Source organism: Pinus tabuliformis, chromosome 4_1 (genome assembly GCF_031772625.1).
Source record: "Pinus tabuliformis cultivar Carrire ecotype Pingquan chromosome 4_1, CPIR1, whole genome shotgun sequence".
Lineage (NCBI taxonomy): Eukaryota > Viridiplantae > Streptophyta > Pinopsida > Pinales > Pinaceae > Pinus > Pinus tabuliformis.
Window position 1 is genome coordinate 693,966,812 of NC_142303.1, and position 72,089 is coordinate 694,038,900.

Below are 72,089 nucleotides of genomic sequence, written 5' to 3' on the forward strand. Positions count from 1 at the left end.
ACAGGTATGGACACTTAAATCATAATGACCTAATATTACTACAAAAGAAATTGATGGTAGAAGGTCTTCCAAACATTAAGGGTGAGCACTTTGAATGTGAATATTTTGCAATAGGAAAACAACATAGGGAAGAATTTCATGTGCATGAAAATAGAAGAAAACGTGAAATACTTGAACTAGTGCATACTAATGTATGTGGTCCAATGCAAACTAAGTCACTTGGTGGAGCATATTACTTTCTTATATTTATTGATGATATCACTAGATACACGTGGGTGTACTTTATAAGAAACAAAAGTGATGTGTTTGAATACTTTAAAGAATTCAAGAGTATGGTTGAAAAGTAAACAGGAAAGAGCATTAAAATTCTTCGACCAGATAAAGGTGGTGAGTACACTTTAGGAGCTTTTATCAAATATTGCAAACAAAATGGAATTATGCAACAATTTACAGTACCACATACGCCTCAGCAAAATGGAGTAGTTGAGAGAAAGAATATAACATTAGTTGAATGTTCTTGTAGTATGTTAAAAAGTAAAGGACTTCCTAATATTTTTTGGGCCGAAGCCATTAATACAACTGTATATCTTAAAAATAGAAGCCCTACTAAGTATCTTGAGCATAAAACACCATTTGAAGCATTTTATGGATTTAAAGGCCTTTGCTCATATTCCTAAAGAGGATAGGAGAAAGTTAGATGCCAAAGCCATCAAATGTATTTTTATTGGATATTCTACTGATCAAAAAGCATATAAAATGTATGATCCAAATACTCACAAGATATTTGCAAGTAGAGATGTTATATTTCATGAGCATGCAGATAAACAAATAAAAGAATATGAACATAATGTATGGAAGCCTCCTTATGACAGCTTTAAGGAAGAAGAATAAGTTGTGGAATCAACTCAAGCTCAAGAACACGTGGACATTCAAAAAGACATGTCAAGGAGTCAAAGTCCACAAAGAAGTGACGAAGGCACTCCACAAAAAAGAAGAAGAGAAGGTACTCCACAGTGTAATGAGCCTCTAAGAAGGTCAACATAACAGATTCAAACCCCCATTAGGTATAAAGATTATGCTTTAATGTCCCAAGTAATGACTGCTTTTGAGCCCTTAAATTATGAACAAGCTAAAAATCATAAGGAATGGATGGAAGCTATCAAAGAATAATATGACTCTATAATGAAAAATGAAACTTGGGAATTAACAGAATTACCTGAAAATAAAGTCCCTATAGGATCAAAATGGTTGTATAAGACAAAATTTAATGCGGATGGTAGCATAGACGAGTATAGGGCAAGATTGGTTGCAAAAGGTTATTCACAAAAAGAGGGTGTATATTATGAAGATACATTTGCCCCAGTTGCTAAAATGAATACAATCAGAATAATGATAGCATTAGCAACGAAATATGATTGGAAGCTACATCAATTAGATGTGAAGTCATCTTTTCTAAATGGTGACTTAAAAGAAGAGATTTATCTTGTTCAACCAGAAGGATTTGCAAAGAAGGGACAAGAACATCTAGTATGCAAGTTAAAAAAGGCCTTATATGGACTAAAAATAGGCATTGAGATCTTGGTATGAGGAAATCGACAAATTCTTCTTTCAGCAGGGATTTAACAAAAGAAAAAATGATCCTAATTTGTATGTCAATACAAATAAAAATGGGGATATAGTATTACTCTCTATATATGTTGATGATCTAATAATAACAAGGAGTGTTGATAAATTGATTAAAAATATAAAAATGAAGTTATCACAGGAATTTGAGATGAAGGATCTTGGTCAGATGCACTATTTTCTAGGTCTTGAAGTATGGAGAGATGATGGAAGGACCTTAATCACACAAAGCAAATATACAAATGAAGTACTAAAGAGATTTCATATGAATGGATGTAAAGCAGCGAGTACTCCATTGAAACAAAATATCAAATATACAAGTGAAGATGAAACAAAAGAGGTGAACGGAATACTGTATCAACAATTAGTGGGAAGTTTGAATTATCTCACTACCACTAGACTAGACATTGCTTATGCAATAAGCATACTTAGTGAATTCATGGCTAAGCCTCATGAAATCCATTGGATAGCTGCAAAAAGGGTCCTTCGATATTTAAAGGGAACTATCAATTTTGGTATTGAATATACTAATGCTTGTAATGCTGAATTGACAGGTCATTCTGATTTTGACTGGGCTGGAAATCCAAATGATAGGAAATCCACCACTGGATACATCTTCAATATAGGATCATGAGTTGTATCATGGAGCAGTAAGAAACATGGAACAGTTTCCTTGTCATCAACTAAAGCAGAGTATAAAGCAATATGTAGTGCCACCTGTGAAGCTATATGGCTCAAAAGAATACTTGAAGATGTTGGTGAAGGTCAACAAGAACCTACAGTGATTATATGTGATAATCAAAGCACCATCAAACTGGGGAACAATCCGGTATGTCATGCAAGGTCAAAGCATATAGACACACAATATCATTTTGTAAGAGAAAAGGTCCAATCACAAGAAAGTGCCCTAATATACTGTAATACAAATGAAAATCTAGCTGACATATTCAGTAAGCCTCTTGGGATGGCAAAATTTGAGTTCTGTAGAAATAAGTTACGTGTTTTAGAAAATCCTGATTATGTTGTAAGCCTATTTGAGACTTAGACTAGCAGGCATGTCAATTAAGAGTATGATTGTGCCTTATGCATTGTGTTGTAGTGTATTTTGTGTGTTTTTCATATGGTTGGAATTAAAGGGGAGTGTTGGAAGCATTAATTCCAACCACTAAACCCATTAAATTTTTTAAGGAATAGCATAAATATCTTCCCATATATCAATCAACATTTTTTAATAAGCCCACTTAAAAATATCCCAGTCAAAGTTCTCCAAAATATTATTACACATGTTCTTTCACAGCGTTAATGCCGTTGTGTAAATGTATTAAATTATTTTATTTTATTTGAATTAGCCCTTCTTATTTTATTTTTTTTCTTCATGCAATGTGTTATCACTCAGGTTGTCCTTAAGCTCCTGAAAGGATACGGCCGAGGTAACTACAAACCAATCTTTGGACTGCAGGTTCTAGCCCACCTGCGATTAGAGAGGGCTCTCTCTTTCTGATTTAGCTTTGTTGAAGATGATTTTAGGCTAGTTATTGAGTTCAATGTTTGATTTCGGTGGGAAGGAGGATGCTTTCAAGTAGAGAGGCAAAACATAATGTGATAAGTTTCAAACCATTGGGCATGGAGTCATGGAGTAAAACTGCTGGTGCTTTTTCTTGGTCACAAGAGAGGAAAACGGAGCAAGACAACTGCATATGAAGCAATCATTCAAGGTAAAGAGATGGATTGAAAGGCTAAGGAATAAGAGGAAATTAAGAATCTCTCATTCAGGTTAGCAGGGGGAAGATAAATGAGCTCTATCTAGGAGCAGCTAGGAATTCCTAGATAACAGTCATTCATATGTGAAATAGATCAAACATGAGCCATAAAAGAATTCATATTTATGCCTAAATCAAAAGGAAAAACATTAAGAAGCCACAGAAACTGAGCATAGAGTGCAGCTAAGCAAATTCTAAACCAATCCTTTGTTCTGTGGCATGAGCATATGTGAAATTGAAATAACAGAGGTGAGGAACACTTATTGATTCATATTGCAGCACAAGAATTCCAAATTCATCCTTCAGAATCATTAATAACACCCAAACAGTCCATTCTCCAGGCTTGAAGCAGTTTTTTATTATAGAAAATATCAAATATACAGTGCGAGTCTCTCTTGGAGTACATTAGCCGACCAACCCTTTTTTACAATGCAGAGGGTGGTATATATACAAAAACCAGATACAAAAAATATCTAGATGATGAGTTAATAGCTCATAACTTCTTTACCAACTCCTAAGGAGCAGTTGATGAGAAAGTAAATACTGAAATAAAGACAAGTGTAACAGCTGTTCTTTTCTGTCAGTGAATGTTGACCTTTGAGTTCATTCGAGTCGGCTGGACTGTGCTTTCAAAAATCCGCGCTCTTAGGCTTGCCGACCCAGCTCTTTGCTTCGTGACTGCTCCAACCTGCTCTGCGTGCTTCTTAACTGCCCTGTCCGGTGCTTGTTGCTGACCTGTTGCTGACTCATAGCTGACCGATATTTGAAATAAACAAAAAGGGGCAAAAACTGGAATTACCTGGGCAAAATGGCGAGCATTGCCTGCCACCAATCCTCGGGAGGCAACTGATGCTGTTGTATCTTGACGAGTGTCTCATCAGCCTCTGTGTATTTGTAATAGTTGGGTGGCATCTAAAACAGATGGTTAACTTCATGTTCCATGTAAAATAAGTGTTCCAACTTGTCATAGAGAGTCTGTCCTGAAGGTGGCCCAGCCTCTGCTGCAGAGCCTGAGGATGCAGTAAGTTGATTTGTGACATAATTATTGAGCCCGGTTGCATGCTGGTCACGTGTCAATAACCTTCCAACGCCAGTCAGTAGGCTGGGAAATCCTTTAGTTTGTAGTGCTGCAAGCTTTATTTCAAATTTGTCTACATCCCTTTGTATTTCCCGACATCTTGCTTCTAGAGTTTGCACAAAGCTTTTCAATGTGAGCACCTTCTTTGTTGTCAATATTGCCTCTGTTCTGTTCATGATGTGCAGTGCTGCCAGCTCTTCCTTAGTCTCATGATTTAAAAAATTGATCATTTTGTTGGCCTGCACAGGCATGTTTCCCAATGCTGCTTTGGCTCTCTGAGTTTCAAACTGGGCCAGGCCAAGTAGTTCTACTTATTCATACATGGCCTGAATTGACCTCCATTGGCTTGTGACTAACTGATTAATCTTGGCCCACAGAATCTTTTTTATTTCAGCCAAGGTTTTATCCAAAGACAGCTCTTTCTCCAAGGCCTTTATTTTGTCCTTCAGGGCTTTAATTTCCCTTGTCTGCTCAGCCACTGTCATTTTGGATTTATCATATTTTCCTTCCAGATTGGCCAACTTTTCTTTGGCCTCTTTTATCTCTATTGCCTGAAGCTCTAGTTCCTTGACAGCTTTTGTCAATACATCCATGCTCATGCTAGAGTTAGGGGCTGTTGTTGTTGCAGTTGTAGCTTCTGTAGCTGTTGTAGTAGCTGGAATAACCGGAGGGGTGGCTGTTGCTTGTATAGGAGGAACAGTAATAACAGTTGGAGTTGTTTGAGGTGGCTGGGAGGCCGACTCTCCCTACCTGCCTTGTAGTGCTTTATCCAACTCTCCTTCCATCTCGATTAATCTCTGGTTCAATTGCATTAGCAGGTCTAACGTATCCTCAGATTCTTTCTCTTTCACCAGTTCTCCTGTTTGAGGGTGCTCAATAGGAATCATCCTTAATCGCTTCTTTAGTGCAGCAATATCGTCATCCTTCTTTTTCATAAGCGCCCTCACACCTTTAGGATCCTTAGGATCGTGTCCTAAGTCAATAATGATCTCCTCCAATGTTTTGATCCTATTGTCTTTAGCTGTGGAGGACATTATTTCTAAATCCAGTTGAGTGTTTGTATTCTTCAGAGATTCCTTCAACTCATGGACCAATGTGGCCTTCTCTACCAGGGTGGCATAAACCATCTCCCATGTTTGCTTATGTAACTCTATTTGATCCATGGGGTGAATGTCCTTGGCTAGGACCTCTAATCTTGTCTTGAAATAATCTACAACTGAATATGGCTGCTGAACCTTGGGCTTGAAGTGGGTGAGAATCATCCTTTCTTCTTTAATGTCATATGCTGCCATCAACCTTTCCTGCCTGGCAGGTGTTGCTTTTAGGAATTGGTCATACAATTGCACTCTTAGTAGCTCATTTTGAGCCTTGATTTCTTTAAAGCTAGCCTTGGTGCTAGTTGGTTTCTTGCCTTTCTGTGTGGAGGAAGACACCTCCATGGCATGTTGTTTGTCTTGCTCTTGCTGAAAAGAGCTTGTAGGCGTATGCTGGCTTGCTTCCCTCCTCGGGCTTTCTATAACTTCTTCACTGACTTCCTCCCCAATTGGAGGATCAACTCTTTGCCTCTTAGCTTCGGGCTGCTGTGTAGACCCACTAGTAGGTGTGGAGTCTTCTCGGTCTCATTTTCTGCCTCTTTCTTCATTGACAGGAGTCTATAAGACTGGTATTTGGGGTGCCTGTGTTTGTTGTGGAGGGGCTTGTTCTTGGGAGTATTCCATTGAAGTGACAGGCTGTTCTGTGACCATTTCTTGCTCTGTTTCCATTGGCTCTTTACCTTTAGTTGTACCTGTTGCTAATGTAGATGCTCCTTGGGAAACTTGTGAAGCCACAGCTGTAGATGTGCCCTCTTCAACTTGGTATGGCAGTTTGAAAGTTACCTGGTCAGCAGAATCCAAGTCAAGAGTTTTTTCAAGATCTTTAGCAGTTTGCTCCAAATTTTCCTCCTGAGTGAATTCTTCAACTAAAGTGCCTTGTGCCCACGCATCTTGATTAGCATGTTTTTCAATGTGTGGGATTTTGCAGTGTTCATAGGGTGTCAATCTATATTTGACTCTTCTAGCATTAATAAAGCCAAGTGAGTCATAAGGGACCCACCAGAAACTTCTTTTCAACTTAAGTTGATCCTTGAGTATCAGGTCAGCATCTTGCCAACCTTCCTTCTTGTTCATGATGAAGGGGCCTAGGTGGTCTTTAAATTTCAGTTGAACCTTCTTCTTGGTGCTATGAAAATGAGTCAAATCTGAATTGATAAGCTGCCTGTAGTATTCCAAGGCAAACAACCTCATTGGTACATATCTTGGGAGCCTGTAAGGACAAAGCTCATAGCCATATATTCTGATGACAGTGTGATCCTAGTATAGGTACCAATCACCTAATTTGTAGTTCTTAGATAGCTGCAATATCTTCTGCATCTCATAATTTATTCTGGGAGGGGGAGCTTTCATTAAGAGGTAGGAGACTGGATAAACAAACTGGTCAATGAACTCACAGTATGAGTAAGGAGAATGCTGGACTCGATGGAATACTGATGACCAGAAGACAACAGACCTTCTTTCTCCCTTTGAATCCAATTTCTTGATGGGGCATTAGAAGCATTCAGATTGGTAATACATGAACAAATGATAGATGTAGGAGGCATATTTAAAAGCTCCCTGCCTATCTAGCTTAATGAGCTGGTCATGGATTTTATTTGCTATGAACTTGGCATAATTATATTTGATAGTAGGAGGTTGTCCATGGCTGAATGAAGACAACAGAACCAGCACTGTCTCATCTACATGTTCACTTGTTGTGAAGCCTAACACATAGGATATCATGTCTACAAGTAGCTTGCCTACCTCATTGAAATGGTCATAAAGGAATGGGGGTGGTTCCTTAGGTTGGCAATCTGCCCTCATGAATGTCTTAGCAATTCTTTCAATCTTGGGGCCAGGGAGCCAGGAGGCTTCTTCCAGCAAGTTATTCATGGAGAAGGGCAATAGTATCTGAGTCTGCTTGAAATTCAACATCTGGTTGATGGAGTCAGGAGTGATGCAAAAAAGTACGCTCCCACATGGAGACTTAACAACCCTCTGACTTGGCTCATAATTTGTAGCACACAGGTGAATAATCTCATGAAAGATATTGACTGAGGGGAGGAAATAATGTGGCAAATTGGACTCCCGTATGCCATACATGTCAGTGTTGTTTATAAAGCTGTTTCTTAGCTGACAGTAGGTATGCAAATGATTTATGTTCGCAACCAGGTCTTGAATAAGATAATCTGTGTCAGCCAAGGCCATTGACTCAAGCTCTTTACTTGGTGGGTTCATGGGAGTGATGTTCAGAGCAGATGGAGTGGCCATTACGCAGCTTTTGAATGCTTGAGTTGAAAGGAGGGCTAAAGCAACAACTGGCTAACAAACTTGCTTGCAATAAATCGGAGGAGTAGGTGGAACTGAACTCAAATGCAACGATAGCTTGACTGCTTGGGATTTTATGATGTGAGAGACCAATTTTGAGGAGTTTTGGGTCAACTTCCCTTCTCTTAGTGAATTCTATGAAGTTATAGACTGTGAGGAACATGCGAAGGGGCCGAGGACAATTATATTTTCAGTGGATTGACTTAAACATTGGACTAAGGTAAATTTGGGCAATGCTGAGCTGCTGCGAGATTTTTCCTGGAGGCCGAGCTCTGAACGAAACTCGCTAGTGAAATTGTAAATGGGCACAAGGTTTACGAGGATTTTTCTGGAGTGAAGGGTTTCCAGTGGTTTTGAATGAAGACTTAAGCACGGCAGAGCTGCCACTTGGGGAAATATGCAGGCTTACAGTATGTGTAGTGGATAAAATGAAGAACAAGAGCGAAAAAAAGGGAAAGATATAACAAATACCTGTTTCAAACAGCACCGAGAGTGGACGAGCTGGAGCGAAGGTAGGCTATGAAGCCGAATTTGCAGGCTGCGGCAGCTCAACTGGACATTTTTAGTTTTGGGAATGCAGAGAGTAACAAGGAAGAACTAGTACTTAACCAACAGTCAATAGAAATGAAAAAACAACAGTCATTCGCGCGCTTTTATGCAAAAATAGTTATTTGGCGCTTTTGGTGTTTTTCCCGAATGACGTCAGAGTAAAACTTAGAGATAGTGGTAAATGAGAGTGAGAAGTGATTTTACACAAGAAATGTGGCTTCTTTTCATTGAGAAAGCCAACATTTACCTTGATGTTTCACAGAAATGAAGTAAGACTAGGACTTATTAAGCAGATCCCAAGGTCCCTTAGGGGGATGTTAGTGAAATACTTTTTAGGGGGAGTGAAGGGAAATTAGACATGCTTCCAGGATTCTGCCATCAAAACACTGCTTGCTACCTCTGCCACTGATGAGACGAGCTTTCTTTGTCAAGGCCAAGGCTGACGGTGATGTTGCTTCTGCAACCCCAGGCTACCTACCCAACCTAATACACCTAGCATTTTTGTTACTTCAGGAAGGGTGCACTTAGACTTGCAAACCCTGATTGCTTCTTTCTTTTCAACTACCCTCCTATCAAAAAACTACCCTTATTGCTTCCAAGGTCCCAAATTAAGCAATTGGGTGCCTTCATTCTCTACCTAGCTACTAATCTGGCAAGCTTAAACTGTTTGGACATATTTTCCTTCTCTATTCTACAACATCAATTTAAACCTAAGGAAACCAAGCTTAGGCTGTTTGGCCTTCCTTTAACTGAGAAATATTTCAAAAATGGAACTTTTGCAGCATAAAAAAGATGAACATTTTTGGCACTTCCACTGTCAATCATGAAATATGAAACCTATTGCAATAGGAGGCTAACAGTGGCTCCACTTGGGGATGGCTTTTCCTTGTGAAAAACCAAGAACAGCAGGTCAGACTGCCTTAATCTTCAATTATTTGTTGTATTCTAAAAAACTTTCCCTTTGTTGGCTGCTTTATTTATATATATGACAACAGACTTGAAAAGCTTAGGGCCTTCACTTCGGGCTTCAACTGCATCAAGCTGCTATCCAAACAGAAAACTGAAATCCTACCTACCTACCCTAATCAGCACCTGTTTGCTGGTTAGGTAAAATGAAACAACCAATGCAACCACTTAAGCACTTGTAGAAAGAAACAAACTATTTGACTGACAGTTGGTGAAATCAGAAACATTGTTTGGTCATGTGCCCCCATAATCAAAATTGTGACATATAAAGGCCACTGCTGAACTACTTGGTCCTCATAGAGAAAATATGTTAAATATTTTGAGTGGAGAAGATCCTCCATGTAATCTGCTACAGGATCAAAAAAATCATCATGTGGGATAGTTTCTTTTGGATCTTCTTTGTCTGATGGAACAGTTGTATCCTCAGTAACAAACTCTGCAGCCAAAACTTCATTCCTTCTCTTGAAAGCTTGACTATCCTCCATCTGTAAGTCAGAAGGTAGTACAACTTCCTCATGACCCGGAGAAGGAAGATTTTGAAAAAATTCTTTAGGATCGTGAAAATCATATGACTGGATTTGAGAATGCAAAAGTTCAATCTCATTTTCATGTTCTTCCACAACTAAATCAAGAAGACACATTTTGATTTGAGGCTGTTGTATTGCTTTGATTTTAACAATACCAATCTAAAAAAATTCTCATCAAGTTCATATTCTGATAACAACTTGTTGAATTCATTTACAGCTTGTTCAAATTCATCTTCCACACACCCGGTCATCTTGTCTGACTATTATTACTTTGAAATGGGATTAGTTGGCTGTAGTGGTGTTCTGAAACTTGAAGCTTTTGGTCTTTGAACAAAAATATTCTGACATTCCCTTTTCAGGTTCGCTCCTCCAGTGGAGACTTATTTGAAAATAAAGTGGAGTCGTCAGGTGGATGATCAACTTTGGAGTGCCTGATCTCTGTCCACCATCACAGATCAGAACTGAACTTGAAAAAATGGTTATGAAGGAAACAGATGACCTTCTCCAGAAAACAAGAAAGAAACTTTTGAAGGTCTGGTTCTTTCCCAGTGGAGCTTTCCAACTTGATTTGTGAAATTATCTGAGGAAGGTCCCCAGTGGAGTCGCCATTATGTTATCACTCAGGTTGTCCTTAAGCTCCTGAAAGGATACGACCGAGGTAACTACAAACCAATCTTTGGACTGTAGGTTCTAGCCCACCTGCAATCAGAGAGGGCTCTCTCTTTCTGATTTAGCTTTGTTGAAGATGATTTTAGGCTAGTTATTGAGTTCAATGTTTTGATTTCGGTGGGAAGGAGGATGCTTTCAAGTAGAGAGGCAAAACATAATGTGATAAGTTTCAAACCATTGGGCATGGAGTCATGGAGTAAAACTGCTGGTGCTTTTTCTTGGTCACAAGAGAGGAAAACGGAGCAAGACAACTGCATATGAAGCAATCATTCAAGGTAAAGAGATGAATTGAAAGGCTAAGGAATAAGAGGCAATTAAGAATCTCTCATTCAGGTTAGCAGGGGGAAGATAAATGAGCTCTATCTAGGAGCAGCTAGGAATTCCTAGATAACAGTAATTCATATGTGAAATAGATCAAACATGAGCCATAAAAGAATTCATATTTATGCCTAAATCAAGAGGAAAAACATTAAGAAGCCACAGAAACTGAGCATAGAGTGCAGCTAAGCAAATTCTAAACCAATCCTTTGTTCTGTGGCATGAGCATATGTGAAATTGAAATAACAGAGGCGAGGAACACTTATTGATTCATATTGCAGCACAAGAATTCTAAATTCATCCTTCAGAATCATTAATAACACCCAAACAGTCCATTCTCCAAGCTTGAAGCAGTTTTTGATTATAGAAAATATCAAATATACAGAGCGAGTCTCTCTTGGAGTACATTAGCCGACCAACCCTTTTTTACAATGCAGAGGGTGGTATATATAAAAAAACCAGATACAAAAAATATCTAGATGATGAGTTAATAGTTCATAACTTCTTTACCAACTCCTAAGGAGCAGTTGATGAGAAAGTAAATGCTGAAATAAAGACAAGTGTAACAGCTGTTCTTTTCTGTCAGTGAATGTTGACCTTTGAGTTCATTCGAGTCGACTGGACTGCGCTTTCAAAAATCTGCGCTCTTAGGCTTGCCGCCCCAGCTCTTTGCTTCATGACTGCTCCAACCTGCTTTGCGTGCTTCTTAACTACCCTGTCTGGTGCTTTCTGCTGACCTATTGCTGACTCATAGCTGACCGATATTTGAAATAAACAAAGAGGGGCAAAAACTGGAATTACCTGGGCAAAATGGCGAGCATTGCCTGCCACCAATCCTCGGGAGGCAACTGATGCTGTTGTATCTTGACGAGTGTCTCATCAGCCTCTGTGTATTTGTAATAGTCGGGTGGCATCTCAAACAGATGGTTAACTTCATGTTCCATGTAAAATAAGTGTTCCAGCTTGTCATAGAGAGTCTGTCCTGAAGGTGGCCCAGCCTCTGCTGCAGAGCCTGAGGATGCAGTAAGCTGATTTGTGACATAATTATTGAGCCTGGTTGCATAATGGTCACGTGTCAATAACCTTCCAGCACCGGTCAGTAGGCTGGGCAATCCTTTAGTCTGTAGTGCTGCAAGATTTATTTCAAATTTGTCTACATCCCTTTGTATTTCCCGACATCTTGCTTCTAGAGTTTGCACAAAGCTTTTCAACGTGAGCACCTTCTTTGTTGTCAATATTGCCTCTGTTCTGTTCATGATGTGCAGTGCTGCCAGCTCTTCCTTAGTCTGATGATTTAAAAAATTGATCATTTTGTTGGCCTACTCAGGCATGTTTCCCAATGCTGCTTTGGCTCTCTGAGTTTCAAACTGGGCCAGGCCAAGTAGTTCTACTTGTTCATACATGGCCTGAATTGACCTCCATTGGCTTGTGACTGACTGATTAATCTTGGCCCACATAATCTTTTTTATTTCAGCCAAGGTTTTATCCAAAGACAACTCTTTCTCCAATGCCTTTATTTTGTCCTTTAGGGCTTTAATTTCCCTTGTCTGCTCAGCCACTGTCATTTTGGACTTATCATATTTTCCTTCCAGATTGGCCAACTTTTCTTTGGCCTCTTTTATCTCTATTGCCTGAAGCTCTAGTTCCTTGACAGCTTTTGTCAATTCATCCATGCTCATGCTAGATTCAGGGGCTATTGTTGTTGCAGTTGTAGCTTCTGTAGCTGTTGTAGTAGCTGGAATAACTGGAGGGGTCGCTGCTGCTTGTTTAGGAGGAACAGTAATAACAGTTGGAGCTATTTGAGGTGGCTGGGAGGCCGACTCTCCCTGCTTGCCTTATAGTGCTTTCTCCAACTCTCCTTCCATCTCGATTACTCTCTGGTTCAATTGCATTAGCAGGTCTAATGTATCCTCAGATTCTTTCTCTTTCACCAGTTCTCCTGTTTGAGGGTGCTAGATAGGAAGAAGCCTTAATCGCTTCTTTAGTGCAGCAATATCATCATCCTTCTTTTTCATAAGCGCCCTCACACCTTTAGGATCCTTAGGATCGTGTCCTAAGTCAATAATGATCTCCTCCAATGTTTTGATCCTGTTGTCTTTAGTTGTGGAGGACATTCTTTCTAAATCCAGTTGAGTGTTTGTATTCTTCAGAGATTCCTTCAACTCATGGGCCAATGTGGCCTTCTCTACCAGGGTGGCATAGACCATCTCCCCTGTTTGCTTATGTAACTCTATTTGATCCATGGGGTGAATGTCCTTGGCTAGGACCTCTAATCTGGTCCTGACATAATCTGCAACTGAATATGGCTGCTGAACCTTGGGCTTGAAGTGGGTGAGAATCATCCTTTCTCCTTTAATGTCATATGCTGCCATCAACCTTTCCTCCCTGGCAGGTGTTTCTTTCAGGAATTGGTCATACAATTTCACTCTTAGTAGCTCATTTTGAGCTTTGATTTCTTTAAAGCTGGCCTTGGTGCTAGTTGGTTTCTTTCCTTGCTGTGTGGAGGAAGACACCTCCATGGCATGCTGTTTGTCTTGCTCTTGCTGAAAAGAGCTTGTAGGCGTATGCTGGCTTGCTTCCCTCCTCGGGCTTTCTATAACTTCTTCACTGACTTCCTCCTCAATTGGAGGATCAACTCTTTGCCTCTTAGCTTCGGGCTGCTGTGTAGACCCACTAGCAGGTGTGGTGTCTTCTCGGTCTCGTTTTCTGCCTCTTTCTTCATTGACAGGAGTCCGTAAGACTGGTATTTGGGGTGCCTGTGTTTGTTGTGGAGGGGCCTGTTCTTGGGAGTATTCCATTGAAGTGACAGGCTGTTCTGTGACCATTTCTTGCTCTGTTTCCATTGGCTCTTTACCTTTAGCTATACCTGTTGCTGATGTAGATGCTCCTTGGGCAACTTGTGAAGACACAGCTGTAGATGTGCCCTCTTCAACTTGGTATGGCAGCTTGAAAGTTACCTGGTCAGCAGAATCCAAGTCAAGAGTTTTTTCAAGATATTTAGCAGTTTGCTCCAAATTTTCCTCCTGAGTGAATTCTTCAACTAAAGTGCCTTGTGCCCACGCATCTTGATTAGCATGTTTTTCAATGTGTGGGATTTTTCAGTGTTCATAGGGTGTCAATCAATATTTGACTCTTCTGGCATTAATAAAGCCAAGCAGGTCATAAGGGACCCACCAGAAACATCTTTTCAACTTAAGTTGATCCTTGAGTATCAGGTCAGCATCTTGCCAACCTTCCTTCTTGTTCATGATGAAGGGGCCTAGGTGGTCTTTAAATTTCAGTTGAGCCTTCTTCTTGGTGCTGTGAAAATGAGTCAAATTTGAATTGATAAGCTGCCTGCAGTATTCCAAGGCAAACAGCCTCATTGGTACATATCTTGGGAGCCTGTAAGGACAAAGCTCACAGCCATAGATTCTGATGACAGTGTGATCCTGGTATAGGTACCAATCACCTAATTTGTAGTTCTTAGACAGCTGCAATATCTTCTGCATCTCATAAGTTATTCTGGGAGGGGGAGCTTTCATTAAGAGGCAAGAGACTGGATAAACAAACTGGTCAATGAACTCACAGTATGAGTAAGGAGAATGCTGGAATTGATGGAATATTGATGACCAGAAGACAACAGACCTTCTTTCTCCCTTTGAATCCAATTTCTTGATGGGGCATTGGAAGCATTCATATTGGTAATACATGAACAAATGATAGATGTAGGAGGAATATTTAAAAACTCCCTGCCTGTCTAGCTTAATGAGCTGGTCATGGATTTTATTTGCTATGATCTTGGCATAATTATATTTGATAGTAGGAGGTTGTCCGTGGCTGAATGAAGACAACAGAACCAGCACTGTCTCATCTACATGTTCACTTGTTGTGAAGCCTAACACATAGGATATCATGTCTACAAGTAGCTTACCTACCTCATTGAAATGGTCATAAAGGAATGGGGGTGGTTCCTTAGGTTGGCAATCTGCCCTCATGAATGTCTTAGCAATTCTTTCAATCTTGGGGCCAGGGGGACAGGAGGCTTCTTCCAGCAAGTTATTCATGGAGAAGGGCAATAGTATCTGAGTCTACTTGAAATTCAACATCTAGTTGATGGAGTCAGGAGTGATGCAAAAAAGTACGCTCCCAGATGGAGACTTAACAGCCCTCTGACTTGGCTCATAATTTGTAATACACAGGTGAATAATCTCAGGAAATATATTGACTGAGGGGAGGAAATAATGTGGCAAATTGGACTCCCATATGCCATACATGTCAGTGTTGTTTATAAAGTTGTTTCTTAGCTGACAGTAGGTATGCAAATGATTTTTGTTCGCAACCAGGTCTTGAATAAGATAATATGTGTCAGCCAAGGCCATTGACTCAAGCTCTTTACTTGGTGGGTTCATGGGAGTGATGTTTAGAGCAGATGGAGTGGCCATTACGCAACTTTTGAATGCTTGAGTTGAAAGGAGGGCTAAAGCAACAACTGGCTAACAAACTTGCTTGCAATAACTGGGAGAAGTAGGTGGAACTGAACTTAAATGCAACGGTAGCTTGACTGCTTGGGAGTTTATGACGTGAGAGACCAATTTTGCGGAGTTTTGGGTCAACTTCCCTTCTCTTAGTGAATTCTATGAAGTTATAGACTGTGAGGAACAATGCGAAGGGGCCGAGGACAATTATATTTTCAGTGGATTGACTTAAACAATGGACTAAGGTAAAATAGGGCAATGCTGAGCTGCTGCGAGATTTTTCCTGGAGGCCGAGCTCTGAACGGAACTCGCCAGTGAAATTGTAAATGGGCACAAGGTTTACGAGGCTTTTTCTGGAGTGAAGGGTTTCCAGTGGTTTTGAATGAAGACTTAAGCGCGGCATAGCTGCCACTTGGGGAAATCTGCAGGCTTACAATATGTGCAGTGGATAAAATGAAGAACAGGAGCGAAAAAAAAGGAAAGATATAACAAATACCTGTTTCAAACAGTGCCAAGAGTGGACGAGCTGGAGCGAAGGTAGGCTATGAAGCCGAATTTGCAGGCCGCGGCAGCTCAACTGGACGTTTTTAGTTTTAGGAATGCAGAGAGTAATAAGGAAGAACCAGTACTTAACCAACGGGTCAATAGAAATGAAAAAACAACGGTCATTCGCGCGCTTTTATGCAAAAATAGTTATTTGGCGCTTTTCTCGAATGACGTCAGCATGATGGCCTTGGCGGGTCCCAGGTATGGACGGGTGATGTGGCAGCTAACACAGTTGGCAGGGTGGGGAGAGGTGAGGGATGAGGTGGCGAGAAGCATGGTACAACAGCGAGGCACAGGAAGGTGATGCGTGGTGAAACGTGGCGCTGATGTCATGCAGGCGAGGGCGGTATCCGGGTTTTGTTGCACCGCTTTAGCACTTGGGTGGTTTGGGAGGAGGAGGCTCCGCCATAGCCGAGGAGGTGACGCGTGGCGGGAGTATGATGAGAAAACCGCCGATCTCCCGGACGCTAACCCTCGGCATGTCGGGGCATGAAAACACCCGCCCACCGTAGATCTTGGGCGTGGGCGATCGGATGGCTGGCGGAATATATGAGGCAGCGGAAGGATAAGGGATAGGGCCTGCGACTCATTTGATTAATTTATTGTATGGCGGGGGTTTGAACATTAGGAAAGTGGGTTTACGGGGTTATAAGTGCGCGGGGTAGATATTTACAGGCAAAACTTTAGGATAAGAGCAGAACGTGGGTATTGTAGGGTCAGGGTTGAGGGGGAATGGTTGTTAGTGTGACCAGGTGTCAGACTAACTCCAGTTAGGACGCAGATGGGTTAGTAGGAGCCCCAGACGGACTACTGCCTCCCGGACTTAGAAAAATATGGCTATAGTGCCAAGGGGGGGGGGGTTATTTAATATTTTTGGGATTTTATATAGCTTTTTGCATAGTAGGGGATAGGGAAATGATTTAGGGAGCTAAATAATAGAATTAGAGGTTAATATGAGTTTATGAGGTGAAAGTAGAGCGGAAGACTAAGTTTGAGAAGTAAAACTTAGAGATAGGGGTAAATGAGAGTGAGAAGTGATTTTACACAAGAAATGTGGCTTCTTTTCATTGAAGAAAGCCAACATTTATCTTGATGTTTCACAGAAATGAAGTAAGACTAGGACTTATTGAGCAGATCCCAAGGTCTCTTAGGGGATGTTAGTGAGAGATTTTTTAGGGGAGTGAAGGGAAATTAGACATGCTTCCAGGATTCTACCATCAAAACACTGTTTTGCTACCTCTGCCACTAATGAGACGAGCTTATTTTGTCAAGGCCAAGGCTGAAGACGATGTTGCTTCTGCAACCCCAGGCTACCTACCCAGCCTAATACACCTAGCATTTTTGTTACTTCAGGAAGGGTGCACTTAGACTTGCAAACCCAGATTGCTTCTTTCTTTTTAACTGCCCTCCTATAAAAAAACTACCCTTATTGCTTCCAAGGGCCTAGATTAAGCAGTTGGGTACCTTCATTCTCTACCTAGCTACTAATCTGCCAAGCTTAAACTGTTTGGACATATTTTCCTTCTCTATTCTACAACATCAATTTAAACCTAGGGAAACCAAGCTTAGGCTGTTTGGCCTTCCTTTAACTGAGAAATCTTTCAAAAATGGAACTTTTGCAGCATAAAAAAGATGAACATTTTTGGCACTTCCACTGTCAATCATGAAATATGAAACCTATTGCAATAGGAGGCTAAGACAATGCTGCTAAAAAAAAGAGAATTTAAAAATACATTCACCAGACTTAAAGAACATTATACTGAGTTTTGAGAAAATTCAACTACCAGGCTACGCCAAGCCATACGGATTTTACTCCACACAACCACTGGATTTTACTCCACATACCGCAACTCTCCACCTGCAGGTTTAGAGCCTTGTTTACTCCACAGACCGTAGCTCTCCACTGTGTTTCCTCTTTTATCTGCACACAAGAAAATTTCTTCAGCGATTTTCCACACTATCTGCACACAGGAAAGAACTCTCACGCTCTTCACGAGAAGCTTCCGGCCAATACGCCCTCCATGGGAAGCTTGCTACACACAGACTCTCTGCAGATACCCTCAGCGATCTCTCACTCTCACTCTGATCGCTCACACAAAACCTCAAGCTCTTGAGAGTTACCTCGCTCTGATACCAAATCAGAGAACGCACACTGGATTGAACACAAACACAGCTTACCCATTCCATTACCAAGCAATGATTTTTATACATAGCTGAGAAGTTTCTGGATTCTAGTTGTCGATGGCTTCTTCAGGATGCTACCTGAAGTCTCCAAAAATCTCGAGGTCATCTCCTAAACTCTCAATGGTTAAGCATTTAATAGGTTTGGTGATTGGAATTAATGCTTCCAACAAATACATCTTTGTAATTACCATAAACATTACAAATATAAAGAAACAATATGGGTTAAAAATATTTATTTGAAAAAAAAAGAGTCTCGATAAACCACCAAACTTACTAAATTAATAGATAGTTATTTAATGCCAATTCTCTTTTTAAAAAAATCCAAAATTTGAAAATATGATAACTTCTAAAAATATGATAAGCTGTGAAGTAACATTGAGATTAAGGAAGTTTCTATAATAAAAACAATTACTCATTCGATGCGGCTCAATGAAAAAATCCAAAAGGTAAAAAGATGTTGGAGTTTAAAGCGGCTTCAATATCCAGTTACGGATAAAAAAGACTCAGCCGTTATATTAGACAAATAATTCCGCATTTGATGCGAGGGAAATCCGATGGGAATATGCCAAAAATGATGTCATATACCTATTTCTATAATTTTATATTTATTAAATAAATGGATAGATAAAAATATTAAATAAATAGATTCATTATAAGAATTAAAATAGTTAACAATAAAAAATAATTGTAATTACAAATGGTTAGAATTTATATATTTTAAATTCAAAATAATTAATAATTTTTTTTAATAAGTTAGGCAAGATTATTTTTTCATCATATTTAATATATCACCCCAAAATAAACAGAGAATTGAACCAGTGACTTCACATCAAGGAGTGCCTTAACAAAAAACCCAATTACCATTTATACAAGATCCGTTTGACAAACCCCATGGACAATTAATAAAAAATTTAAATCCTAATAAAAATAAAAATATAAAATGTTATTTTTTTCATGGGCATAAGGTAAATGGTAACAGGGTGTTTTGTTAAGCCATTATGTGGTAGAAAGGTTACTAGTTTGAAACTCCCTAGGCAAAAGCTCAACCATGTTAATGGTTGGTGTGGTCAAGACCTGGTGGGATCCTCAAGTGATTTTGACTACTTAGATACACATTAGCCTATCTATTATGCTTTTGGTTTTTCTGATCAAATTCAACACTTTGTGGAGGTGTTTTTGCTCAAATACTGCAAGAATGGTTAGAATCAAAGTTTATTTTGCGAACTCTCCATAATCCAGTGCCCAATCTTTTTTTAGAGTGTTGAATCTATATATAAAATAAAAAGTCATTTTAAACAACAGAAATTAAGATTCTTTTTTAGATAGGAGGAATGACCTGTTATAGAGTTACCACCTAAAAAATCTTCCAAACAAAAACTATGAAACATATTATGTTTAGACAACACTTTTAAATACCCTTAAATAACAATTAATCAAACCACAAATCAATCATACTAATCATCTTAACAAATCATTCATGCATAGATCTTGCTTTCTTACCTTGCCTGAAAAGCCCACCAAACTCCACAACCCAGTAAGGAGCAAGAGCCCTGGCAAAACCAACCCCAGTCCAACCACAACGGAACAATCCATACCAGCAACCATCTTAGCACTCAAAAAAACCACCAGACAAAAAAAATATAAAATCTCAACAATCACATAAACTAATTATGCCACTTGTCTCAAAACTCGCCTAAACTAACCATTACTCAAAGCTCAGTTAAAATAGTGCAAAAAAACGAAAAGTATATAAAATGTATTTAAAATATTAATACATATATGTGCAATGTTTCACACGTTGGTAGAGTTTGTTGTGCTTTCCAGGTATTGTCAGGACTTCAAATACTCTGTCGGAAGATAAGTAATATTTATCTGTCGCTGATTTGTTGTATGACGTGTCATTAACACCATCTCGCTGACTCAGCATCCTTTTCTCCTTGTTTTTTTTGCCCAACCTGGAGTCGCGACAAAATGCCCCCATTACAAATTTGGTGGTCGCCCAAAGTTTAGTTTAGTCAGCCTCCATTCTCTCAATCAATCCAGCGGCTAAATAAATCTCCAATTTCGCACACAATCTACGCCCTTTATTCATTATCAGACACTTGTCTAACACTTCGTTTGTCAAGAGTTCGATTATCACAATTTTGTATTCGCAGCTTATTTAATTTGCAACTGGTTTTTGCATACAACAATTATGGGATCAATTGTGTCACACCCCTACACTGGCATGACACAATCGATCCCATAGATAGAAATAGTTCACTTTATTGATCAAACCCTTAAGGTAGGGCAACACCATATATTCACTCCTTAAGGAAGGAGAACGCTCCACAAGACATATGCCTGTTCATACAATAATCCTTCACACCCCTCAATGTGGAGTCTCTAGCCTCTTTATAGGCCTCATACATACAATACCATGAGTCATTACCATGGTTTCCTCCTACCATCAAACTAATACCATGGGCCCATTACATTATTATTAACTACTTGTGGTCCCTTACATGATATGGGTTAACCACCTTATTTATTACTATGGCCCATCCCATTATTACATTATTACCTTGGGTACCTCCCTTTGTACCCCATGTTATCCCCCCTAGGTATATAACATACTCTTTCAACCGCACTATAGCGAGGTGTGGCACTACCAACCTTTTCTTTTCACCAATACTTACGATTGTAGACTATGCCTAACATTCCATGCTTAGTTTATTTTTCGTTACCAAGTATTATCTTTGTCCTTTATACAGTGAAAGCCGATAACATTCACATAAACAACATTATACAATAGAAATGCACAACAGTATAAAGGGAGGGGCAACTCCCTGCAATATGAGTATGCCCGAATCAATATATATAATCTTCTTTTATAAGTAAAAGTTAAATCTTGGGAAACCCAAAATTTACACTTAGCCAAATTTCCAACTTCGGCAAACTCGGTTGCCCAGCTCGTCGGCGCCTCTGCACGGTCGCCGCACAACTCACCAACCCTTCGTTCACCTTGTCACACGATCATGTTTTTTTCCCAACTTGGGTGCGCCTCGTCATAACCAAGTCGCCACATGTGGGCGCCTTCGCACGAGTCACACCTGTGTTCACAACTCCAACACTTCACCGTTTCCACCGTTTCGTCGTGCATGGCGTGCCCTCACCCAAGTCGCCCATCCACACGATTCTTCGTTTCGACATGCACGGCGCGCCCTCACTTGGCCGCTCGTCCGCACGTCCAATTGTTCACCCAAACTCGTTCACCCGAAAAATTTCACCCGAGTCGCCACACGACTTCACCCGGGTCGCCACACGACTTCACCCGGTTCGCCACACGACTTCACCCGGTTCGCCCGAACGACCTCACCCGGGGCACCACACGACTTCACCCGGCTTGCCCGAACGACTTCACCTGGGTTGCCCAATGACCTCACTCGGGTCGCCCGAACGACTTCACCCTGGTCACCCGACGACCTCACCTGGCTCGCCCGAACGACCTCACCTGGTTTGCCCGAACGACCTCGCCCGAGTGTTCTGCATGAGTTTCCTGCACGAGTTTTTCGCTCGAGTTTCTCACCCAACTTTTCTGCACGAGTTTTTCACCCGAGTTCTGCCTGTCGTGCGGGCTCATCCACACATTACAGAACTCTTTTGATCGAACTCATGATGATCGAATGATGGTTGTTTGCCTCCAAACACCCTCCAATATATACGGGCGGGTGGTGGGTTATGTCACTCGGCTGACCCACGCCCAATGCCCAAGCCGACTCGTTCAACATGTTGCCTTCACCCGAGTGGAGGGTCAACCCACCCAACTCGTGGGACCACCCTCTCAACTCGCCCAACATCGTATAAACTTGTCTCCAAGACACTTCGCACGCATTCGTTCATGTCTCCTTTGCACGGTGGAGTCGCTTTTCCCGTCGCACAGACCACAGGTCCTTACATCCTCCCCCACCTGAAATCATTATCGTCCTCAACAATATTTCATCCCGGCAACCACCTGTCACTAAGATATCCATACCAAGGCATATACTCCATCAGTATGTCATACATCGGAAGATCCTCTCAATCCATGATCATCAATCACCCTGTCACAATCTCCACATGTTGCTCCCCATCGTGGAACATTGACCTCTCCATCTCAAGCTACATGCTTCATGCTGTAGAAATTTTGAATAATAAACACATATTCAACAGAGATTATCTCAATTATACACTATTGCGGAATACATGCATAATACATAACCTCCTCTACGTTGATCAACAATTTAGCAGAATCAAAAACAATGAAACATCAATTGCATGCACACATTAACACAGTATGTATCCCGGGGAAAACTTACAGCTGAAAACCCCTCACTATTTGTATATTAATGATTGAGAACATGTAACATTACATAGTACAATAATAATCACAAGTATCCAACACTATCTCCACCTGTTACACACAAAACTAGCTCAGATCCAAACCAATCACAGGTTCAAATCTCCTCTGCTGCTTTGCCTGCCTCTATTGCACAATACCTGTTGAGAATCACTCACACTGGAAATCACGTGAGCACAGACTATTCTACTGGGCATATACTGGCAATTATCATGGGCATACTCAATACATTGCTTGTGCAAGATCTCATGCACAACTATAGTCACAACTGATAGCAATCTCAACCTCTAACACCTATCTCCACTGAACTGTACATGCACTGAGTTAACTGATGTATTCTTCAGTTGCATTATGAGTTAATAATTAATTCACATAACTCATCATTAGCCTATTTTCAGTTATACTAATTACAACTAGTTTAACAAAGTCAAACTGAACACAACTCCATCAAATCCACATCCAACTCCACAGAACTCACATGCATGAGTTCTAACTGATGTCCTGCATGCAATAGCTCAACTGACTCATAAGAAAAGCGTATTTCCTTCTGACAGCTGCATGTGCCACATCTGTAGCTCAAACTGAAGTGCTCCAAGAGGATAAGATAAATTTTATAGTCTAAATATTATTATGAGACAATAATATTTGACTTTTCTATTTTTGACTAACAGTCTAAAAATAGACTCTGATCACTCCTGTTGTGATCCAAAAATAGAAGTCCATCTATTTTTCCCAACATGACCAATCATCCATAAATAGCATCTTGCAACTCATAGACATGATCCATATGTGTAAAAATATACTTTGCGCCACAATTTGCCTGTGGGCCCACTTAGTGAAGGCGACTCCTTTCTACTAAGCTCCATCATCTTGTTGCATTCTCAACACTCCCTCTCAATAAGATATGGATTATCAGCAACCCCTATCCTGCTTCAGTGGTATTCGAATTTGCTCTTGGTGAGCACCTTCGTCAAGATATCAGCATCCTGATCCTCCGTTGGAATGTATGAAAGTAACATGATTCTCCGTTGCACACAACCTCTGATATGATGGTACTTGATGTCGTCCGTTGAGCTCCCTGCCCAATCTACATCCTCCTGTCTGTACCAAGATCCATATCCCGATGTGCCTCTCTTGGGCCTGCACACATGCGACTCCACTAACTGTCAATAAACAGTGACATCCACTACCTCCCCTGAAGTAGCATCCTCCTTCCTCCAACCTCCAGGAAGGAACACAGTCTTCACATCCATCTAATGAATGTGCCATCCCATTTGCGCTGAGAGAGCAAGAATCGTCCGTATGGAAGAATACCTTGCGACAGGTGCAAAGGCCCCCTCATAATCGATCCCCTCTATCTGTGAAAAGCCTCGGGCAACAAATCTTGCCTTGTACTTCTCCACACTCCCGTCAGCTGCCTGCTTAACTTTGTAGATCCATCTCGAACCCACCACTGATTTCTCTTCCGGTCTAGGAACAATCTCCCATGCACTGTTTCTGACAATCGAATCATACTCTTCCACCATGGCGTTTACCCATGCGAGATCCTCCACAGCTTCCTCGAAAGAGGATGGCTCAGTCACAACACATTTGCTCATAAGAGCCATGTATCCAGTGTACCGATCAGGTGACTGTCTCTGCCTGCGTTGCGCTGTAGGTGGTCCTACAACTTTCTCTGCATCTTGAGCTAGTCACTCAGCTTCTGTCAAGCGCTTTCGCCCTCTGATAGTTGGCGTTGCATGAGTGGTCTCTTCCACTCCATGAACCTCATCCTGTGGCTAATCCACATCCTGAAGCTCATCCTTAGGAACTAACAGCTCCTCATCTGCGTGCAAGTGCAGCTCCCTCTCAAGCGAACACTTCATGGCTTTCTCCTCCTGAAATTTTATATCCCGTCACACAACAGTCTTACCATTGTCTGGCACATAAATACGATAGTTGTGGGGCATATCAGTGTACCCCACAAATATTCCAACCTCTGCGGTCGGCTCCAACTTCTTCATGGCATCCTTCGTCACATGCATGTAAACGTTAGCACCAAAAATCCTCAAATGAGAAAGATCAGGCTTCTTACCAGAATAAGCCTCCTCGGGTGTACTCATGCCAAGTATCCTGTGAGGACAACGGTTCTGCACATATACTGCTGTATTGCATGCTTCTGCCCACAAGTGAAGGGGTAGGCCCTGATCATGCAACATCGCCCGTGCAGCACCCATGATCATTTTGTTCTTCCGCTCATCAACCCCGTTCTGCTGTGGGTTATGGGGAGATATGAGCTCTCTTCGAATCCCTTCTGCACCGCAGAAATCCTTGAACTCGCTAGAGATGTATTCACCACCATTATCACTCCTAAGATCCTTTACCTTCTTCCCCGACTCCTCGACTAGTGCTTTGAACTCACAGAACTTTGAGTATGTCTCGTTCTTCTTCTGCATGAAAAAGATCCAACACTTACGAGAGAAATCATCAACAAACATCACATAATACCTGTGTTTTGTTGTCGAAGCTACTGAGAAAGGTCCACACACGTCTGTGTGAATTCTCTCAAGGATCGTCGTGACACGACTATCCTTATCGTGAAAGGAAGCTTTCACAAACTTTCCCAAAGTACACCCCTTGCACTGATTTGACTGCGCAAGAGTGCCTTTAGGAAGCCCTATAGTGATCTGCTGCAGTATCTTCAAGGCTCCATGGTGAAGGTGACCCAATCTCCTGTGCCACAGCTCGCCATCATCCCGGCTCACCAATTCTTCTGCCTTGCATGCCATTGTTGTGTATCCATCTACATGCAACTGATAAAGGTTCATTACTCGAACACCTATCTTCTGGGTTTCTCCAGTTGTCTTGTTGCGCAGGAAAGCCTTTCCCTCGCTGAAAACAACATCATATCCCTTGTCTTCTAACATCGCCACAGAGATAAGATTCTTCTTCAATCCTGGAACATGCATCACTTCCTTCAATACGAAGGGTTTACTAGACTCCCTCTCAAAGGAAATGGTACCGATACCGGTCACAATGTATCTACCATCATTGCCCATCTCAATGTGCACTCCAAGATCTTTGTCCTCCAGATTAGAAAAAAAATCTCGATCTCTTGTCATGTGAAAAGATGCACCATTGTCCAAGAACCATACCGATCCCATCACACTTGAAACCAAGCATGCGATCAATGAAAAATCAAGCTCAAACTGCGAGGCTAAAGCCTCTCCTGCTGCAGATCCAGCAGCTTGCTTGTTCTTCTTCTTCTGCGGACAATTAGTGGCATAGTGTCCATGCTGGTGACAGTGAAAGCACTTCACCTTGGACATGTCCTGCTTCTTGCCTTTCGCACCACACTGAGAAGCTTTCTTGCTCTTCCCCTTCTTTGCTTTGGCAGCCAAAGCAAAATTTTCTTCATCAGGTCCCTTTGATGAAGATCCGTCTCTGGTATTCTGCCTGATCTCTTCCTACATAAGATCTGACCAAAGTCTCTTCCATCTTGGCAGTTTCTCCCGACCATTGACAGAGTCTTGAGAGGAATGCCAACTCTTCGGAAGACCAAGTAGAGCCAAGCTCACCAAGTCCTCATCATCGACAGTCACCCCCACACTTCCCAGCTCATCTCTGCACTGAGTGAACTTTGTGAGATACTTGGGCAAACTGTCTCCCTTCTCACATTTGATGTTTTTGAGTTTATCCTTGAGCGCCAGCTTCCTCTGATCGCTCTTTCTTTGGAATAGATCTGTCAACGCTTTCCACATCAAGTATGGAGACGCCTTTCCATGCAGGCTGGACACAATGTGATCCTTCACGCCCTCCAACAGAATCGTTCTACACTTTGTTGTTTTCTTTTGCCAAGCCTTAGCTGCGACAGCATCAATAGGCTTTGGGACCTCAGCCTCTATGAACTCCTTTAGCCCATTATCTTCTAACACCGCTTCCATCCTGTCCTTCCATGCAATATAGTTCGAGCTGCCCTCAAGAACATACTCCAATCGTAATCCGTTGAAAGACATTGCCACGTTGATACCAAAAAAACACTGCTGCAAATTCGAATTCCACCAGCACCAAACTCAACCGCCTCTGATCTAAGATTCGTGAGAACAAAGTATTTCTCATACAGAGATTGACTGTATGGGCTTTTACCAGATATCTCACCTTCCAAAGGAAGGATGAATCCAGAGGCTACCTGGCCCGATTATAGACTCTGCCTGAAGAAATAAGATGTAAAAACTTCTTGAATAGTAGATCTGATGATCAACAACTCCGATACCATGTATAAATTTTGAATAATAAACACATATTCAACAGAGATTATCCCGATTATACACTATTGTGGAATACATACATAATAGATAACCTCCTCTACGTTGATCAACAATTTAGCAGCATAAAAAACATTGAAACATCAATCGCATGCACACATTAACACAGTATGTATCCCGGGGAAAGCTTACAGCTGAAAACCCCACACTATTTGTATATTAATGATTGAGAACATGTAACATTACATAGTAGAATACTTCTCACAAGTATCCAACACTATCTCCACCTGTTACACACAAAACTAGCTCAGATCCAAACCAGTCATAGATTCAAATCTCCTCCGCTGCTTTCCCTGCCTCTATTGCACAATACCTGCTAAGAATCACTCACACTGTAAATCACGTGAACACAGGCTATTCTACTGGGCATGTACTGGGAAATGATCATGGGCATACTCAATACATTACTTGTGCAAGATCTCATGCACAACTATAGTCACAACTGATAGCAATTTCAACCTCTAACACTTGTCTCCACTGAACTGTACATGCACTGAGTTAACTGATGTATTCTTCAGTTGCATTATGAGTTAATAATTAATTCACATAACTCATCATTAGTCTATTTGCAATTAGACTAATTACAACTAGTTTAACAAAGTCAAACTGAGCACAACTCCATCAAATCCACATCCAACTCCACAGAACTCACATGCATGAGTTCTAACTGATGTCTTGCATGCAATAGCTCAACTGATTCATAAGAAAAGCATAATTCCTTCTGACAGCTGCATGTGCCACATCTGTAGCTCAAACTGAAGTGCTCCAAGAGAATAAGATAAAGTTTATAGTCTAAATATTATTATGAGACAATAATATTTGACTTTTCTATTTTTGACTAGCAATCTAAAAATAGACTCTGATCACTCCTGCTATGATCCAAAAATAGAAGTCCATCTATTTTTCCCAACATGACCAATCATCCATAAACAACAACCTGCAACTCATAGACATGATCCATATGTCTAAAAATAGACATAGTCTAAAAATAGACTTTGCACCATAACTTGCCTACGGGCCCAGTTAGTGAAGGTGACTCCTTTCCACTAAGCTCTGTCATCTTGTTACATTCTCAACACCTGCAACATATCGTGTCGATCTCATCACGTGTCATCCTCGTGTGAACTGCTGCCATGATACTCCAACAAATGCTAACACATCTATGTACATGCCGGCTCCCATGTTTGAACTAGTCGGGTCATCAGTGCAACTGTCACGCTTAAACCATGAGAATGCACATCCTCATGTCATCATCAGTCGTTTCTCAGAACATCCCGTCACATCCGCAACTCGATCGAGAATCCATCTCCACATAAGTATAAGCCATGCTCAGGTCCATGAAGTAGCCTCCATCTCATCTGCAACATGTTGTCCATGATGTTTTATATCCAATATCATCATCCATTTGCAAAACATCCATCTCCTCACAGTGAAGAGATCATCTCCCGACTCTCGATGTGCCACATCCATGTCCATGAAGCAACTTCTATCATATCTATATGTGCCATCCCTCAAGTCTGCCATAGAAACAAGTATGCACTTGCCTCATCTCTCCATGTGTTGTCCATGATCATAGATCAATCAGCGCCCATGTGTAAAAAATGGTTAAGTCTCAGCACAACCCATGCCCAAGTGTTGTCACCAAGGCATCATCATCGTTGTAACTCATCAAGTCACAACCTCATGTCATCATGAGCTCCATGAGTCATCTCCCACCAACATCCAGCGAGCATACAAGTATCGGCCCAAAGGTCTCTGCAAGATGCCTCAGCTCTCCATGTAGTAGGAATGCTCCATAGTCTACTCACAATTCCATCCAAGTCCATGGCCTTGTTGTACAAGAGTGCACAACTTCTCCATTGGCGCATAACCAAAACATCTCGATGTCACACGAGCGAATCCACCTGCACAACATCCCTATCTTGGCACTCCTCATTGGATGTCCCTGCATAACACTGCGATGCTCCATGTCTCCAACCTGATGTCCATGACTCAAGTTGCCCATGTAGTTCAACCAAGTAGACTCATCACATCATTCGGTCATCCTCATCCAAGTCTGCAATCTTCGGTCCAATGAACTCGATCACCCAACCATATCATCATCATCATGATTCTCTTCCATCATAGCTCCCCCACTAAAGGTTCCACCAAGACTTGCTCTTGGTCTCGGCCATGAGAAGTCCACCCAAGTATCATCATCATACCTCAAGTGTGTGCCCTCCTCAATCTGTCCATGAGTTATGCCGGGCACTTAGCCAATTCTCCATGTGGCTAAAGCATGACCCAATCCTCTGCAATGATCATCATGTTCCTCCCTTGTCACGGGCCTTTATACCTTCTACCATAAGGTCACAAACAACCCCAAGAAGTCCTACAACAGTCAACAATCCTTGCTTCTCCATACAAGGTCTCATCATAGACATCCATGGTAAGATGCTTCCCAGCATCGGCAAACTGACTTTGCTCTTCCTTGCATACGCTCCATCTACCAAATGCTCAAATGAAACATAAGTATCAATAGTACTTACATCATCATCATGAGGCTCCTCCATGTGAGTATCCCCATCCATCCATGTCTGCAAATTGCACAATCCTGGTCCAACTTGATCAATCTCAAGTTCATTCTCCATCATTGTCACATCTACAACATCTTCAACCATCATGTATTCCTCTTCCTTGTCAGCACAATCTGCAACTTCATCCTGCTCCATTGTTCAACCAAGTTGAAGAAGTTCGTCTTCAACATTCCTTTCCAAGACTTCAAGTTCCTTTCGAATCTGGGGATTCTCTTCTTTCAACTGCTTCAACATGTATAAGGTAAGAAAGAGCTTCCCTTCGCAATCTTCTAAACCTGCTATGCCTTGTCGTTTAGCTTGGCCGAAGCACAAAGCTTCTCCTCTGCTAAACCTGTTTCACCATTCCCCTGAATCACCCTGATGTTCCACCTATCGCCTGCAAAACTTGAACTCCCTTTCAAGTCTTCGGTCTTCGTAGAATCAGCTCCTTGATTCAGTTCACCAGCTCCGATACCACCTATCACGATAATGCAGTGGGATCAACACTTCATTGTCAACCCGACCAGCTTCCTGATCATCAGCTCTTATACCACCTATCACACCCCTACACTGGCGGTACTCTTCCAACCGCACTATAGCGAGGTGCGGCACTACCAACCGTTTTCTTTTCACCAATACTTACATTCCATACTTAGTTTATTTTTCGTTACCAAGTATTATCTTTGTCCTTTATACAGTAAAAGCCCATAACATTCACATAAACAACATTATACAATAGAAATGCACAACAGTATAAAGGGAGGGGCAACTCCCTGTAATATGAGTCTGCCCGAATCAATATATATAATCTTCTTTTATAAGTACAAGTTAAATCTTGGGAAATCCAAAATTTACACTTAGCCAAATTTCCAACTTCGGCAAATTCAATTGCCCAGCTCATCGACGCCTCTGCATGGTCGCCGCATGACTCACTAACCTTTTGTTCACCTTGTCGCATGATCGTGTTGTTTTCCCTACTTGGGCGCGCTTGGTTGTTTTCTCAACTTGGGCGCGCTTCGTCGTAACCAAGTCGCCACACGCAGGCGCCTTCGCACGAGTCACACCTCTGTTCACAACTCCAACACTTCACTGTTTCCACCGTTTCGTCGTGCACGACGTGCCCTCACCCAAGTCGCCCGTCTGCACGATTCTTCGTTTCGACGTGCATGGCACGCCCTCACCTGGCCGCCCGTTCGCACGTCCACCCGTTCACCCGAACAATTTCACCCGAGTCGCTACACAACTTCGCCCGAGTCGCCACATGACTTCACCCGGTTCGTTCGAATGACCTCCCCCGGGTCACCACACGACTTCACCCGGCTTGCCCGAACGACTTCACCTGGGTCACCCAACGACCTCACCAGGGTCACCCGAACGACTTCACCCCGGTCGCCCGACGACCTCACCCGGTTTGCCTGAACGACCTCACCTAGTTCGCCCGAACGACCTCGCCTGAGTTTCCTACCCAACGACCTTACCCGAGTTTTCTGCACGAGTTTCTTGCACGAGTTTTTCGCTCGAATTTCTCACCCGACTTTTCTGCACGAGTTTTTCACCCGAGTTCTGCCCGTCGTACAGGCTCATTCACGCACTGCAAAACTCCTTTGATCGAACTCGTGATGATCGAATGATGGCGTTTGCCTCCAAACGCCCTCCTATATATACCGGCGGGTGGTGGGTTATGTCACCCGACCGACCCACGCCCAACGCCTAAGTCGACTCGTTCAACATGTTGCCTTTGCTCGAGTGAAGGGTCGGCCCGTCCAACTCGTGGGACCGCCCTCTCAACTTGCCCAACATCGTATAAACTCGTCTTCAAAACACTTCGCACGCATTTTTTCATGTCTCCTTTACACGGTGGAGTCGCCCTACCTGTCTCATGGACCACATGTCCTTATAGATTGCCTCATGCTTCCGGCAGACGAATGCGATGAATCCCGAGGCTATCAGGGTCGTCCACCTCAACGGCCAGTTGGACGAGTTTCCAGCACCAGTTAGCGTCAAGCGAGTGCCGCAAAACTACCCCTGCCATTTCATATGCTCTTCGCGTGATATCTTCGCCGTCAATTGCCGCCCCCTGCAGCTCGACGAGGATCTCTAGCTGGGAGAGCTCTACTTTCTCTTGCCGCTCTCACTCCTCGACTCCGACCTGTCGACCGAGAATTTAGTGGCCTTGGTGGCGAGGTTGCCAGTAGCCACCAGAAAGGAGGTGTCTAGGGTGGCGGAGCGGCAGAGAAGCGTAGATTCGACTTGTGACCCCCTCGGAGAGGGGTGTATTTCGATGGATGAGAAGTTATTGTGGGGCTGCGATGACCCGGATTTGAAGGTGGCATTTAGGGAGTACTTCATTTCCAAAAGAAGATCTTGGAGACCTCGCTTGAATACCATCCAGGAAACCGGCTTCGCTTGTTGAGCCCATGATCTCTCAAAGTTTCTACAATTGTAAATTGATTTTTCTGTTCAAGATTTATTTGCTTCGTTTCTCAAGAACAATTTGTGTATTGAAACAAGTAATAGAGAAATTGCCAATTATGCACATTTAGTAAATCTATTATGAATCATTTTTCCTGAAACGGCGGCCGTTTTTGGAGTTTTAATTAACTGTAACACTCTTCCATTAGGTCGATTTAATTGTTATGCCCATCTTACCTTCTTTCTTTGAAAGAGGGGCGGTTACTTTGAAAGCTCTTTGCTCGAAATCTGTAAATATTTGTGGGTTGTTTTAGGAAATCCACTGTGAGATTTATTCTTCAGTTTGTTATTTTCGGTTTAAGAATTTTATTAAAAAATTAAACCATGGATTTTAGAAAGGAAATATAAAATAATAGAATTTTAGAACTTTATTTTTTTATGCTTATAAAGAATAGAATTTTACCAATGATAAGGAAAAATATGAGAATGGTCAAATAAAATTAAAACTTAATTAAAAGAAAATTTGCTTTTAATAAAAACGATATAAAGCAAGAATGAGTTTTTCCTTTTTTTTTCAGTAGGAAAAATTAGAATATATTATATTGAGAAAATATAAGGGTCTTGGTTACATGAAGACACATAGTCTTAATCTGAATATCAGAATGGAAGGCGCATGGCCACAGCCAGAATCCGAACTGGGGAAGTATCATGATGATTATATGGTGAGCTGAAAGGGCGCATATGACTGCGCAGAAAATACAGTAACATGGTGACCAAATAGAGAGCCAAATGAGCGCTTATGACTGTGCAATATAGAGTGAGAAAACATAATAAGAGATGTAAACCGGAACGCATATTAACACAGCCAGTGAATCAGAAGAGCATAGTTCGGTGCCATATGTGAAGAAACAAGCCCCGTAGCTGAATGAGATGCACGATACAAAAATGAACAGGGCTCGGTTAGAGAAACGTATTGAGCCAATTAAATCTGAGAGGGCATTGACCCCATTATGGAAGGCAAAATGGAAACCAGCGGCAGGCAGGAGGCCTGGAAGATGCACCTGTTCCTCCACGTCCAGATATTCCAGCATGTGAGACAGAACAGAGCCTGCCTTGTGGAACTTTGATCACCCCACCAAGAAAACGCATCCAGGACAGAGGGGAAAACACAGTGAGGAAAACCAAAAAGCACAGAGAGATCATACTAGATTGCTTGGGAGGCGGGACATTGGAAAAACATGTGGGAATTGGATTCATTCGCCTGAAGGCAAAGATGACATCTCCCAGGACCGTGCCAACCCTTTCTCTGTAAAACATCCCAGGAGAGGTTCTTATCATTGAAGAGAAGCCAAGAGAAAAGGATGGTTTTGAGGGGGCAAAGGGCCTTCCAGAACTTAAACGGAAAAACAGCGGGATAGGGAGGGAGATCAGCGATTAAGACAGAGTAAATTTTCCGGACAGAGATGGGATGGATGGTGGAGTCAGTGGACCAAATGAGAGAGTCTTTTGTGCCTAGTTGTAGGATCCCGAGGTGGGAGAAGCGTGCAGAGAAGGAAAGCCATAGGGGACGGAGAAGGGGAGGGATGGCCAGCTGAAGGTCGGTTTTCCATATTGGTTGAAGAGAGGACCAGGAGTCTATGAGAGAGTTCCATGTGAAGAAGCCTTTAGAATGAAAGAAAGAGAGTAGAGAGTGGGGAATCATGGATTCCAGATTGTATAGAGTTGGATCTATACCAATAAGGACACTGGAACCCGAGAAAAGAGTCCACTTGAGGTACTTCCTGAAGAAAGGTTGGATCTTTTTGAAGCTGTTCCAAATGGGAGATCCATTCCGGATTCCAAGCGAAGATCTGTAGAACCAGTAAACCAAGGGGCGGCCCTTAAGATACTTTTGTCTAATCAAGAAGCTCCACGGACCGTTCCCAAAAAGGCCCCTGTGAAGAGATTTGCAGATGAGCGCCTTGCCAAAAAGGTGCATATCGAGGAGACCCTAGCCCCCTTTCTCCTTTGGACGAGAAATAGCGCCCATCTTGTTTGGACAAAGGAAAAACTCCTACTCCATCATAGGAGTTTTTCCTTTGTCCAAACAACTACCTCTCATTCGTTTTTGGCGATTTGAATTTGATTCTCACACCTATTCGATTTAAAAACTTGTAAAATAGAAAAGATCAAAAAAATATAGGCTACCTTCCTCTTTATCTATTGTAATTCTATTTTACATATGTTCTAATTTTTAACGGTTTTTCAGAAGTTGTTAATTTCCCACCATCACTTTATGAGGGTTATACACTTTTAAAAACTTAAATTTAAATTGTTTAAAATGCTTTTGAGTGTTTATTAGTTTTTCATAGTGACGAATTCATTTATACATTTAACCATATATTTTAAACAATAAATTTTTTAAAATAATATTGCTAAATTTTAATGAGTTCGAATTAAAAAAACCACTTCATATATCAATTATATATATAATAATAATAAATATATATATATTTTTTTGAAAATATCTAAACAACCTCATAATTTTTTTCTAAAATATGATTACTAAAATATATAAAAATTAAAATTTAGAAAAGTAAAATTTACAAATTTATTTATTTATTTTTTCTTTCTAAAATAATAAATATTTAATAATCAAATATTAAACTAAACTTGAATAAAAATAAAATCATTAATTATTTTCTTTCTATTTTTGGAACTAAAATAAAAAAAATCGATCCAATCAAAAAATTACCATAAATGTAGAAAATTTATTTTAACACTAAAATTATTAATTTAAAAAAATAAATAAATTAATAATTAATCATCCTATAACAATTTAAATCCTATAACAATTTAAATCATATTAATAGAGACCAAATACCTTATGATGAAAATTTTTCATTTCAAATTCCATCCTCGCTCCTCAAAATTTGAAAGTTATTATTTTTCACATTACTTCCCTGTTCATTGGGCCGTCTAAATTAAAGTTGTGATTGATCTAAATCCATTTTTTATATTTAAATCACTTTTAAAAATAAGACTTCAAAAACAAATTATATGATGTATTAAGTTTAAATTACGGTGCACTGTTAATTTATATTTGAAAACAGAATATATATATATATATATATATATTTTTTTTTTTTTTCTTATCATTCTTATTTAAAAAATTTATTTTGTAATAAATATTTATTTATTTATTTATTTTTTAAATTTTGTAATAAATCTTTTTCCTTATTTTTTTTTTTTTTTTTAATTTTGAAATAATTTTTTTTAATAAAACACATTTCAAAATCTATTTAAAATGAAACAAAATAAATATTTATTTTTTTTCTTTATTTTTTAAATTTTGTAATAAATCTTTTTCCTTATTTTTTTTTTTAAATTTTGAAATAATTTTTTTTAATAAAACACATTTCAAAATCTATTTAAAATGAAACCCAGACAAATTGTTATTTACCCATTGTTATAAAAATTGTTATTTACCACTAATCACTTGCAAATCCCTTATAAGTAAAAAAAATACACTACATCTATATAAAACTTACCCTTTTATAATTAATTTTCTTCTCCATGAAAATCCACTCTAACTTGGTTTTCTTCCCACTTGAATTTGATAAATAAATAATGTTTATGATACATTTAAAATCTCTGCAATTGAGAATTGTAGGTCCTATGTTTCATTTGAAATTTATATAATTTATGAACGGTTTCCAATGAATTTATGTTATGGTAATGGACTGCACATGCTGCCACCCTTTTTAAAATGATGCTGATGCACAGTGAGCAATAACACTTACAGCAATCCGTTGTACCATTGTTGGACGGGTATGAATTGTGAGTACCACCTAAAAGCATTGAAATCTCTGCGAATAATTTTACATATAGCAATGCATCTTGCCAGTTGAAAGGAATGCACAAGAAATGTGTGATTGGACTGTGTACATAGTACATATTAATACCGTAGTGTTGTTATTTGCTGTTACAGAAATTGTGAAATCAGAATTTGTTTTCTATTGATTGGTCTTGGTTTTTCATAGAAAATGAATGTGTAGTGAATCAATGTGGAACAGAGTATTGTTTTAGTGTTGCTGATGGACCGTTTGCAGTTTATTAGTGCTGAACGGCCCGTGGTAGTGTTGGTTGTTGAAGCTGTTTATTGCGCTTTAAAGAAAAGTGTCGTTCAATTATTTTAAGTTTTGGTATGTGGGATTAAATTGTATTTATTGAAACCCCGGTCTATTGTCCGACAGATATGTCGCTTTACAGCACGTGACCAATCCTATGCTTACATGTCGGGCGTCTTATTATTCCGAGTCTACCTGGAAGGTGAGGGGGTGTCAGTCGTGGCCAGCCTTTTGACCTAAGAGTTGCAGACGACGAAAGTTTGGAAGCTTGAAGGTGGAACCCTGGACGGTGGACCTAATTGCCATGCGGGGCCAAAGCACTAACCAGTGGAATGTACATGGAAATTTCATCTTATTAGGACGGCACAGCCACTTCAAATGTCACGTGTTCATGCTGTTTATTGCGGTGTCAAGAAATAGCAGGCCCATACTACGGATGAACAAATACATCGTAACATAGCAAGGGATGGGTCTTATTGAATTTGATGTCATTTTATAGCACTGTTAGATCCAAAGACACAGCATTAAAGGTTTAGCTGAAGTGTATAATTCTATAATTTGATGTCCTCTACATTTTTAATGGTTGGAATTCATTGTGATAATGTGTGTGCATCTTATTTCAAATTTTTAAGTTAATTTTGTTCGATATAGTTTATATATTTGAATTAAGAGTTTTTCGTAATATCAAGATTTTGTGGGTTTAATACCACAATAATTATATAATAATTATTTAAAAAAATTTATAATTTAATAATGTATAAATATTTTTTTTTAAATAAATGTGATATAAGAATGTATTTAATTGAAGTTGATTGTATGAAAAATGGGCATGCTTACAAAATACATTTTAAAAGGATAAATTTTATGTAATAATATATAGCTTTGAGTTAAGAAAGCAAATCTCTCAGCAAGAGGCTCGTGACTATTAGGGTTTTGACCACGACTAGGGTTTTGACCTAGTTGACCATTGTCTACAGTTTTCCCCACCTTGTAGCAAGATTTTGCAGTCCATAATGCTGCATACCTATGTCCAATGGAGAAGTTAGTGTATCTTGAAGAAATGGCAGCTTGTTCCCCAAATCTTTCTTCTCACACAGATCAAGTCTAGGTTTCTTATAATACCATGCTAAAATCCAGAATTGTTGTTCTAATTTTCCATGAAGCTCCTGCTTTTAATGTTCTTATGGGGAATGAAGCCATCAACACTACGAAATATTTTTCAAAACTTGGTTTTTCTATAGATTTAATGGATTTTGTCCACGGTTGAATAATCTTCATAAGTGGGATTTTTATACTTGGAAACCCTTCTTGTCTCAAGATCTAAATATTTTCCCTCTAGCTTGGGGTTTTTTTGATGTTCTCTTTGCTAACCTCGAGGATAAGAAGATCATCTAGGATTCCAAGCCCTTGTTCTAAGGTAGTGTTGGTCTCTTCATGGAGCCCTGATCCCCTTCTTTTGACTTAGTTACGATGGCAATCTCCTTGGCTTAGTATGGGTAAGGCTTCCAAACCTTCCCATGCATCTTTGGAATTTCTCTATGTTCGCTACTATTGGAAATGCAATCAACAAATATTACAGTTGCATCCATTTCTCTAAAACTACTTATGCTTAGATATGTGTGGAGAAGGATTTTAACTAGGGTTTTCCTGTCGAGATTGTGACAACCCCAGTTATATTTTGCTTATGAATTCCATGTAAACATTTCAAGTATTTTGATTTTTTAAACTAAAAACGGAAATGGGCTAAGGGACACGAATTCTAGGGACTGAGGATGGTTACTTGCTTGGGATGTTTAGGTTTACTTACTACAGGAAAAATATGAATTGTGTTGACAACCATTGAAGGTTGGTTGGTGAGATTTAATGGTTTGGTGCTTCTCTAAATTTATGAGGTTGAAACAGAAGTATGCATAGCATGCTTACATTGGAGGAATTGACAAGCAGAGAAAGGACACAAAATAATGGAGTTGTGGGTTGCGCAAATAGGTGGAAAATGAGGAGGTCAACAACTACAGGAGAACACTATCTCGAGGAGGAAGTGGAGAACAAAAAATGATACTAAGAACAAAAAGCACACAGATTAAAAAGAGGAGGAAAAGAAATTAAGGAAGAGAGCACGCTTAGGAGATCACTATGAACACATGAAACCACAGAAAACATACTAGGGTTTAGAGAGAACAACAAAAATGGGAAAAGAAGCAAAATAACACCCTCATGAGCAACCTTGACATGAAACAACACATTTTTTTAGCAATAAAGGAAACAACACTGAAAAAAGACCTGTGCCGAGTTCTGTATGGAAACATTTGAAGACATCTACAACAACATAGAGAGGTTCTAGGCATGTTACAACTCTCAGAGAAGTTACTAATATTTTGGTTGAGCAACATCAGTACGAGAGGAATTTTCTAAGTGAGGGTAAATCTTAGGATGCCTTGGGGCTGGAGGGTGGAGATGGTCTTTTCTAGAGTCTCTTGACAGCCTAGGGTAGAAATTTAACCATTGGATTCGTAGTAAGGGAAATTCTATAGTCTTCCTTTACTTGTTTCATCTGGTTTTGGCAATGGGTTCTAGACTCACTTCAGTGAGTGGAATCACTGTGTTATATGTTTTAAGGGTGGAGGTGAAGCCTCTGAATCCCTTGGAGTTTATTGGTTGTGGAACAACTATAGGGTGGAGGCAGCAGGCCTCTGGTCTCCCTGTGCATCACATTGATTTTTTGATTAGTTGGAGGGTGGAGGTGGGAGAGCCTCTAGAATTCCAAATTCAACCAACAGTTGGTATTCAATCCCTTGAGAAAACCCTCTTAGTCTCTGGAATATGGCTCGAAGGTGACAACTGCAAGTGAGGACTAGTTATAAGTCATTTATGGCTAGGTGGAGAGTGGTTGTCACTAACTCAGCTACCCAAATTCTTTCCAAGATAAGCATTTTATATGTACTCCTTATCATTAAGTTTGTATTGGACTATTAAATTAACGATGTATCCATTGCATGAATGGCTAATATTTATCCTGTAATGAAAAAGAAAATTAAGCTCTCGTACTTACTCTTGAGTGGTTTTTACATTAATGTCCTTTATGTAGGAATCACATACATATGAACATCTTTGTGAGTCTTGTGCGCTCTGTTTAATATGTCATTAAGTTGTTGATACAATAAAACGTTAGGCACTGATGTATATAAAATAATATTAACCTCATTGATCTTCGTTCATGAATAATGCATTTAATCCTTGATAATCTGAAATCATAATAGGCATGTAGAAGAGTTATGTGACATCCTTGTGAAACTGATAATTTAGTGGGCATAATTTACATACAGAGGTGTATAGTCCTCATTGTCATGACTGTGAGAATGCCTGAAAGTTTAATGCAATCAACAAAATGTGAATGGTGAATACCTCATACATACATATATAGATATATATATATATACACTTGAAAATATAATCAAACTGAATACTAAAATGGTTATAGTTTGGGCTTAATGGCTAATACGCATGGGTGTGGTCCAATATGCAATCGAACCTTTTGCGTAAATGGTGGAAGGTGTATAGACAATAATATGTGTAATAATAATAGTCCAACAATGTTATATTAGCCCCAAGCTTATGCTGGGCGCTTTGGATCTGTTCTTGGGTGTATAGGAAAAGTTGTGTGTTTGGGTGCGGCCTATAATGTCGAAGTGGTCCCATAAGGGTTCACTACTTGCAAGGTTATGTTGAGAGGTACGACCTATGCACACGCGAAAACTCGCTTATTCATATGTGTCTAGACATATAAACCAATATAACTCGTAATGTGTGTGTGAGTAAATATATCATGTAATACAAATGTATTATGGATAGAAGTCGGTTGATCCACTGGTTATGCTAAATTTGTATTTGTTGAATCAGTTGGTCAACCCCCAAGGGTCAGGTTGTAAACACTAGATCACTAGCGGAGAACACCAAATCACTATCGTATAATGTATTGCAATGGTATGTGATACCATAAACCACCGCATCTCAGGCACCAGATGGAAGGTCGTAGCCTAGAAGGCTAGGCCGACAACCTGTATAACCACACCACCATAATTAAAGGCAAGGGCCATAACCCAATGGACGATAACGATATGTTGGATGAATCAACCTCGTGGGCCAAAATCGCAACCCCCCTGTGATGTCAACAGGAGAGGAGGGGTAATGTTATTCGATATGAACCAAAGGATGGTGAAATGGGCAGAGACCATTCAGTGGAAGCCAGGAACCTTTAGTTGGAATGCCAATAACAGAAGCACTCTGAGTCCCCCCAGTTGATGTCACTAAGGAGGGGGGTTAGCGCCATCGTTTTGAACCATCGATCTCTATGGCATATTGTGGATCATCAATGGTAGAGGTTGATATTAAATTAAAATTTCTTTGTTGTATGAACGAACATCGCATCGGGATCAAAGCCTATTAGTTTGTGGATTAATGTGGTCCCTCGAGTGACAAGGGTTCAAAATGGTTGTAGTGATCCGGATCTTGAGAGGAGGCCCCCAAGATCTAAAAGATTGAAATGGATCTTGGGGGGAGAGACCCGCAAGATCTGAAAACTTGCAATCGATCTTGGGGGAAAGGACCCCAAGATCTGAAAACTTGAATTGCCAGAAGAAAAATAAAGAGAATGCCCAATAAACAAAACCACAAAGAAACGTTTATTTTAAAATAGTAATGGAAATAAACCAGCTAGGGCGATGGTAGCTTATATCTGAGAAGAGATGTGTGGCTACATGCTTCTGAACTGTAAAGGCTACATTGTGGCGGACAATCTGTCCTTTTACAAAATGTGACTTGTTACCTATAGTATTTTTCAGTTACAATACCACGGGTCAATTCCATGGGTGAATGAATACCATGGGTGGATTTTACAATACCACGGGCAGATGCCATTTACAATACCATGGGTAAATTCCATGGGTAAATGAATACCATGGGTGGATTTTACAATACCACAGGCAGATGCCATTTACAATACCATGGGTAAATTCCATGGGTCAATGAATAATATGGGTGGATGAGTACCATGGGTTGATGCCATTTTCCATTTGGATCATTCCTCCCTCCTTAAGAAGCAATGGTCCCCATTGCGTAAAGTTCCCTCCTGCGAAGCCTTTGTTGAATATGAAGATCCATTGAAGATAAGGGTTTGATGTCGTTAACCCAAAACCCTGATAAACGAAGATCCGAGGATAGAGATACCCTGTAATGCTTGTGACTAACTGTGATTCTGACAGTGTGCGGCCTAGCAAATGGACTTCGATGACAAGGATTTTATGCGGTTGACCCATAACCATGATGTTGGTTGCTGATGAAGTAGCAGGTGTCTACATAGCCTGGGGTGGGAGGGAACGTCTCCAAATAACCCAAGCTGAATGATGCTATGTTGAAACTGATGAATGTGAAGCAAGTTCCTACTAAAGTGGGGTGGGAGGGCACGTCTCCAATGGAAACCCACTCTGAATGCTGCTCCAGAATTAAAATGGACATAACTCGGCCAATATAACTCATAATATTTATTATAACCTATTTTTAGAAGCAGAAGGATCATTTTGCATCTTCCCATGAGTTGGAAATCTTTATCTAGACACTCTGAGATCTCATATTCGCGCTGCAACAGTTCCGCCGTCACAAAAATTCTGATAAAATAGCTGATTTTAAATCAACGATATCTCCCACATCCGAACTCCGATTCGACCCATTTTTTTTTTAAATTGGGTGATTTTTTCGAGAGGAATCCAGATCTGGTATTTTTTTTTGTAAATTTTGTACCCAATGTTTTAGATCTGTTCTGCAAAGTCGCCACCCAAAAAAAAATTCCTGCAAAAAAATGAAAAAAGAAAAATTCTTCTTGCCTAACCCAAGAAAGTGCTCTGTGGAGGTTATATCACATGCCTGAAGTTTGTTGAATATTGCTACAAAATTTGAAACTGAAATATGCATCAAACCCTCATTCCCATGGAATCATAACCTGCTCTGATACCACTGATCCGGATCTTGAGAGGAGGCCCCCAAGATCTAAAAGATTGAAATGGATCTTGGGGGAGAGACCCGCAAGATCTGAAAACTTACAATGGATCTTGGGGGAAAGGACCCCAAGATCTGAAAACTTGAATTGCCAGAAGAAAAAAATAAGGAGAATGCCCAATAAACAAAACCACAAAGAAACTTTTATTTAAAATAGTAATGGAAATAAACCAGCTAGGGCGATGGTAGCTTATCTCTGAGAAGAGATGTGTGGCTACATGCCTCTGAACTGTAAAGGCTACATTGTGGCAGACAATCTGTCCTTTTACAAAATGTGACTTGTTACTTATAGTATTTTTCAGTTACAATACCACGGGTCAATTCCATGGGTGAATGAATACCATGGGTGGATTTTACAATACCACGGGCAGATGCCATTTACAATACCATGGGTAAATTCCATGGGTGAATGAATACCATGGGTGGATTTTACAATACCATAGGCAGATGCCATTTACAATACCATGGGTAAATTCCATGGGTCAATGAATAATATGGGTGGATGAGTATCATGGGTCGATGCCATTTTCCATTTGGATCATGTAGACCATTGGATAGTGTGGTCACCATTGCATATGGGACCATGCTTTTCATGGCCCCAATTCATATTTTCCGATTGGAGTAATGTGTAGCACCGACTAAATACATACACTTATCTTTTTCCATTATTATTTTTGGAAATGCCTATATTCAACTTCACTAATTTATTTACAACAATTATGTGCGGAATTCATAACTTTAAACAACTACAACTATATGTAAGAGACATAATTTTAACACTTTAATGCTTTATCAAATCATATATAAATTTCTGTTTACAAATGTTACATCATAGGGAAGCAAACTGCCTTAACCTGGTTTTACAGTTTTCTGCATGGGTTGGCCTGCCATTCGGGTCCGCACGCTCAACCCATTACACGACCCGACTGTAGTCATCTGATTGGTTCTGTTCCATGTCGTACCTAACTGTAATCTCCCAACCAGTTCTGCTCGTACGTCGCACCCGACCTTGCTACACATACGCAACATTTTGCGCCTGTCGTGTCATTGCACACCCACAACACCCAACGCTTGCCACTGCACGAACTCGACCGGACCCGACCTTCATGTTACATGTTGTCGTGGGTCTGCGGTCCACCCGCCCTGCGGTCACCGCTACCCGACCTAAACTTTGCTCGTTCAACAAATTTTCCCACTCTACGAGCTCATCCATTCCTCTGCCGCATTCTGCACTGCGCTATAATATGCTCACCCGAAATTCCATCTCTTGCCTTGCAACTAGATAGTTTCTCGTTGGTTGATGTCCTTCCTCCATCTCACGTCCATAATATATATGGTGCTCATCGTGTCGCTTGAGGGGCTTCAACCCATCCAACTTGACCATGACACCCTATCATCACGTCGGCCCGCCAACATTGTGTTTCCCATTGCCCGCTATAAACTCTTCACGGTTGCCCTCAACACTTAGCCACATTTTCCACTTGCCTTGTCACTTGGTTTTGTGCGTCCAAGTGTGCACTCCTCATTGCACTTGCCAAATATGCTCGCTAAGTCTTCCTCGCTTGTTGTGTTGACTCGCTCGGGCACGCCCCCGCTTGGTCACCTACTACACGAGTCGCCTGGGCACTCCCGCCCATCACACATTTTGGGGCGCATCTGCCCATCGCTCCACCATCGCACATGGGAGCGCCCATCGCACTTCGGTTAAGTGGGTCTGTGTTGGGTGCCCGACTCACCTTAGGACAGTGATGCTGACTCAAGCTCCTGACATCCTCCCCCACCATGAGTCATTTCCATCCTCAGCATTCCTATCAACCTCATTAGCTCATCATTATACTCAATAATATCCTTCCTCCACCTCCACAACAAATCCGCCATTTCCCAGCTACTCTCCTCGGATCTTTTCTTCCATCGAACAAAGAACTCCTGTCATGCAGTACTCCCAACACCTACAGTCCAAAGACCTAAGATCTTGTCCAAAATCAAGTGTGGCTTGTCCAAAATCATGGCTAGTCCTCTTGGTGGTGTTTTCCTCTCAGGATGATGTGAATTAAGTCTACATCTCTTGAGCCGACTCATATGGAACACAGGATGTTTCTTATGAATGTGGTTCGAAAGCTCCAACTCATAGGAAACTTCCCCAAATCACTTCTTCACCCAGAATGGCCCTTCATATGTCCTCGTCAAAGATCTCACTATCCCTTTTGGTGGCTAAAAATGATCTCCAGTGATCCTCAAAAATACCATAACCCAAACTTCGAAGTGTGCGTCCTGTCTACCCTTGTCCGCTCATTTCTTCATCTTCCTTGCAACATCATGCAAGTGCACCCATGCTAACTCCAAGGTCTCCTCCTATGCTGTCAAGAATATATTCGCATGTGGACTCCTCATAAATCCTCTCGATAGCATAGTGTGTGGAACAATTGGCACTTCTCCATTGACCAACTCAAATGGACTATACCTAGTTGTGGAACTCTTCTGCATATTGTAGCAAAATTGAGCCACATCTAAGAGTTCAAGACAATTCTTCATATTAATAATCACATAATGTCTCAAGTAGTCCTCCGGAAGTGCATTAATTTTTTATTATGCCCATCTATCTGTGGATAGTAACTTGAACTTTGCAGCAACTGTGTCCCAACCAACTTGAACAAAGTGGTCCAAAATATACTTGTAAATTGCGGATCTTGGTCAGACACAATAATTAATGGCATCCCCAAATACTCCACAACATGTTTAAATAATAGTTCAACAGTCTTCTCAGCCCCACATGGTATCTTCGTCGGAATGAAGGTGACAAACTTAGAGAAACTATCAACAATGACCATAACTCCATTATACCCCTGCACCTATGGTAACTGAGTGATGAAGTCCATTGAAACACTCATCCATGGTCTCTATGGAATCAATAAAGGCTACAACAATCCACCTTGTCTTTGGTTATCTAATTTGTCCTGCTGACAAATTATGCACATATGCACATATACCTCTACATCCTCCCTCATCTTCTCCCAAAAGTACCCACTCTCCAAAAATGCCAAAGAACAACACTGCCTTGGGTGGTAAGCCCATGGAGAATCGCGACACTCCTTCAAGAGGTGCCTCCTAAGTCTAGATGAATTTGGAACATAAAGTCGGTTCCCATAGAAAAAGAGTCCATCTCGTAGGAAAAACTTCTGAGTCTTCCCCTCCACCTATTTTAGAATGTTCTTCTCCTGAATATTGGTCTCCAAACTATCTCAAATTCTACTATGTATCTCATCGATCATCTGTAATCGACCCCTACTGGGCTCAACCCAATCCTCTCCCTCTTTAAGTGCAGCTAACTATCCCTTCCTATTGAGGGCATATGCAACTACATTGATTCTCCCCAGTCTATACTCAATAGTCATGTCAAACTTTTCCAAGAATTCCTGCCAAGGAGTTGGATTTGATGAAAGCTTTATTTGGGATGAAAAATAACTCGTTGCAACGTTGTTAGTATTGACAACAAAAAGCTTCCCAGTCAAGTAATGCCTTCATACCTATAAACGATGGATGATCACAATCATCTCATTCTCATGAACCAGATATTATCGCTCTCTATCCTACAACTTTCGACTCTCATATGCCATCGGATGCCCATCCTATAAGAGTATTCCCCCTATCGCAAAATCCGAAGCATCACTGTGCACCTCAAAGGGTCTCTCGAAGTCAATTAGCCTCAGTATCGAGTTCTAACCATCCTCTACTTCAAATCTTCAAATGTTGCTCGACACTTCTTCATCTAATTCCATCTCTTATTCTTCTTTAGAAGGTCTATTAGTGGTGCAGTCACCATGGAGTACCCCTCTACAAACTTTTGTTGGTAGTTGGTTGTTCCCAAGAACACCCTCATATCATGGACATTCTTCAGTTTGACCCAATCCTCAATCACCTTTATCCTGCTCGGCTCCATCCATATGTGACCTTGACCCACAATTTGTCCAAGGAATGGAATCTTGACCTTATCACCGAATATCATTATGTCATCCACGTATATTACTATGAACGAATCCAAATATGGATGCAAAACATTAGTCATCAAAGTGAAAAACATAGCAGGAGCATTGCACAACCTGAAAGGCATGACAAGGAACTCAAATCACCCATACCTCGTCACAATCACAGTATTCTTATCATCCCCCCTGCTATCCACACCTGATAATACCCATGCCTCAAGTCTAGCTTGGAAAACACTCGGGCTTTCGCAATATGGTTGAAGCAATTTGCAGCAAGTGGTAAAGGATATATGTTCTTTATCGTCTGCTTGTTAAGAGCATGATAATCACATCACATCTGCATCTCATTCGTATCTTTCTTCCTCTGGAACAATACTGGAGCACCATATGGGGACCTTGAAGGTTGTATGAAACCTGCATCAACCAAACCCTTCAGTTTTTGTTTCAACTCTTCCAACTCTGGTCTTGACAAACGATAAGGAGCTTTTTCCAGAGGTTTCTTCTCTGGCTCTAGCTCAATGTTATGGTCCACTACATGTCTCAGTAGAATTACTTTCAACAACTCATCAGGAATCAAATATGCATATTTTTCCAATACATTGCAAATCTCAGCTGGAATAGGCGTCCCCACTCCATCATCATCCTCAACCTCCCTGAGGACTATCATATATGTCTCAACATCTGCATCCCACATCGCCCTACTCATACTTAGTGTAGAAACATGCTACACCTTCACTTCCATTCTCTGCTGGTGAGTAGGTAAATCCTACGTCTGTGTGTCTCCAATCAACATGATCTCATCATAAAAGGGGACAACAATTGCCATGTTTCCCTTCAGAAAATCCTATCCCAATTTCATGTCAAAGGCCTTCATCTCCATCACCATGAAGTCTAAACAACCTTGTGAATCTGCAATTCAAAATGGCACTTCGTCTTCCAATCCCGACACTTTAGCCTTCGAGTTCATTGCCTTGACGTCCACACTGGTTGGAACAATTTGCAGCCCAAATTCCTTTGCTAGCCTTGTCGTCATAAAATTATGTGTGGCACTCGTGTCCACCAAGGCTTGGATGGTTCTTCCACGAATCCTCAAGTCAAGAAACCCCAAAATATGCATCGAATTTTTCTTTTGCTCCAAAATTTCGGCCTGCATACATCTCCGGTCTCTGGAACCTTATGTTGTACTGGCTTTGATACCATTTGTCATAATACTAATTCATTTTTCTTGATTGGAGTAATGTGTGGCACCGGTTAAACACATAACTTATCTTTTTCCATTATGTTTTCTAGACTACGCCTACATTCAACTTCATTAATTTCTTTACAACAATTATGTGCAGAATTCATAACTTTAAACAGCTACAACAATATGCAAGAGACATCATTTCAACACTTTAATTCTTTATAAAATCATATATAAATTTTTGTTTACAAATGTTGCATCATAGGGAGGCAAATTTCCTCCACCCATTTTTACAGTTTTTTGCACAGGACGACCTGGCCATTGGGTCTGCACGTTCAACCTATTGCACGACCCGACCGCAGTCACCTGATTGGTTTTGCTCGCATGTTTCACCCAACCTTGCTTCATGTCTACAACATTCTACGCCCATCGTATTGCTACACACTGGCAGCGTCAGGTGCTCGCTACTGCACCAACTTTGCCGACCGATACCTCTGTGCTACATGTTGGCATGGGTTTGCAGTCCGCTCGCCTTGCGGTCATCGTTACCCGACCCGAACTCTACTCGTTCACTAGACCTGCCCACCCTGTGGGCTCATCCGCTCCTTTGTCAAGTTCTTCACTGCACTATAATCTGCTCACCTGAACTTCCATGTCTTGCCTTGCGACTAGATGGTTACTCATTGGTTGATGTCATCCCTCCATCTCGTGTCCATAATATATATGGTGATCATCGTGTCACTTGAGGAGCTTCGACCTATCAAGCCGACCCATCCAACTCGACCATGACACCCCATCATCACGTTATCCCGCTAACATCATGTTTCCCATTGCCCGTTATAAACTCCTCATGATTGCCCTCAAAACTTACCCAAATTTTCCACTTGTCTTGTCACTCGGTTTTGTCGTCCAAGTGTGCACTCCTCCTCGCACTTACCAAATGCACCCACTAAGTATTCCTCGCTCATCGTGTCGAATCACCCGAGCATGCGCCCACTTGGTTTCTCGCTATAAGGGTTGCCCAAGCACGCCTACCAATTACAATTGTCTGTTGCACGTTTTGGGGTGCGCATGCCCATTGCTCTGTCATTGCACATGAGCGCGCCCGTCGCACTTCATTTAAGTTTGCCCGTGTTGGGCACTCAACTCCCCTGAGGATGGTGATTTCGACTTAGGGTCCTGACAATGCCTACAGTAGTAACATCATGGGGATAACACTAACATATGTGGACTGTCATTTCTAATGCATAATGGGGGAATTGGATGACTCACCGTCAAGGTTGTTTGTATATATATGTAATATAATTTGAATTGAGTTGAGGAACTTCACATAGGAGGAACTATGAGGTATGTGGCACCAAAGTGAACCTCATGGTCAAATGACGAGGTAGGATAGTAATGTGCCATGTGGGAATCATGGAAAGTTGACACTTTTAAACAAATAAAACTTTGAAGGAGTATAATTTGTGACCCAGGAGTTTAAATTGGGAAAAACCTTATTTTTTGGAAGTGTCTCGTTGAGATGAGTACAATGGTGACATCCGTTTTGAGTTTTGAAAACTTGGAGAAATGTATGTATATATATATATATATATATATATATATATATATATATATATATATATATATATATATATATTACCCCATTTCTCTAACGACCACTAGGAAGTTGGGTTTGTAAGTAACACTTCACCGAGAATAAGGTGGGGTGTTTTTACAAAGATCAACCTAACAACAACATATAATGTATGGGTTCAAAAGCTTGATTATGAAAATGTTTCATTCTGATGTTGCAAATGTTATGAAACAAGGCATGTAAACAAGAATTATCCCAAGAGAGTAAAGTATAATAGAGGTTGGAAAAGCAGCTAGAGGCCAAATGGTGGGAAGGTGCTTAGAGAAAACATTATATTATACACAAGGAAGAAGAGATTTAGGATATGGAAGAAAAAGAAAATCAGGAAGAAGATAAAAAATAGTTGTTAGAGGAGGAAAAGGACAACCAAGAAGAAACACAAGTAATAAAGGATCCACTAAATTAAGAAATAGAGGAGGAACAAGCTCCAAAAACCCCCATGAACTCTAGATCCCCTGCTGAGTTTACATGAAATAAGAATGAAAACAAAATCTCTTGGGCTAACTGGGTATATGGACAAGGTGATAAAGACAACAAACAACACTCTTAGAAGATAAACACCACAAATCCACCAAAAGACACAGATTGAATCCAAGTTGGGAATAGAGGAAAAAACGTCTCACCAAGGAAAATGAGAAGTTAAACAAGTCTGTAGTAAGCAGTGATGGAAAAAAAATGCATTTGTATCTTGGGAGTTTTTTGGAAAAAATTTAGCTCGAAAGGGAACAAATTTTTTGTATGAAAAAGATCTCGATTGAGGGTTTCGATTGAGTCACCATGCTTAATTACAAACCCATAAGGGATATTGATGATTCTAAAGCATTGTAATAATTGAGAACCAAATCTTAACTTTTTTTTTAATAAAACACTCACATTCATTCCATTTTAAAAAATGCGTCACATTGAGTTGGAAACAATTGTTTAAAAAAATGAATTTGTTATTTTTTTATATCGATGATACTTTTCCAATGATTTTCTAAAAGAATAGTTATCTTTTAATCCTATGATTTTCTAAAAGAATATTTTATTTTTTAATCCTATTTAACGTGTATAGAAAACTTACTTATTTTATTATATATATTATTTAGTATTTAGTTTAGATTTTTAATTTTAGAATTAAATTATTATTATTATGTATTTAAATATTATTTTTATAATTATAATATATAAATTATAATTTTAAAATATTAAAAAATAATAATGGATCGAATTGTCAATTAAATTTGCATCAAGCTTCTAGAGTGTGTTGAATTTTGACATTTTAAACAACATGAACGTATGAATGTTCTTGAATTCATCTTAAATCAAATAGATTATGTTGCCACGCAAGAGGTGAGGGGATATATTCAATTGGGAAAATTTATCAGCCTTGTAAAATTGTATTAAATTTGAAAAAGTATCAATGAATATAATAAAAGTCCAAAACAAATATTGTGTAAAATTTATTTTTTACACTGCTCTAACTTGCTATGAAGATGTTTTATGTGTGGACAATACTTTTTACATGCCTTTAACTTGCTAAGAAGAGGGGTGCAGAGTTGTTGAGAATAATAAAAGGTTTTTTTATTTTTTATTTTATTTTATTTTTAATTTAATTATTGACGATGTAGTAAATTTGTAAATTTGTAATTATGTGAAATAAATAAATAAATATTATGAAAAGTATTGTTTTTGTTTGGTTAAGAATTATTTCTTTAACGGTTTAAGACTCAGAGATATTTGAAATAATCAAAAGCATGTTTTTTTACATATTACTAGTAGGTTATTCTTGGTGGTGTGGATTTCTTTGAATAACAGTGATGAGTGATGAGTCAACTTGCATTCATGCATAGAAACTAGAGATGGTTGTCCTTACTACTGATTTGAAAATCGAGTTATGATAGGTTTATCCCATTGGTTGAATAAAAATATTATAAAAAGTAAAATTTGATAATATTTTAAAGATTTACAATGACTAAGAGTAGTTGTACTTTTAAGGATATCATCATCAAAGGATATTAAAGTATTTTGAAATGTGAAAGGAAAAAAATTATTTAATGGAATAAGCATGTGGGTCAAAGCATGGATTTAGGTTACATTTTTTGAAGAAATAAGGGCACATTTTGGTGAAAAATAGATGCTCGATAGAGCAATTTTAAGCGCTCGATCGAGCAATTAAGTGCTCAATCGAGTTGTTGAGGCACTTAAAAATAGCTCGCTCGAGCATTTAAACAAACCCTCAATGGAGCCATTTTCTAACCTAAGTTAACGGCTCGATCGAAAAATATATCTCGATGAAGCGTTATTTCTAATTAAAAAACTCCAACCGTAGCCTATGCAAGTCATTTTGCTCAGATAGTGAGAGGAAAAGGAGTTCGACAGAAGATTTCTAAGCTCGACCAAAATGGTGGAACTCAATCCAACTACCCATCAACCTCGCCAATGACCCAAAGGCTCAAGCTGAGGTATGTTTCTTGTCATTTTTGTCTCTTATATATATATATATATATATTATGCAAAATAAAATAAATTAATTTAAAAAAAAACTAACATACAAAAACTACAAAAAAATCACGAAAACCACCATGAAAACTACAAAAAAACCACTAAGAAAATCCTTGAAAACCACAAAAAATAACCTAGAAAACCAACAATAAAACCCCTGAAGACAAAAGACAACTTAGAAAATCAGCAAGAAAACCCTTAAAAAACACCAAAAAATCTATAATTTAAGTTTTAATTATTTTACGTTTTATGGAGGTGACACAGGCATGTGACTTGGGCAAACGATCGACGGGCATACAGACGAGTGGGTGCGTGAAGACGAGTGAGGGTGTCCACTCGAACACACAAGTGTCAGCTTAAGGCAAGGTGAAGGGACACACTCGAGATCTTGCTGACATGTCGCTTGGATAACATATGTTTAGGCCAACCCAACCATGAATGAAGGGACATGACTCTTGGAAATTCAATGGTTGTATAAATAAAACATGGGTGACATTCGTTCAACCCATCATCCAAGTTCACCAAGCAGTTCAAACTAAGGGTGAGCAAGGAGATTCACAAGGTAATTGAACTGAAGGAAAACTAGGTAGAGTGAGGCTCGTTTAGGAAAGTCGTAGGTCTGTAAGATATCTTTGGGCAGATTTCAGGGTTTCTGTAGCTCGGATGGGCACAAACCTCTACAGGCAGGGGCTAAAGTGCAGGAGATGCATGAGAGGCACTATAGTGTTGTCGCTGCATGGAAGGCCGTTACAGGCAGGTAGAGGGCACTACAGTGTGGGTGTTTCACGATAGGCCGTTACAGGCAGGCACTACAGTGCAAGTGCTGCATGACAACCACTACAGGCAGGCAGAGGTTGCTATAGTAGGGGCAGAGGTCACTACATGTGAGTGGAGGCTGCTACAGGGGAGTGGAGGCTGCTACAGGCAAGTGGAGGCCGCTACAATGTGGGTATTGCACGACAAGTCGCTATAGTCTGTAAAAAGGGTGGATAGGAGTTCAGAATTCAGGTGGAAGGTTGCATGGACAGATAAGGGTCAGGTAGGTCTGCACGACATGCTGCACAAACCAGTGAACCGGTGAGCAGATCACTACACTACTGTAAAAATAATTGTAACTTATAAAATATTGTTGAAAGGATTTTATAAGTGATTTGGGCAAACTGTTGGGAGTTGCCCATCCCTTTGTGTATGTTTTCTACATGTTTATTTCTGTTGCACTTTGAAGATAAATGAATTAAGTATAATTGATATAACGTTGCATTGTTAACACTTGAAGAAAATTAACTAAGTTTTGGAGGTTAGGCATAGTTCATAAACTTAAGTAGTGAGAAATGAAAAAGTTAGGCAGTCTCGCACTGTGCTCACATGTGGTTGGAAGTCACCACTAGCATGGCGTAGTGACACAACATGTCTTCAACCTTCCATTTCTCGAGTGCTTTATCAAGATTCCCCAATTAACCCCTGTGATTACGAAATGACCAGGGCCCTATAGTTGCTTCCTTCACATGACTGGTCAAAGGGGATTTAGCCAGAATTAATTTGAAAAAGGCTACAATTATGATAGAGTTCCATGGGCCCCTTAACGAGAGAATTACTCAACCCTTCTAAAACTAAACAACGGAGAGAAATATTAGTGAGAACCAAAACAACCATAAAATCTTCTAAGATGTTCCAAAATAGATTACCTTCCCCAATGCTTGGATTTTCCTACCTTATATCCAATTCTAAACAACTAGCACAACCACATTTAAAGTATTAATGTGGTTGATATAAGCCAAAGGCTTCATTTGTATCTATCATTGATAAATATATGATTTGTATCTGCCATTTCTATATACCAAAAAAAACTACCATTTCTATCTACCCAAAAAACACTATTGCATTAAAAATATTATTATTATCATTATAATTAATAATAATTATTTCTTTATCATAAATATTATTTATTATTATTTAATTTGAAATTATGTAATATAAATATGAACCCTAGGAATATGAACCCTTAGATTAATAAACTCTAGGGATTGATATTATAAACCCAAGAGAATAATAAACCCAAGGGGTTAATACTAAAACCCCAAGGGATTATAAACCCAAGGGAATAATATTAACCCAAGGGATTATTACTAAAAACCACAGGGTTTATATTCTCTTGGGTTTATAGTATTAATCCCTTGGGTTTATAATATCAATCCCTTAAGTTTACTAATGTAAGGGTTCATACTCCTAGGGTTTAATACTAAAACCCCAAGGGATTATGAACCAAAGGCAATAATATTAACCCAAAAGATAATAAACCCAAGGGATTAATACTAAAAACCCAAGGAATTATTAACCCAAGGGAATAATATTAAACCTTAGGGATTAATATTATAAACCCAAGATATATAAACCCTAAGAAAAATATTATAAACCCTAAATAAACATGGTTAACTATGGTTGACAATGGTTGATTTTCATTTTGAGATAATGGGATTAATATTAAAACATGGTAGACAATGGTTTACCATGGTTGATATTATAAACCGAAGGGAATAATAAACCCTAGGTATCAATACTAAAAACACGAAGGACTATAAACCTAAGGGAATAAAATTAAACCCTAGGAATATGAACCCTTAAATTAATGAACCCAAGGGATTGATGTTATAAACCCAAGGGATAAAATTTATAAACCCAAGGTATATAAACCCTAATATAATTATTATAAACACTAAAATAAACATGGTTGAGAATCATTGATTTACGTATTGAGATATCTTTATCACAACGCATCGTTGGACTATGGTTAACCATGGCTCATTTCCATATTGAGACAGTATTTGTCACAATGTGACATTTGACCATGGTTGACCATGATTAATATTATAAACCAAAGTGAATAATAAACCCAAGGGATTGATATTATAAACCCAAGGGATTAATACTAAAACCCCAAGGGAATAATATTAAACCCAAGGGACAAATATTATAAACCCAAGGTATATAAACTCTAAGATAAATATTATAAACACATGGTTGAGCATAGTTGTTTTTCATATTGAGATAATTATTATCACAATGCGATGTTAGACCATGGTTGATTTACATATTGAGGCAATCTTTTTCAGAATGTGACGTAAGACCTTGGTTGACCATGGTTGGCCATGGTTGATTTTCATATCAAGAAAATCTTTATCACAACGTGACTTTAAACCATGGTTTACCATGCTTGATTTCCATATCGAGATAATCTTTGTCACAATGTGACGTTGGACCATGGTTGACAATGGTTAACCATGGTTGATTTTCATATCAAGACAATCTTTGTACAATTTGATGTCCGACCATGGTTGACCATGATTGTCCATGATTTTCATATGAAGACAATTTTTATCACAATGCGACCTTCGACCATGGTTGAACATAATTGACTATGGTTGGCTATGATTAACCATGATTAACCATGATTGATACTATAAACCCAAGGGAATAATAAACCCAAGGGATCGATATTATAAACCCAAGGGAATAACAAACCCAAGGGATTAATACCTAAGGGATTATGAACCAAAGGGAATAATATAAAAACCAAGGGATTAATATTAAAAACCTAAGGGATTATAAACCCAAGGGATAAATATTATAAACCCAAGATATATAAACCCTAAGGTAAATATTACAAACCCTAAAAAAACATGGTTGACCACAATTGATTTTGATATTGACAAAATCTTTATCACAATGTGACATTGGACTATAGTTAACCATGATTAATTTTCAGATTGAGACAACCTTTCTCACAATGCGACGTTGGACAATGGTTGATGATGGCTGACATGGTTGATTTTCATATTGAGATAATCTTTGTCACAATGCAACGTTGGACCATGGTTGACCATGTTGTCACAATGTGACATTGGACCAAGAGACAAGCTTTGTCATATGTGACCTGTGGTTATTGACCATGGTAGATTTTCATATTGAGACAATATTTATCACAATGCAGCGTTGGAATATGGCTGACCATTGATGACCATGGTTGTCACAATGTGACATTGGACCAAGAGACAATCTTTGTCAAAATGTGACCATGGTTATAAACCATGGTTGATTTCATATTGAGACAATATTTGTCATAATGAGATGTTGGAACATGGTTGACCATGTATGACCATGTTTGTCACAATCTAACATTACACCAAGAGACAATATTTGTCACAATATGACCATGGTTGATTTTCGTATTGAGACAATCTTTATCACAATTCGACATTGGAACATGGTTGACCATGATTGATTTTCATATTGAGACAATCCTTGTCACAATGTGACATTGGACCATGGTTTATTGTGATTCACCATGATTGATTTTAATGTCGAGAAAATATTTGCCATAATGCAATGTTGGACCATGGTTGACCATGATTTATTTTCATATTGAAAAAATCCAATAATAAACCCTAGGATCAATATTATAAACCAAGGTATATAAACCCTATGATAACTGTATAAATGGTAAAAAAACATGGTTGACCATGTATGACCATGGTTTATGTTCATATTGATACAATCTTTTTCACAATGTGACATCGGACTATGGTTGACCATGATTGATTTTCATATTGAGACAATCTTTGACATAATGTGATGTTGGACTATGGTTGACCGTGGTAGATTTTCATATTGAGAAAATATTTGTCACAGTGTGACGTTGGACCAAGAGACAATCTTTGTCACAATGTGACCATGGTTATAAACCATGGTTGATTTTCATATTGAGACAATATTTGTCATAATGCGACGTTGGAACATGGTTGACCATGTATGACCATGTTTGTCACAATCTGACATTACACCAAGAGACAATCTTTGTCACAATATGACCATGGTTGATTTTCATATTGAGACAATCTTTATCACAATTTGACATTGGAACATGGTTGACCATGATTGATTTTCATATTGAGACAATCCTCATCACAATGCGACATTGGACCATGGTTTATCGTGGTTCACCATGATTGATTTTAATGTCGAGAAAATCTTTGTATGTTGGACCATGGTTGATTTTCATTTTGAGGCAATCATTCTCACAATGCGACATTGGACCATGGTTGATCGTGGTTGACCATGATTTATTTTCATATTGAAAAAATCCAATGATAAACGCTAGGATCAATATTATAAACCAAGGTATATAAACCCTATGATAACTATTATAAATGGTAAAAAAAACATGGTTGACCCATGTATGACCATGGTTTATTTTCATATTGATACAACCTTTTTCACAATGTGACATTGGACTATGGTTGACCATGATTGATTTTCATATTGAGACAATCTTTGACATAATGTGATGTTGGACTATGGTTGACCGTGGTAGATTTTCATATTGAGAAAATATTTGTCATAATGTGACATTAGACCATGGTTGACCATGATTAAACCCTATGAATAATATTAAACCTACTAATATGAACCCTTAGATTAATAAACCTAAGGGATTATATTATAAACTCAAGGGAATAATAAACCCAAGGGATTAATTCTAAAATCCAAAGGGATTATAAACCCAATGGAATAATAGTAAACCCAAGAGATTGATATTATAAACCCTAAGATAAATATTATAAACCTTAAAATAAACATTATTGATCATTGTTGATTTTCATTTCAAGACAATCTTTGTCACAATTAGATGTTCGACCATGGTTGACCCTGAATGATTTTCATATTGAGAGAATCTTTGTCACAATGCGAAGTTGGACCATGGTTGATTTTCATATTGAGAAATTCTTTGTCATAATGTGATGTTGGACCATGGTTGACCATGATTAGAAACAAAAGGGGTTTATATGAAACCTAAGGATTAATATTATAAACCCTATGAGTAATATTATACCCTAAGAATATGAACCCTTAGATTAATAAACCCAAGGGAAAAATACCAAACCCAAGGGATTAATATTATAAACTCAAGATATAAAAAACCGAAGATAAGTATTATAAACCCTAAACCATGGTTGATTTTCATATTGAGACAATATTTGTCACAATGCGACGTTGGACCATGGTGCATGATGGTTGAAAATGGACCATGGTTGACCATATTGAGCCAATATTTGTCACAATGTGACATTGGACCATATTTGACCATGATTGACCATGGTTGATGATGGTTGACAATGGTTTAAATTCATATTAATAACTTGAAATAGTTTCCTCCCCTATGAATTCATAGATGTTAGTCACTTCTTTTTGGTTATCAAGGTCCACACCATTTGTGAAGTCCAAAATCTCCACCAAATGGTGATGTTCCTTAACAACGTGGAAACAAGTGTATTTATAGTTAGTTTTCTTTTAAATATCCCCCCATGTAAGGTTTTTGTTATTCATAACAAAATCATAACAAATGATTCAAATAAAAATTTGACAAGTTCCCATGGGAAAACATAATAGATCATATTGTATTTATTACTCCCATATTAAATTAGTCATTTTAAATTTGATTTCTTTAGGGAGAGCATTTTCAAAGTCAACTTCAACACACAACCCAATATATATTGTGTTATTGATCTGGATTTAAATAGGAACGCAACAAATTACAGAGATAACGATAAACACATAGATGCAGTGGAAATAATACTTCATTTCATTAATGTAAAATACTGAAATATGCTTACAAACAGAAATGGAAATAAACCATCTAGGGCGATGGTAGCTTATCTCTGAGAAGAGATGTGGCGGCTACATGCCTCTGAACTGTCTGAAAATGAGGCTCAAAGGCCTATTTATTGTTGAGAAACAATGGAAAACCCTAAACATCCAAAAACCTAACCCTAGAAGATGAAATGCCAAACTGTGGGCCCCGTTTGGGTAAATTGGTACATCAACTTCTCGAGGTCGTAACTTTGGCATACGATCTCCGTTTGATGTGCACAGTATCTTGTTAGAAAGATCTATCCGAGAAATACAACTTTGGGAAGAGAAACATCGGTCCATGGACCCATGTTGCTCCCAAGTTTCCCAAAAAACGTCGTTTAGGGCCTCAAAACGGCTCTAGAAGTTCAGGACCCGAAAAACTGCTAAAAATAGTAAACTGTGCTATAATTAAGGAAACTGCAAAGTTGAAAGAAACAATGGTGGGGGTCCAAGTGGACTTGGTAGGCGGCCACCAATATCCACCTGGATCATTCACCCCCCCCAGGAAGCAATGGTCCCCATTGCATTGAGTTCCTCCATGAGATGAGGAAACTTTTGTTGAACTTGGTCCCTAGTAAGCCACTTGCCCTGGTGAAGGAGTTGGCCTACTTTGACAACTCAATACAATTGGATATTCTGCTGGTAAGTGTGCTTGATCTGCATGTCCATGATCCGATTAGTTGCATCTTGTTCCATGCAATTTGGATTTAACTTTTTGGGCGTGAGTTGTTCTGCAATGTCGGATGTGTCTAGTAATGGTGGAAAGTATGGCCGAAGGCGGTCCACATTGAACACTGGGTGCAGGCCAAGGAATGGGAGAATGCTGAGCTCAAATGCATTGTCTCCCATAGCCTTGGTAATGGTGTAAGGACCATATCAGAGTGGTCTGATTTTTCGATAGGCTTCGATAAGGCGTTCCTTTTGCAAATGCAACAAAACTTTGTCGCCCATCTGAAACTTGTGTGGCACCCGATGTTGATCATGTCGCTACTTGTACTTGGCATTTGATTTCTCCAGAATGTCATGGACCTGCTGGCGAATATGTTGGATGTGCTCAATGAAGCTGTTTGCCTTATTTGTTTTGGATTGGACATGAGCCGAATCTGTATGAGTAGCTGCAAATGGCATGGCCACATCAATGGGACATAGTGGTTGGAATCCCAAGCCCACTTGAAAAGGGCTACGACCAGTTGAGTTGTGGAGAGCCCAGTTGTAGCTGTGCTGAACATAGGGGAGGCTCTCGTCCCATGTGCATGGATGCTTTGAGTTGTACATGTGCAGAATGTGTACGATCATCTTGTTGACAACCTCTGTCTAGCCATCAGTTTGAGGATGGAAGGCTGTGGACTTACTGAGTTTGGTGTCGAGCATCGACTAGAGACTGGACCAAAATGTACTAAGGAACCTGCTGTCCTGATCGGAGATGATAGACTATGGGATCCCAAAGTGTACCCACACTCGTTCAAAGAAGAGCTTAGCAGTGGCTTATACTATGATATTCTTCTTACAGGCAGCCATAATGGCCATCTTCGAGAACCTGTCGATGACCACAAAAACACAGTTGTTTCCATGCTTAGTGGAAGGGAGGCCTGACATGTAATCCATGGAGTTGGATTCCCAAGGTTGACTAGGGGTAGGCAGCTGGGTATAGAGGCCTTGCTTCTTAATAGTCGGTTTGGCAATGGCGCAGGCAATTCATGATCTGATGTACTTCTTGACATCCTGTCGAAAATTCGACCAATAGAAATACTTCTGCAGTACTACCACCGTTTTCTCGTCCTCGAAATGTCCAGTAGCCCGACTGTACTATGCTTCCCAAATCATCTTGTCACGCTTGCTTGAAGGAACACAAAGGTAACCTAGGTGGCATAACAGGGCATCCTGGAGATGAAAATCTGGAACATGCTGGCCCTCCAAGAGTGTCTGGTATGTGTGGCTGAATTCTGGGTCGCTTTTGTAGAGAAGTGGGCAATCAGAAGTCTTGTGCCCAAAAGAGTTGAGCACAGTGGTTAACGCCATGATCGATGGTCGATTGAGGCAATCTGCAACATTATTGGTGCTACCTTTCTTATACTTGATATTCAAATGGAACTGTTGCAGGTATGTGGACCACTTCTGATGGCGATAATTCTACAATTTCCCTTGGGTCTGTATGAACTGCAGGGGTCGGTGGTTTGTGTGGATGATCGTTTCCTTCCCCAAAATGTAATGCTTCCATTGTCGGCAAGCCTACACAATGGAATACATCTCTTTGTCATAAGTGGGATACTTCCGAACTGTGTCTAAAAGTGTCTCACTATGATATGCCACTGGATGCCTGTGTTGAGTAAGGACTGCCCCAATAGCATCTATTCAGAGGCATCTGTCTCGACCTAAAATGGTTGTTGCAAGTCTGGTAATGTGAGAACTGGTGCCGTGTAGAGGTAATATTTCAACTCCGTGAATGCCTTCTGTTGAGATTCAGACCAAAAGAATTTTTCTTTCGATCCTCCCTTAGTGACTTGACTCAAGGGCCGATTGATATGAGAAAATCCCAACACGAACCTGCGGTAGAAGTTGGCAAGACCTAGAAATCTGCAGAGCTCTGTCAGAGTGGTTGGAGATGGCCAATCTCGAATGACTTGGATCTTGGATGGATCCAAATGCACCCCCTATTCATCAAAAATGTATCCCAGATACTAAACCTGGGTCATGCCAAAAGTGCATTTCTCCAAATTGGCACATAACTTGTGTTGCCGCAGTGTTTGGAGAACCTGTTGGATGTGGTGGAGTTGCTCTTCCCAACTCTGGCTAAAGATCAGGATGTCATCTAATTATACCACTACAACTGAGTTGGTGAATGGTCGTAAGATGTCATCCATTAGCCTCATGAAGGTTGCGGGAGCATTCATCAATCCGAAAGGCATAACCAACCATTCGAAAAGGCCCTCCTTGGCTTTAAAGGCAGTCTTCCACACATCGAAGGGTTCAATTGGCACCTGGTGATACCCTCACTTCAAATCAATCTTGCTGAAATATTTTTCCCCCTTTAGTTGGTCCAAGAGGCTATCAATCTGTGGGATCGAGTACCTATTACAGACAGTGATCTTGTTCAGCGCTCGATAGTCAGAGTCTCCAAGTCCCATCCTTCTTTTGTACCAACATGATCAGGCTCCCACAGGGTGATGAGCTTGGACAGATGTGACCTTTCTGCAGAAACTCTTGAATCTGCCTCTTGATTTCATCATTCTCCAAAATGGAGCGCTGATAGATTGGTCCATTGGGCAGCGATGCACCTGGGGTCAGATCGATGGAGTGCCTGACTTGATAGTGCAGAGGAACCCCTACAGGGGAGGTGAAGATGTCCTCGTCATCCTCCACAACCTTGTCCATCTGTAGTTGTCATACGGAGGGGCCCTGTCTGGAGGTCGCGGCCACTGTCTTCTTCTTTCCTTGAGGGCGTATCATCAGGAAAACAAATTTCCCAATTTTGGAAATAAGCTTATTGCATTGTTTTGCAGTAATCAAAGAGATGGCGGTAGGCGGTGCTACCTTCGGTATCCTGTACAACTTATTTCCCAAAGTAACAATAACAGTACGGGGCCTTGATTCATACACAGCGTGTCTCTTCCACAAGTATGGCTATCCTAATAATACATCACAAACTTCAAGGGGAGCAATATCACACAATACCTCATCCGTGAAGGGCTTGATGTTGTATGGAAGGTGACACTGTTGGCTCACACGAAGATCCGGTCCTCGGTGAAGCCACCGGATGGTGTACGGTTGTGGATGTGCTGTGGTCGGTAAGCCCAGCCGCTTCACGACCTCTGCCGAAATGAGGTTCTTTTGGCTCGCACTGTCGACAACGAACTATAGCGGGGAGCCCTTTACCCACATCTAGGAGTGGAAGAGATGCTCCTCCTCCTCTGGATCTTCGGGTTCCTCCTTCTAGATCTTCGTGCTGGCAACGGTGGCTTGGCTCCACATCGATAATCTGCTTCCCTTTGTCATTCCCCTTGTCGAGATCTAACTCAGAGTCAGAACATGCGTCTGATTTTGAAACCTTTAGCTCGGCCACCAGTGATTGCTTGGCCTGACACTCACTTGTGTTGTGAGTGGAGCTCTTCTGGAACTCACACCACTTTCCAGTGTCCTTTTTCGGTTTCACAACGTTGTTCTTTGCTTGCAGCTTTGGCAGGTTGTCTTGGGCCGCCCTGCCTTGGCTTTGTCCTTTGTTCTGTGGTTTGGGGGCACCTTTCCCTTGCTTCAGATTCACAGATCCAAAGTCTTGCTTCTTTTGTTTAAACTTTTCCTCGACCTTGACGGCATATCGGTATGCCGTGCTGAGCGAGGGGATGTTCAAGAATTCCATTTCTTCCTGGATGTACTTGTGCAGGCAGCAGCGGTATTTGAGAACCAAATACTGCTCTAAATCCTTGATACCCAACTTTGTGCGAAGGGTATGGAAAATATTAGTAAACTCCGGCACGTCTTGGTCCCTTTCCTGCCGCAGCGTGGTCCACTTTATGTATTTATCTTCATAGCTTCTGACAGGGTATTACTGCTCCTTGATGGCATCTTGGAAGGAATCCCAAGTGGGTGCGGCTAAAAATAGTGAGCTTGTACTTTCATCCTTATGCTCGTAGTAGGTTTCCCACGAGTCCTTGATGTGGGGGGCTGCTTTGAGAAGAGCGAAAACAATCTTTTCCCGACTCGAAAATTCATGAACAGAAAAATACCCATCTAGCAGATTTAACCATTTATCTACGACATCTGTGTCTATTTGACACTAGAAGATGGGGATTTCAAAATTAACTTATACCTTAAAGGGCATGGCGTTTCCAAAGTAGCTGCTGGAAGCTGATGCGTCGCCTCTGGGTAGCCGCTGAAGGATCTGCGCAAAGCTGTCCATCATCGCGTTCCTTTGTCGCTCGAGGGCTTCGTCGAGCAAGATTTTGATAGGATCTCCTGCCCCTTCGTCTTTCTTTTCATCTGCCATGGGAGGCCGTCAGGATTTGCAAGGTTGGTATTGCAAAGGTTTGACCAGTTCAAGCCCTAACTCCTTATATCCCGACCTCGTTGTGGACATGCAAAGAAAAACAGAGAAAAAGCATATCACTCTGATACCACTGATCCGGATTTAAATAGGAACGCAACAAATTACAGAGATAACCATAAACACATAGATGCAACAGAAATAATACTTTATTTCATTAATGTAAAATATTGAAATATGCTTACAAATAGAAATGGAAATAAACTAGCTAGGGCGATGGTCGCTTATCTCTGAGAAGAGATGTGGCAGCTACATGTCTCTGAACTATCTTACAATGAGGCTTGAAGGCCTATTTATTGTTTAGAAACAATGGAAAACCCTAAACATCCAAAAACCTAACCCTAGAAGATGAAACACCAAACTGTGGGCCTCGTTTGGGTAAATTGGTACATCAACTTCTCGAGGTCGTAACTTTGGCATACGATCTCCGTTTGACGCGCAAAGTATCTCGTTAGAAAGATCTATCCAAGAACTAAAACTTTGGGAAGAGCAACATCGGTCCACGGACCCATGTTGCTTCCAGGTTTCCCAAAAAACATCATTTAGGGCCTCAAAACAGCTCCAGAAGTTCAGGACCCGAAAAACTGCTAAAAATAGTAAATTGTGCTACAATTAAGGAAACTGCAAGCTGAAAGAAACAATGGTGGGGGTCCAAGTGGACTTGGTAGGCGGCCACCAATATCCACCTGGATCAGTTATATCTTTTAAGAGTTTTGTGGGAATAACAATCCCACTCCCTAATGTATTTAAAATGGAGGCTAGATATTCAAGTGCCTAGAACAATAGATGTGAGTTGAAAATCTTAAGCAACATTGTTGTTGAATTTAAAGTGTTTTTGGAAGGGTCCAACATTTCAATATCATATATATATATATGATTGATTGATTACTCAAATAAATAAAAAATGAATGTGTGTATAAATACACTTCAAGAGTAATAATTCATGTCCTTTGTAAAAGCATGCAATCTTATTCTAGTATTAACATTTTGAAATTAATATTATACATAATAAAATATATAATATTGATGATTTCTTTTTAATTATAAACATAATATAATATAATATATATATATAGATATATATATATATATATATATATATATATATATATATATATATATGTATGGGGAAAACTTATACATACCACAAGGGAACGTTGTTCTATATAAGACTTTGTTAAGTTCCTTGGATCCACGTTTATGAACCACATCATATTATCTATATATTTAAAACATGATCACAATTGTGTTTTTTGTAAGTATATTACATGGGGGGTGTCACGATATGGATTCTGGCCATATACCAATCGCTCCAAATTTGATATGGCATATGCACCATGCTTAACTAAGAATTTTTCTTATGTCCTTACGCACTAAGAACTTTGCTTAATCTTTTTGGGCTTGCAGTCTTTACCATTTCTCATATATATAATTCTTGTTGACAAAACTAAAAAATCTCAATCTCATTGGGGGTGAGAAGTATTTGATAAGTAAAACAAAAGACGCTAATGTTACACAGTACTTTGTCATACCTCCTCTTCACTTCCTGTTCCATATCCCGAAGTTCCAAAACATTGACTACTGTGCAGCATATCCATCATGATATATAGACCAAAACCTCCCTAAAGGATAAAAGGAAAACTACCCTAAATCCATTTTGAAGAAGGTCATCTAAAACCCTAAATTTTAGCATCAACACATTTTTCTCCATTGCCCATGCATGCTGATGGAAGGTTGCACATTTATACAATAGCATTGCCAGTGCGGGTTTTCATAAGAAAACTCGCGATGAACTTGTTCTAGCAGGTTTTCCCAACTTGGAGGAGAAGCTTCGTACACTAGAACCTTTGGAAACAGTAAGAGGGATATTGGTTTTTGTTGATATGGTCGAGATCTCCCATTTGGACCTCTTAATCTTATCATCACGGGCTTTCCCCTTGAGATGTGGACCTTCCTCCCTCTTTTGTGGATCCGTAACTCCCTGTCCCTTCCTATAAATTCACTCCTTTCCATTCCCAAATGGTTGGTCATTCATTGTTGCCTCCCTATGCTGAGATTATGCTTACATGCTACCCATTCTAGCTTGGAGAAGGAGTGCTTGAAGAGTCTTTGCTTGGACTTGGACATCCACCAAAATGAAGTCTCTAACATCAAAGCATAGGCTGTATGCTTCCCTTTTTAGCTTATTAATATATACATCTGACGTTCACTTTCCATAATTGCGTAAATGTTTATGCTATTAGCTTAATACTCCTTAATCTATTAAGTAGTTTATGTTTGATGTATGCCATATATGCTCTTGTATCTTGCATATTTCTTTGATCTTCCTTGCAAGTACTTGGACGTTAAGAAAAAGTAAGGAGTGAGGCCTAGAGTGAAAGATTCAAAACCATATCCAAGGATCGAGCGATTAGGATCAGAGCGAGGTAGGTTTCTCCTTCTCTTTGCATTTGTCAGACATAAGCTAGGAAAGTGTATATTAGTTTGTTTAGTTTGTTGCTAGACCACCTCATTCGGCTATAGGGATCACCTATGTCTGCAAAGGGGATTTGCCTTCACATCGAAAAGGTGATTCCGCTGAGGAAGCTATAGCCTTTTCATCCTCCTTTCTCAACTGATCTCTTGATCAGTTTGACCGACCATCGTGTTCTCATTTAGTTTGGGTTTATATAGGTTTTCATAATCACTAGTTTCTATCTTAGAGTGCTCAGTCTGGAAGTGTTGGTGAAATTATTTTTATTGTTTTCCTTATTCCTTGCCCAACGTGATTTTTTCTCCAACAGTCGTGCTATCAGTGTGATTTTTATTGAAACAGGCATGCTGATCCCTTGTTCAGCACTAGTTTGGCCATAACAGTCGCGTCGATCCCTGAGATTGGTAAACAACCTAGGGTTTCTCTATCAAAGTCTAGTGTGTCTAAGCCCCTAAGGTATTTTTTTGTCCTACATGATTGGATTTGTTGATTTTTTAATTGATTACCTCATTTTATTAAGAAATTCTTACTTCTTTGAACTTTCAAGTGTTTGAGTGCAACTGGATTAATTTTAAGGTTTATAGGTCGTTTGATTGTCACTTGTGGCTTGTGAGTTCTTTGAGTCTCTGGTTTGTTGAATAATTATGTCTATTCATCTGGTAAAATCACTTGAAACATTATTAGTTTCGGTTTGTCTTGTGCAAAGATGTTTTTCATTTGTATTAGGTCATCTTGCATTTGAAATCCATCTTTGTCATTTATCAAGCATATATTACATTGTTTGGTTTACAAAATGAAAAGAGTATAGTTTGTTTTCTATTCGAAATACATTTTCATTGAATTCTTTTGAATTTGGTGTTACTTTGATTGATGCCTTGTTTTCATTAGGAGTATTTTGAATCAAAATCTTGATTTTTTTATTTGGTTGAAGCTTAGTTGCATATGAGCATTTGAAAATCAAAGAGAACACCATATAGGTAAAGTGAATCTTAGTAAAGTAAAAGCAATTTTTTCTTTCAATAGATTTCATATTCATTAATGAAAGTGAAGTTTAATTTAGCTCTTGCATTTTTCATTTGGAAAAGTTAGTGGAGGCATATTATTTGACGCATTAATTGAGGGAACTTTGTTCCCTCGTTAGTATAGAATTCATTGAAATGAAAGGTTTCCTTTTTCTCATATAGTTGCATTCTAGGATTTAGGTGACATCATTTAAGCCCAAAAATTGAAACATAATTCAAGAATAACATTAAAATTTACTGAATTAAACTATGGAGCATTTCGAACTTAACGAAAACATGTAGATCTAGGCTAGAGACATGTTTCGGCGTCTATAAACCTAGCAGCTATCATTAATTGCTTGCATTGTATCTCAGGGGTGAAATCTCGTTCCAGTACAAAGTATATAAGAGGTTCTCCAACACTCTTGGATATATCAGAGGCACTATAGTATAGCAAGTATATGGGAATTCTCTCATCAAATGGTTATGCATTAGACAACGCTAACACAGACTTGTGCTCCCCGTACCTTCGCGTATATATTGGGAGACCACACTAGGTTTCTATCCTTTAGCCACAAGTAACCGAGTTAGACGCCTTGTAAACGTGATACAGTGAACACAACATTTAGGAAGATTGACCGTCGTACGTTAAGTCCTTGGTTTCGGCTAAGGCGTATATAACGGTTCACAGATACTTGGTAGACCCTCTTGCTTAGCTTACCCTCTTTTTGTTTTTGTAATTTCTAAAATCAATTAATTGACTGCAGAACAACATCCTTCCTATGGAAATACTCCTTAATAGATCTTAGGTTGATACTGATGGAAATATTTCCTGAGTCCACTTGTTAAGGAAACCCCTCTGATGGGAATCCTAGTTCTTTTCCTTTTTTTGGAAATATTGGTGCTCCCTATATGGCAACGTTGTCCATTCCTAGATTCACCATTGGTCTACCAGTTTGGTTATTTTCGACCTCGGTGATTCCGAGTGTCAAAACTGCTTTTCAACTGAGTTCTCCTCCACTTGAACAACATCACAATAATAGGATCTCTGTCACTCACAATAATCTTTGGGTTTCCATGTAGCTTTTGAATTGTTTCCATAAATGCATTAACAATTGTACTGGATTTAAATGGATGAGATAACGCACAAAAGTGAGCATACTTGGTAAGTCTATCAACTACTACCATGATGGTACTCTTTCCTTTGGACTTGGGTAAAAATGTGATAAAATCCATTGAAACCTCCTCCCAACATTGACTTGGAATAGATAAAGGTTGTAATAGACTTGGGGTCTTAATTGTCTCAACTTTATTTTTTTGGCAAACCAAACATTCTACCACAAAGTTTTGAATATCAGATTTAAGGCCATCCCAAAAAGAATCCTTCTGAACCCTGTGGTAAGTTTTTAAAAATATTGAATGCCCTCCTAAGGAAGATGTGTTGAATTCCCTAATAATCTTTTGTTTGAGTTGAGAATTCTTACATAGGTATACGTGATCTTTGTACCATAATGAATCATTTTTCCAGATAAATGTATCAGATGTACTAGGACCTTGCTGTAACTTTTCAATGAGTGCCCACACTTCTTCATCATTCTTCCATTCATCCCTTGCTTTGCTTATCCAATTTGGTTGGATAATAGAAATGGAACAAATAAATGCTTCCACATCCTCATCCTTTCCTGAGAGTGCATCTGCAACAACATTGTGCTTCCCTTTTTTGTAGATGATTTCAAAGTCATAACCCAAATTCTTTGTGACCCATTTTTGATGCTCTATTGAAGATAATATTTGTTCGAAAAATTATTTAAGACTATCATGATCTGTTTTTACCTTGAAGTGTCTTCCCATTAGGTAGGGTCGCCATTTCTTAAGTGCATGTAGTATTGCCAACATTTCCTTCTCATAAATAGCTTTGTGTAAATATTTTCCTTTGATTGGATGACTTTCGAAAGCAATGGTTCTTTCTTCTTGCATTAAAACAACACCAATTCCATTTCCTGAGGCTTCACATTCCACAATAAAAGTTTTTTTGAAGTCTGGCGTAGTTAAGACTGGTGCTTGGCACATTGCCTCTTTAAGATGTTCAAAGGCCTTTGTTTCTTTTGGAGTCCAAGAATATGCATCTTTTTTCAGTAATGTTTTTAGAGGTGCTGCTATTCTCCCATAACTCTTAACAAACTTGTGATAATACCCTGTCAACCTGAGAAATCCTCGCAGTTGCTTTATGGATGTGGGGATTTTCCATTCCTTAATGGCTTTAATTTTGCTAGGGTCTACCTTAACACCTTCATGAGATACAATATGACCCAAATATTCCACCTCTTGTACTCCAAAGAAACATTTGGAGGTTTTCGAATATAATTGTTTCTCCTCCAATAGTTTGAGCACTCTGTCAACATGTTGAACATGATCCTTCCAAGACTTGTTGTAGATTAGTATATCATCAAAACATACTAACACAAATTTTCTAAGGAAGGGTTTGAAAATAGAATTCATCAAACCTTGAAATGTAGAAGGTGCATTGGTAAGGCCAAAAGGCATGACCAAAAATTCATAATGACCCTCATGAGTTCTACATGTTGTTTTCAAAATGCCTTCAGTCTTCATTTTGATTTGATAATATCCTGAACGAAGGTCTAACTCGGTGAAGTAAATTGCTCCATGCAATTCATCCAATAATTCATCAATGACAGGAATGGGGAATTTATCTTTAATACCGATCTTGTTGAGCTCCCTATAATCCGGACACATGCACCATGATCCATCCTTCTTGTGCACCAAAACTACTGGAGCAGAGAAAGAACTATGACTAGGTTGAATTATATTAGCCTCTAGCATCTCTGCAATCATACATTCAATTTCACTCTTTTGGGCATAGGGATATCTGTAAGGCCTGATGTTTGGAGGAACACTTCCTGGAGTTAAATGAATAGCATTATCATGATCAAGAATAGGTGGGAGGCCTTTGGGAGTATCAAATACCCTCGAATGATTGTCCAAGACTCTTTGGAGATTTGGAGAAATAGATGATTCCAATGTGGGAACCTATAGCAAACATAATTGTGAAATTACGTCTCATTGTTCTTTCTTTAGAAGCTTTGTCATGCCGTTAGAGCTGATTATATTTCCTGGTTTCCCTGTGATACCCCTTATTCAACTTCCTTTCTTTCCGAAACAAATTTCAAGAAAAGTTCTTGAAAATTAAAATTTATCATACCCAAATATTGTAGCCATTGGACTCCTATTACAACATCAACACCACCCATTGGAATGGAAAGAATTGGACTATTCAACACATATTCTCCCATGGATAACTTGATATTATCACACTTTCCAGAGCAATTTATGGTCCCTCCATTTGCAATGATCACTTGAAACTGTGGTGCTAGATATATGAAGCAATTCAATTCCTTGGCTATCTTATAATGAATAAAATTATGGGTACTGCCCGAATCAATCAACACTATTACCTTTTTGTTCTCGATATGTCCTTCTATCTTGATAGTTTGAGGAGTGGTAATTCTAGCCAATGCATTACAAGATATAGTCGGATTCATTCCTTTTTTCTCTAGGGTTGGTTCCTGGTGTGTATCCTCTTCTTTTGATGTTTCTTGTTCCTTTTCTTCCTCCTCTTCACAATCTATGTAAAATAATTTCTTCTCAACACACTTATGACCTATAGTGTATTTGCTATAACAACTGTAACAAATCCCTTTTTCTCTTTTTCGTCCAATTGTTGTGGTGTCAACCTTGTAGGTTGTGGAAGGCTAGGGGAAACAACACTTCCATCTTTATAGTTGTGAGTGGTAGGCTTCCTTGTTGCCATAATTTTTCTTTCAATTTTTCTTGCCAACCTGAATACCTTCTCCAATGAATCAAGTTCCCAAAGGTGAACCTCATGTTGGATGTTATCCTATAAAGTCCCTGTGAACACATCAATCCTATGCTCCTCTCGAATATCTTTTACCCTTATATTCAATTTTCGGAAGTCCTCAATGTGCTCCACCACTGAACCCTTTTGTTTAATATTTATCAATTGGTTAAAAAAGGTGTTGCTTTTTGTATCCTCATAATGTGCTATCATTTCTTCCATAAAAATTTCCCAAGTGACAATTTTTTTACGAAAGAAAAGCCATCAATACCATATAAACTGATTGGGTTCCAAATATAAAGTTGTAATGCGTACCTTTTGTGTGGTTTGCACATTATGGAGATCAAAATATTGCTCCATCTGTAGTATCGATGTTACATGATCCTTGCCATCAAAATTCCTCATATCGATCTTTGGAACATGGTGGGTCTTCAATACAACGTTACAGTCCATGAAATCATGAATAACATTTCTTTTGTTCTCATCACGAGTTTCCTTTACTACCTTTTCGCCATTAGTAAGAATTTCTTGTAGCAACTTTGTCAAATCTATCTTCATATCTTCCATGTTGCCTTTAAGTTTTGCTTCTATACCATCCATCTTAGCTTCTATGCCATCCATATTAGCTTCCATTCCATTCTTTAAACCATCCATATTAGCTTCCATCCCTTTCTTTAAACGAAAAATCTTAGCTTCCATGCCATCCATCTTAACTCCTGTTACTTTTTGTGAGAGTGAATTTTGTTGCACTTGGTCTCGTAATTTTGATACATCATGTTGCATTTCTTCCTCTTCTTCATGATTCATGCTAGAGCTTTCAAGTTTCTTACTATGTGTTTCCATTTTCTTTCTTCGGGGCATCAATTAATGATAATAATGCTTCAATATTCCCTTTGAATTACTTCAAACTAATTTGTTTAGACCAAACTTATGCAAAATTTAAAAAAACTACACATCTTTTTTCACTTTGTAGGAGCTCTAAATTGAATATGTTGTATCTCTGTAATTTCAGATCTCCAAGGTATGAAAATTTTCTCCTGCGGTAGCCTTTTGAGTCCTCTTTCCAACCTCACAAGTTTGTTCAATATTGGATTCTCCAAGGAAAAGTTATACCAAATATCTGACAATGAACTGATTATAGACTAGTTCAATAGATCAAACTTGTACAAAGTGCCACATGTCACCGTTTCAACCTTAGGACCTGAAACCGATACACCAAAAACTAAAGGCCGTCCTATTTCTGTAATGTTTTAAGAAATTTCAATCTGATGCTCAGAGATAAATTTATGACGATTTTCCCCAAGTCACCTATTTGAGATATATTTCGGGAGCCTGAAAAACCCTAACTCCTTTGGATCATATCTCCAAAAATATAGTGATATAAGATCTGAAATTCTGACCCGAGATTCAGTACGATTTTGGCTCCAATGGGGTTTTTTTTTTTACTTCTGAAACATCGTATAAACAACGTGATAGTGAAAATTCCACGATGACCTATTTGGAGCAGTGAAACCCTAGAACTCAAAGCTTTGATACCAAATGTTATGCAACCAGCTCACAAAATAGAAGAAAAGAGAGATAAACACCTTAAAAATTAGCCTCTTCGAGTGGGAAACCTCCTTTACATTACAAAAATGAAAAATTCTTGGATGATTCAAATGACAAGACCTCCTTTCTATATATAGGAGTCTAAGGGGTCACAATATAATCAGAGCAGACATAACAATAATAATGTAATGGCACAACAATAACAATAATGGGCTTCTATTGGGTGCTCGGAGGTTGTGTTGGCTCACTCTCTGGTTCTGAGGGAGGTTGCGAGGGGGTATTCCTGCTCTTTGAACAATTC

The 72,089-nt window shown here is 39.5% G+C and overlaps 1 pseudogene; it reads left to right on the forward strand.

Moving 5' to 3' along the window:
• Positions 1 to 19,864: 19,864 nt before the first annotated feature.
• LOC149178039 (uncharacterized) lies at positions 19,865 to 31,728 on the forward strand (annotated as a pseudogene).
• Positions 31,729 to 72,089: the final 40,361 nt, after the last annotated feature.